Consider the following 72,089-nt stretch of genomic DNA (forward strand, 5'->3'; position numbering starts at 1 on the left):
ATCAAATTAGGTGTGCATGCTTCCTAAATGAAGAAGAACCTTTAGGTCGTGTGTTAGATTTTATGGTAGCCTCGCCGCAAATCAACAGATTTTTAGGGACGTGGCTCGCCTTCGTCCCGGGTATGCATCCATCCATAAGCCCAGGGTACATGGCATCAATCGAAACCTTTCACGGTTTTGATTTCAGCTTGTACCTTTCCGGTCGAAAAAGGATCGTAAATATACATCTGTATACGCTTCTAATCTCGTATTCGTGGGAGGAAAATTTATAGTGGGGGTGATGCCAGGAAAAAAAATTAATCGGCGATCTCCTGCCGATCTTACCGACTGCTTGCCTCCATCGATGAGTCACCAGAGAGGCTAAATCACAGGTCGAGCTCCGCCCTACCTGCAAACGGCAACAACCTCTGATCAGGCTGCTTCCACCACTGGCGGTGCCGCTTTATGCGTCTTCCTCGTCGAGCGCTAACATATGTTGCCATGCCACCGTCGACGAGGTTGTGTAGATGTAGCACAAGACGGCAGGCCGCTGGCCTCACTACCAACATCGAGTTCCCCGTCCAACGCGGTTCTAGCATGCATGCCGCCGTCCACGATGTCATGCTAGTGTAGGAGATGACTATCTGCTAGACCTGTTGCCGTCGTCGATTTCCCCGTTGAGGAGGTCCGGCAGGACCGTAGGTGTAGTACAAACGTTGGGCCGCTGACCCCGTTTTCGTCGTTGACTTCCCCGTTGATCGCTAGCTTGTCGTCGTTGAGGAAATGACCATGATAGACCTACTGGTGGATGTAGCTAGGATGATCTTACCGCCATTGATCGTCAATGAGACCACCAGGAGGATGTTATTGGCCCTGGCGCGTGCTGCACAAGTGGATCGTGACTTTTCTGGTGTAAATTAATAGCCGGAATAATTATACACGATGTGGTTTCAATGCCAGTGAGTACTAACTCAATTAGTAGTGCCTGGTGTTGTTGCAAGATACTACAAGCTAGCTTGAGAGCACACTACCAAAAGACTACATCGATTTTTTTTTCCAAATTAAGATTCTTTATTCTTAGCATAATAAATAACTTGATCTGGTTTTATAGTGGACTAAAATACTGCACAGCCTGGGTTTGGTTAAAGGATGGTAGCCAGCTCTTGCGAGATAAATGATCGTGAAGTCATAAAAAGGACAGTGTATGTATTGGGACAAAATTAGGAGGAGGCAGTGGTCCATCCGAAATCAAACTCGTGTAACTCAAAAGGGTGCCGACAAGTCTCAGCAAACATGCCATCCACAGCGAAGAGGTATCGACAAATTTTGGCCGTCTTTTTGTTCTAATCGCAAGTGAGTTTCGGAGGGCGCGGACCACTGAAACACATGCCAATTAGGAAAAAAACTAAGACACCCTTTTTAGCATATATCACCCCTATGTCTGATTCTTTTTACCAAAAATTTCATTCTTTTTCACGTGCGAGGCATACCCGAAAAGGTAACCCAAATGTTATCTGGTTCAAATAGAACATCTATGCATGTTCTGGAGCAAACTAGGAAAAATTACCTTGAATAATTTACCCATTTTTCTTCTTATATTCATATTTATAAGATTAGAGTTTGCGGTGGTTTTTCCCTATCGAAAATTGCCTCTTCGATTTCCTATAAATTAATTTCAACGGTTATAATACATTCCATTATATGTAGTAGACTAACTTAGCATGATCTTTTGATTAGTTTATTTAGTTGGTATATATTTTGAGACAACATCTTATTTGCACAAACATGGAACTACAAAAAGTAGATGACACAAGTATTTAAAAATGCGATAAAAACATTTATACCAATGTAGAGATTTTTAATTTCCGTAGCAACGCACGTGCATTCAACTAGTAAGTTATAAAGCGCCACTTATCAGAAAAAAATATTTTTTCTCATTCGTTACTATATCACATCAGATTTTTGATAACATGAAATACATGATACTACCTGTGATATTTTATTGTGGCTAGTCTAATTAGTCATCATGCATGTATGTACTCCTAGCATGCTCGGTCGGACGGACCCACTGTAGAGCTTCTCGTGAAGGTGATGGCCATGAATTATTGCGGGTAAATCAATTAGCACGTACTATACTGAAGGGTAGTTATTTCTTTAACAGAAATGGAAGGTAGCGAGATGCCGAACAGAATCTCAAAAAAAGAAAAAAGAGATGCCGAACAGGGCAACAATCCGGCAAACGCGATGAGAAGCTAGTGCACGCTCGTGTTTTATGCCAGGGTGTCTAGCAAGAATTACAATGGAGCTCTTGGGTGCTACACCCACCCATGTTTCTAGCCGACACCTGCCCTGGGCTTGGCCCACTGATTGATGTTGTATAAAGAATCTGGTATTTCCTGTATTGACCATATGCAGCACAAGACGGCAGGCCGCTGGCCTCACTACCAACATCGAGTTCCCCGTCCAACGCGGTTCTAGCATGCATGCCGCCGTCCACGATGTCATGCTGGTGTAGGAGATGACTATCTGCTAGACCTGTTGCCGGCGTCGATTTCCCCGTCGAGGAGGTCCGGCAGGACCGTAGGTGTAGTACAAACGTTGGGCCGCTGGCCCCGTTTTCGTCGTTGACTTCCCCGTTGATCGCTAGCTTGTCGTCGGGCGCGTGCTGCACAAGTGGATCGTGACTTTTCTGGTGTAAATTAATAGCCGGAATACTTATACACGATGTGGTTTCAATGCCAGTGAGTACTAACTCAATTAGTAGTGCCTGGTGTTGTTGCAAGGTACTACAAGCTAGCTTGAGAGCACACTACCAAAAGACTACATCGATTTTTTTTTTCAAATTAAGATTCTTTATTCTTAGCATAATAAATAACTTGATCTGGTTTTATAGTGGACTAAAATACTGCACAGCCTGGGTTTGGTTAAAGGATGGTAGCCAGCTCTTGCGAGATAAATGATCGTGAAGTCATAAAAAGGATAGTGTATGTATTGGGACAAAATTAGGAGGAGGCAGTGGTCCATCCGAAATCAAACTCGTGTAACTCAAAAGGGTGCCGACAAGTCTCAGCAAACATGCCATCCACAACGAAGAGGTATCGACAAATTTTGGCCGTCTTTTTGTTCTAATCGCAAGTGAGTTTCGGAGGGCGCGGACCACTGAAACACATGCCAATTAGGAAAAAAACTAAGACACCCTTTTTAGCATATATCACCCCTATGTCTGATTTTTTTTACCAAAGATTTCATTCTTTTTCACGTGCTACGCATACCCGAAAAGGTAACCCAAATGTTATCTGGTTCAAATAGAACATCTATGCATGTTCTGGAGCAAACTAGGAAAAATTACCTTGAATACTTTACCCATTTTTCTTCATATATTCATATTTATAAGATTAGAGTTTGCGGTGGTTTTTCCCTATCGAAAATTGCCTCTTCGATTTCCTATAAATTAATTTCAACGGTTATAATACATTCCATTATATGTAGTAGACTAACTTAGCATGATCTTTTGATTAGTTTATTTAGTTGGTATATATTTTGAGACAACATCTTATTTGCACAAACATGGAACTACAAAAAGTAGATGACACAAGTATTTAAAAATGCGATAAAAGCATTTATACCAATGTAGAGATTTTTAATTTCCGTAGCAACGCACGTGCATTCAACTAGTAAGTTATAAAGCGCCACTTATCAGAAAATAATATTTTTTCTCATTCGTTACTATATCACATCAGATTTTTGATAACATGAAATACATGATACTACCTGTGATATTTTATTGTGGCTAGTCTAATTAGTCATCATGCATGTATGTACTCCTAGCATGCTCGGTCGGACGGACCCACTGTAGAGCTTCTCGTGAAGGTGATGGCCATGAATTATTGCGGGTAAATCAATTAGCACGTACTATACTGAAGGGTAGTTATTTCTTTAACAGAAATGGAAGGTAGCGAGATGCCGAACAGAATCTCAAAAAAAAAAAAAAGAGACGCCGAACAGGGCAACAATCCGGCAAACGCGATGAGAAGCTAGTGCACGCTCGTGTTTTATGCCAGGGTGTCTAGCCATCTAATTAGACTGTCTTTATATGATGCTTAAGCGTATTTCTTGGCTAGTTTCTTTTTTTTTTGTAATTCCTCTATGCAGAGGCCGGGCTTTTCTCCCTTTTCAAAAAAAGTTACTCGGTCATGGTGCAGTACGTAGTTAGTACATGGATGGTCGGTCGCACTGGATCAGCATGGAGTAAATTGTTCATGACTGCGTTTTTGGAGTGATTGTTCATGACTATGCGAGTGATTGTTCATGATGATCATGGACTAGTGGGGGCATCCTAATAAGTTAACCAAGTGGCCGTATTAGGGCATCTCCAACCGGGCGACCCAAACTGACGCGCTGGGCCGTCCGTTTTGGGCCGTTTGCGTACCCGAGCGGACGCGCGGACGGAGCCCCGCGTCCGCGCGTCCGTTTGGGTCGCGCGCTGCGCCCAACGCGCCAGATTTGGGTCGCGGCGCCCCATGGTATGTTTTTCTTGTAAATTCACTAGAAAAACGCAAAATAAATTATAGAAAAAATATATAAAGTAGTTCAAATGCTCAAAATGTATTACACATTACATAGTCCATGTAATCAAGGATAAAGTATTATTCAAATAAAATGAAAAAACGATACAAAATGCTCTAGGCTTAATCATTGTTGTTTGCAGCATTGTTGCCTACATGCTGCCACATGTGCTCGACCAAATCAGCCTGAAGCTGGTTGTGTACAGCTAGATCTCGAATTTCATGGTGCGCATGAAGAATGTCCTGGAATGATGCCGGAGCACGTTGAGGAGTAACCAACTCTCCTTGGTCTTCCCAGTCATTATCAAAGAGTGAATCATCCCGCTCTACCTCAACAATCATGTTATGCATGATTACACAAGCGGTCATCACCTCCCACAGAGTTTGCACATCCCAGGCTCTGGCAGGGTGTCTGACGATAGCCCAACGAGCTTGGAGGATGCCAAACGCCCGCTCGACATCTTTCCGGGCTGCCTCCTGCTCTTTGGCAAACCTTGCCTCCTGCTCTGAGTTGGGGTTTCGGATTGTCTTCACGAGTGTAGCCCAAGGTGGATAGATACCATCAGCAAGGTAGTACCCCTTGGTGTAGTGGTGGCCATTGATCTCAAAATCCACATCAGGGGACTGACCGTACGCTGGCCTATCAAACACCGGAGAGCGCTGCAGCACATTGATGTCATTGTGCGAGCCAGCCATTTCGAAGAATGAGTGCCAAATCCATGTGTCATGGGAAGCAACAGCTTCAAGAATGACTGTGCACCCCTCAGAATGGCCGCTGTATGCCCCCTGCCAACCAAAGGGGCAGTTCTTCCACTCCCGAGTGCATGCAGTCTATGCTGCCAAGCATCCCAGGAAAACCCCCGGAAGCGTTGATCGACAACGGACGAGCCGTGTCCTCCGCATTAGGTTGACGGAGGTACTGTTCTCCGAACGAACCGATCACTGCTTCCGCAGAACCCGTACATCGATTCCAAGCCGGTTGACTCACTCATGCGCGTGTACTCATCTACGAAATCACCGGCAACGCCATATGCGAGCATCCTAATCGCTGCCGTGCATTTCTGGTACGAAGAGAGGCCTACCTTGCCAACTGCATCCACTTTCGCACAGAAGTAGTCATCGTAGATCTTGACGCCATCCATTATCCGGCGGAACAGCGGCCTGGTCATCCGAAAACGACGGCGAAACAAGTGCGGCACGAACAATGGAGTGGGTTGGAAGTAATCGTTGTAGAGCTGGTCGTGGCTGCGTTCTCTTTTGCGGTCCAAGGCGGCCGCGCGCCCCGGCAACGACCCCCGGAACACGGGGATTTGCGAGACAGTGTGCTCGTGGATGAGCAGCGTAGCATCCGTGAAAAAATCGTCGTCGGAATCCTCTTCTGACGACGTGTCGATGAAGTTCTTGAAGTAGTATTCGTCGTCGCTGTCCACCATGATCTGAAAAGGACACATTTTAGTTCGAGCATTTGAACGAACACCTCGCAGGCGGAGGCGATCCAAATGCTTCTCTAGGGACCTACAGCCATGGCCGTCTCAGCCGACTTGCGGTCTGGAAAGACGGTGCAGGAGAGCTCACCTCCGGGGGAAACGGCGCAGCTGCGAACGGCGGGAGGTGTCGCGACGGTGAGAGGACAACAGCGCCGACGGCGGCGTCCTCTGACTCTGCTACGACTCGGCGATAGCAGCGCGGGACCTCGACCTATGCTTCCGCCCCGCTTGCCGGCGTCTCGACGACGATGGCCGGCATCGACGCGCTCCCAAATCGCCGGTCCGTGGGTGGCGGCGGAGCGGTGGGGAGATGTGTGCGACGGCCTTGTGTTTTGGGTGGCAGACAGGCGGGCCATGGCGGACAAGGGGAGGACGCGAGCGACCAGCCTTTCGCGTCCGCGGCCACGCAAACCCGTCCAAGATTTGGGCCGGGTTTGGGTCGTCCCGGACGCCACGGCCATCCGTTTTAGGGATGGGTCCGCGCGCTGGGCCGCGTTTTTGTCCGTTTCGACCCATCCGGACGCGCGGGCGCGGGATTGGTCGCCCGGTTGGAGATGCCCTTAGCTCCCATGCAACTAGTCACCCACAGGGACGAAGATAAAGGGGGGCGAGGGGGCTTAGCCACCCCATGATTTGAATTTTATGAAGAACACTACTCACTAGAAGTGTAATTTCTTGCCGATTTAGCTTATTCTGCTTTCCTCATGAAGTTTACAACACCATTTTGCCCCCCTCAAGGTTGAAAGCTGGCTCCGTCCCTGGTCACCCATCTCCATCTGGTTTAGCATGACTATGCGTGCACGTATGAATGGTGGCGTCGAGTGCATGTTTTGCTGGAACTTGGGGCATTTGGCCTTTGGCCCATGGCCTATTATCAAATTCTGAAACTCACATGGCCCATTCCAATAATCAGTGGCAGCACTAGTGGAAGCTAAAGTTTAGTCCCACATTGCTAGTTGGGAGAGAGTTGGAGTGGTATATAAGGTGGGCTGTTCTAGTCCTAGTAAGTGAGTGAGAAGAGAGAGAGCCCTCGCGCACTCCTCCTCCTCCGCCGCCCGCCACGCCTCGTCACGACACGTCACGACGCGCCGCGGGTTGCGGGAATCTCGCCGAGCCGAGCTTATATTTTTGCTGTTTGGGAAATTAATTGTGTAATCAATTTCGAGTCATTAACGGACGCGTTACTCAGCCGTTTTGCCTTCCGGTTTTTCTGGATCGTGGCTGTGCCGACTCGTACGTGGGCTGCGTCCCACGACCTTCTTGAACCGCACTATATAAGCGCGGACACAAACCCTATCCTGAACTAGACGCATACGCAACTACCCGTTTCCAGTTCATTGCGCCGCCGCCTTCGTCTTCCTCATCCCGTCCTTCGACGTGCACCGACTGCCGGAACAGTAGGCCTCCGGAATCCTGTCTCTCGTGAACCTGTACGGGTGAGGGGCAATCAGGTTTTTGGGGAGCGCTCCGGCGTGACTACTGGCATCACGACATCGTCATCGGACGACGAGTTTCTCCACACCGACAACTTCTTCCCGGACCTCAGCGACTTCTTCGACAACCTCAACATGGGCGATAACGACGCTCGCTGCGAAGTATGTGATCTTGTCGTTTCTCTTTCGGTTTCGTTAGAGTTTCTTCTTCTAGTTTGTGTGGCGGATGCGATCGGTTTATCTTGTTTAGATGTGATCTGTTCATCTACCTTACTAGTCTGCATGATTAGTTTATTTGTTAATTTCGTAGTCATGATTTATCATTTACTAGTACGGATTATTTCATATGAATATTTGCTTATATTTCCAACAATCCAAAAACCTGATTATAGGCAAATCAATTCAAGCAGCGTTGCTGCCGCTACTCGACCTCCCCTCTTTGATGGTATGCATTACAAGAGGTGGCGCACAAAGGCAGTTCTATGGTTTACAAACCTAGGCTGTTTTAGCGCCACAGATGCTAGACTCGAGGGGCCTCTCCTCGTAGAGGAGCAGGAAAAGTTTGAGAAGGTCGACGCCATGTTTAAGGCGGCCTTGTTCAGCATTCTTGGGGACAACATTGTTGACCCGTACATGGCTTTCGACCATGGTAAAGATGCGTGGGATGCGCTCGAGGCCAAATTTGGGGTCTCGGACGCCGGCACCGAACCGTATGTCATGGAGCAATACTATGACTACAGGATGACTGATGAGCGCTCCGTGGTTGAGCAGGCTCATGAGATTCAGTCCCTTGCCAAAGAACTCGAGCAGTTTAAGTGTACCTTACCGGACAAATTTGCCGCCGGTGGCATTATTGCCAAGCTTCCTCCCTCGTGGAGGAACTTTGCTACTTCTCTGAAACATAAGAGACAAGAGTTTTCCGTTTCGGATCTCATTGGCTCGCTTCATGTGGAAGAGAAGGCGAGAGCAAAGGACACACGCGCTCGTAGTTTTGAGGGAGGTTCTAGTGCCAATGTGGTACAAAAGAAGAACTTTCAATCCCACAAGTCCAAGAATAAGAACAATGGAAAAGGCAAGTTTGATGAAAAGAACAAAGCCTCCAACTCAACCAACTTCAAGAGGAAGACTCCTTATAAGAAGAAAGGGAACTGCCATGTTTGTGGCGCTCCCGGACATTGGGCTCCCGATTGCCCGAACGCCATGATCGGCGTGGGAACAGCGGCAAGTCCGCAAATGTTGTTATTGGTGTTGATACCGAGCTGAAGGACGTTGGGTACGGTATTTCTCCTACTGTCCTTTCAGTATGTAATTCTCCTGATTGGTGGATAGACACCGGAGCCAATACACATGTATGTTCTGATGTCTCTATGTTTTCTTCTTATCAGGTCGCAAGGACTTCCTCCGTGCTGATGGGAAACGGCTCACGTGCTTCTGTTCATGGTGTTGGTACGGTGGATCTGAAGTTTACTTCGGGAAAGACCATCCAGCTGAAGAATGTGCAGCATGTTCCCTCCATCAATAAGAATCTCGTTAGCGGATCGCTTTTATGTCGAGATGGTTTTAAGTTGGTTTTTGAGTCTAATAAAGTTGTAATTTCCAAGTGTGGACAATTTGTTGGAAAGGGTTATGTGTGCGGAGGCTTGTTCCGCTTATCTTTGTCAGACTTATGTACTCAAATTATTAATCACGTTTGCAATGATAGTGAGTCCGATATTTGGCATTCACGACGTTGTCACATTAATTTTGGGTGCAAGACGCGGCTAGCGAATATGAATATAATTCCGAAATTTGCTATTGTCAAGAAATCCAAGTGCCAAGTATGTGTGCAAGCTAAGCAACCACGTAAGTCTCACAACACTGCGGAGGCAAGAGACTTGGCACCGTTGGAGCTTATACATTCAGATCTTTGTGAAATGAATGGTGAATTGACAAAAGGAGGAAAAAGATACTTCATGACTTTAATTGATGACTCTACTCGATATTGTTATGTGTACCTCCTGAAATCTAAAGATGAAGCTCTTAATCACTTCAAAATCTTTAAAGCTGAAGCAGAAAACCAACTTGATTGAAAGATCAAGCGGCTAAGGTCTGATCGTGGTGGAGAGTATTTTTCCAACGAGTTTGATTCTTTTTGTGCGGACCATGGTATTATCCATGAGAGGACGCCTCCCTACTCACCTCAGTCAAATGGGGTGGCCGAAAGAAAGAACCGTACTCTAACTGATTTGGTTAACGCCATGTTAGATACATCGGATCTCTCCAAGGCATGGTGGGGGGAGGCGATATTGACTGCATGTCATGTCCTAAACCGTGTCCCCACAAAGAATAAAACCATTACCCCGTTTGAGGAATGGGAAAGGAAAAGGCTGAAACTCTCTTACCTACGAACTTGGGGCTGTATGGCGAAAGTAAATGTGCCAATACCCAAGAAGCGCAAGCTTGGACCAAAAACCGTGGATTGTGTTCTTCTGGGATATGCATTTCATAGCATTGGCTACATATTTTTGATAGTAAAATCTGAGGTATCCGACATGCATGTTGGTACAATTATGGAGTCGAATGATGCGACTTTCTTTGAGGACATCTTTCCTATGAAAGAAACGTCTAGCTCATCAATTCAGGAGATGCCTAGTTCATCTACTCGGGAATTATTTCCTGAACCTACCATGGCTATAGAACACTTTGACAATCCTGTAGAGGATGACAATGAAGCTCCCAAAAGGAGCAAGAGACAGAGGACTGCAAAGTCCTTTGGTCATGATTTCATTGTGTACCTCGTGGATGATACTCCCACTTCTATTTCGAAGCATATGCATCTCGGGATGCCGACTACCGGAAGGAAGCCGTCCGTAGCGAGATGGATTCCATCTTAGCTAATGGAACCTGGGAGGTTACTGATCGTCCTTATGGGTGCAAACCTGTAGGATGCAAGTGGGTGTTCAAGAAAAAGCTTAAGCCCGATGGTACTATTGAAAAGTACAAGGCACGTCTTGTGGCCAAGGGTTATACCCAGAAAGAAGGTGAAGATTTCTTTGATACATACTCACCTGTTACCAGATTGACCACCATTCGAGTGCTACTATCCTTGGCTGCCTCACATGGTCTTCTCGTTCATCAAATGGATGTTAAGACTGCTTTCCTAAATGGAGAGCTTGAAGAGGAAATTTATATGGAGCAGCCTGATGGATTTGTAGTAGATGGCCAAGAAGGAAAAGTGTGTAAACTACTGAAATCTTTATATGGGCTTAAGCAAGCGCCTAAGCAGTAGCATGAGAAGTTTGAAAGAACTTTAACCGCTGAAGGCTTTGTTGTAAACGAAGCTGACAAGTGTGTATACTATCGCCATGGTGGGGGCGAGGGAGTTATTCTTTGTCTCTATGTCGATGACATACTGATATTCGAGACCAGCCTTACTGTGATTAAGGAGGTCAAGGAGTTTCTATCTCGTTGTTTTGAGATGAAGGACTTGGGAGTAGCTGATGTGATCTTAAACATTAAGTCGCTGAAGGATGACAATGGTGGGATTACTTTGCTTCAGTCCCACTATGTGGAAAAGATCCTAAGTCGCTTCGGGTATAGCGACTGCAAATCTTCTCCAACGCCCTATGATCCTAGTGTGATAATTCGTAAGAATAAAAGAATTGCTAGAGATCAATTGCGATACTCGCAAATCGTTGGCTCGCTTATGTATTTAGCCAGCGCCACGAGGCCTGACATCTCCTTTGCTGTAAGTAAACTCAGCCGTTTTGTGTCTAGACCTGGAGATGTTCATTGGCATGCTCTTGAGAGAGTTTTGCGCTATTTGAAAGGCACTGCGAGTTATGGCATTCACTATACAGGGTATCCAAGAGTACTTGAGGGTTATAGTGATGCAAATTGGATATCTGACGCTGATGAGACTAAGGCCACAAGTGGTTATTTGTTTACACTTGGAGGTGGCGCTGTTTCCTGGAAGTCTTGCAAGCAGACCATCATTACGAGGTCAACTATGGAAGCAGAACTCACAGCATTAGACACAGCCACTGTTGAAGCAGAGTGGCTTCGTGAGCTCTTGATGGACTTACCTGTGGTTGAGAAACCAATACCCGCTATTCCTATGAACTGTGATCATCAAAGTAAACAGTTCTAAGGATAATATGAAGTCATCAAGGCATGTGAAGAGGAGACTGAAAACTGTCAGGAAAATGAGAAACTCCGGAGTTATAGCGTTGGATTATATCCATACGTCTAGAAACCTGGCAGACCCCTTCACAAAGGGACTATCACGAAATGTGATAGAAAATGCATCGAGGGAGATGGGTATGAGACCCACACTATGAGCTGCCCACGGTGGTAACCTACTCTATGTGATCGGATATCCCGTGAATTAGAGCCGGGAGACAAGCTGTTGGTTAGCTGGGAGGAGAGTATATATCCCTATAGCAATTTTACCACTCCGTAAGATGCAATACTCTCCTAATCTGCATGGCAGGTTGATAATTATCTTAATGTGTTCTAAGTGGCTTATTTTAGCAAAGATGTTGTCCTGCAGAACATCTTTTGAAGAACACACCTATATGAGTCTGATTGTTAAACGTCGCAATCTATGAGAGTTGGGTGTTCTCTAGTAAACTCATGAAAGGCCCTGGAGTATGACGTATAAGCTCCAAACCGCGAGGAAGTCTCGCGGTAGCCTAGTATCGGTCTAGGCTTTGTATGAAGCTAGTGCGCAGAAAACTTGTAGTTCAAGGCATAGTCCACTATCCAAGTTGCAATCTAGTGTAATATGAAGCTTAAGTGGAAGTTCAACTTAACAGTTGCTAGCGCGTAGTTGACGTGGGCGTAGTAGCTTCCTTGTGACGGTAAAGCACTCGTCCGTTGGGAACCCCAAGAGGAAGGTATGATGTCGTATAGCAGCAAGTTTTCCCTCAGTAAGAAACCAAGGTTTAATCGAACCAGTAGGAGTCAAGAAGCACGTTGAAGGTTGATGGTGATGGAGTGTAGTGCGGCGCAACACCAGGGATTCCGGTGCCAACGTGGAACCTGCACAACACAACCAAAGTACTTTGCCCCAACGAAACAGTGAGGTTGTCAATCTCACCGGCTTGCTGTAACAAAGGATTAGATGTATAGTGTGGATGGTGATTGTTTGCAGAGAACAATAGAAACAGTATTGCAGTAGATTGTATTCGATGTAAAAGAATGGACCGGGGTCCACAGTTCACTAGAGGTGTCTCTCCCATAAGAAATAGCATATTGGGTAAACAAATTACAGTTGGGCAATTGACAAATAGAGAGGGCATGACAATGCACATACATGACATGATGAGTATTGTGAGATTTAATTGGGCATTACGACAAAGTACATAGACCGCTATCCAAAGCATGCATCTATGCCTAAAAAGTCCACTTTCAGGTTATCATCCGAACCCCTTCCGGTATTAAGTTGTAAACAACGAGACAATTGCATTAAGTATGGTGCGTAATGTAATCAATAACTATATCCTCAAACATAGCATCAATGTTTTATCCCTAGTGGCAACAAGCACATCCATAATCTTAGAGGTTGCTCGTCACTCCCGCATTCACGGAGACATGAACCCACTATCGAGCATAAATACTCCCTCTTGGAGTTACAAGCAATGACTTGGCCGAGCCTCTACTAGCAACGGAGAGCATGCAAGATCATAAACAACACATAGATAGATTGATAATCAACATAACATAGTATTCTCTATTCATCGGATCCCAACAAACACACATGTAGCATTACGGATAGATGATCTTGATCATGATAGGCAGCTCACAAGATCGGACAATGAAGCACAATGGGGAGAAGACAACCATCTAGCTACTGCTATGGACCCATAGTCCAGGGGTGAACTACTCACTCATCAATCCGGAGGCGACCATGGCGGTGTAGAGTCCTCCGGGAGATGATTCCCCTCTCCGGCAGGGTGCCGGAGGTGATCTCCGAATCCCCCGAGATGGGATTGGCGGCGGCAGCGTCTCAGTATGTTTTCTCGTATCGTGGCTCTCGGTACTGGAAGTTTCGCGACGAAGGCTTTAAGTAGGCGAAGGAATTAGGTCAGGGGGGCTCACGAGGGGCCCACACCACCAGGCGGCGCGGGCCCCCCCTTGGCCGCGCCGCCTTAGTGTGGCGCCACCTCGTGGCCCCACTTCGTATCTCCTCAGGTGTTCTGGAAGCTTCGTGGAAAAATAGGAACCTGGGCTTTGATTTCGTCCAATTCCGAGAATATTTCCTTACTAGGATTTCTGAAACCAAAAACAGCAGAAAACAAAGAATCGGCTCTTCGGCATCTCGTTAATAGGTTAGTGCCGGAAAATGCATAATAATGACATATAATGTGTATAAAACATGTGAGTATCATCATAAAAGTAGCATGGAACATAAGAAATTATAGATACGTTTGAGACGTATCAAGCATCCCCAAGCTTAGTTCCTACTCGTCCCGAGTAGGTAAACGATAACAAAGATAATTTCTTAGTGACAATGCTACCAACATAATCTTGATCATACTATTGTAAGCATATGTAATGAATGCAGCGATCGAAACAATGGTAAATGACATGAGTAAACAACTGAATCATAAAGCAAAGACTTTTCATTAATAGTACTTAAAGACAAGCATCAATAAGTCTTGCATAAGATTTAACTCATAAAGCAATAATTCAAAGTAGAAAGTATTGAAGCAACACAAAGGAAGATAAAGTTTCAGCGGTTGCTTTCAACTTGTAACATGTATATCTCATGGATATTGTCAACATAGAGTAATATAACATGTGCAATATGCAAGTATGTAGGAATCAATGCACAGTTTACACAAGTGTTTGCTTCTTAAGGTGGAGAGAAATAGGTGAACTGACTCAACATAAAAGTAAAAGAATGGTCCTCCAAAGAGGAAAGCATCGATTGCTATATTTGTGCTAGAGCTTTTATTTTGAAAACAAGAAACAATTTTGTCAACGGTAGTAATAAAGCATATGAGTTATGTAAATTATATCCTATAAGTTGCAAGCCTCATGCATAGTATACTAATAGTGCCCGCACCTTGTCCTAATTAGCTTGGATTTACATGGATTATCATAGCGTAGCACATGTTTCAACCAAGTGTCACAAAGGGGTACCTCTATGCCGCCTGTACAAAGGTCTAAGGAGAAAGCTCGCATTGGATTTCTCGCTTTTGGTTATTCTCAACTTAGACATCCATACCGGGACAACATAGACAACAGATAATGGACTCCTCTTTAATGCATAAGCATTCAACAACAAATAATATTCTCATAAGAGATTGAGGTTTGTTGTCCAAACTGAAACTTCCATCATGGATCATGGCTTTAGTTAGCGGCCCAATGTTCTTCTCTAACAATATGCATACTCAAACCATTTGATCATGATAAATCACTCTTACTTCAGACAAGACGAACATGCATAGCAACTCACATGATATTCAACAAAGAAATAGTTGATGGCGTCCCCGAAACATGGTTATCGCACAACAAGCAACTTAATAAGAGATAAAGCTGCATAAGTACATATTCAATACCACAATAGTTTTTAAGCTATTTGTCCCATGAGCTATATATTGTAAAGGTAGAGAATGGAAATTTTAAAGGTAGCACTCAAGCAATATACTTTGGAATGGCGGAGAAATACCATGTGGTAGGTAGGTATGGTGGACACAAATGGCATAGTGGTTGGCTCAAGGATTTTGGATGCATGAGAAGTATTCCCTCTCGATACAAGGTTTAGGCTAGCAAGGTTATTTGAAACAAACACAAGGATGAACCGGTACAGCAAAACTCACATAAAAGACATATTGTAAACATTATAAGACACTATACCGTCTTCCTTGTTGTTCAAACTCAATACTAGAAATTATCTAGACCTTAGAGAAACCAAACATGCAAATCAGATTTTAGCATGCTCTATGTATTTCTTCATTAATAAGTGCAAAGTATATGATGCAAGAGCTTAAACATGAGCACAACAATTGCCAAGTATCACATTATTCATGGTGTTATACCAATTACCACATATATCATTTTCCAATTCCAACCATATAACAATTTAACGAAGAAGAAACTTCGCCATGAATACTATGAGTAAAGCCTAAGGACATACTTGTCCATATGCAACAGCGGAGCGTGTCTCTCTCCCATACAATGAATGCTAGGATCCATTTTATTCAAACAAAACAAAAACAAAAACAAACAGACGCTCCAAGCAAACTACATAAGATGTGACGGAATAAAAATATAGTTTCAGGGGAGGAACCTGATAATGTTGTCGATGAAGAAGGGGATGCCTTGGGCACCCCCAAGCTTAGACGCTTGAGTCTTCTTGATATATGCTGGGGTGAACCACTGGGGCATCCCCAAGCTTAGAGCTTTCACTCTCCTTGATCATGGTGTATATCATCCTCCTCTCTTGACCCTTGAAAACTTCCTCCACACCAAACTTAAAGCAACTCATTAGAGGGTTAGTGCACAATTAAAATTCACATATTCAGAGGTGACACAATCATTATTTATACTTCTGGACATTGCACAAAGCTACTGAAAGTCATTGGAACAAAGAAATCCATCTAACATAGCAAAACAGGCAATGCAAAATAAAAGGCAGAATCTGTCAAAACAGAACAGTTCGTAAAGACGAATTTCTAACAGGCACCAGACTTGCTCAAATGAAAAAACTTAAAACTAATGAAAGTTGCGTACATATCTGAGGATCACTCACGTAAATTGGCATAATTTTATGAGTTACCTACAGAGAATTAGACCCAGATTCGTGACAGCAAAGAAAACTGTTTCTGCGCAGTAATCCAAATCTAGTATCATACTTCTATTAGAGACTTTACTTGGCACAACAATGCAATAAAACTAAGATAAGGAGAGGTTGCTACAGTAGTAAACAACTTCCAAGACTCAAATATAAAATAAAAGTACTGTAGTAAAAACATGGGTTGTCTCCCATAAGCGCTTTTCTTTAACGCCTTTCAGCTAGGCGCAGAAAGTGTGTATCAAGTATTATCAAGAGGTGGAGCATTGACAGCAGTGTTCGGGGTTTTCTCAACTATGCATTGTATCTTATCTATGTAAGTTTCAGAGGCTCCCTTTTCATTAGTCTTGGGCTTGCTATTTTCGTCAAACAAATTTTCAGGAACAAGCCAAGCATAGTTATTTTCTAGTGCCTCACACATCCCTAAGAGCTTACAAGGTATTGATGTTTTAATATCCCCCTCATAATTAACTTGATTAGTGTACTTTTGTCTATCTTTTTCCATCTTTTCAAGGATACTAGCAAAGTTGGTATAGGAGCCAAGCATATTATATTTAATAAAAATCTTTCTAGCTTCTCTTGCAATACCCCCAAATTCTTTGAGAAGGGTTTCTAATACAAAATCTTTCTTTTCTCCTTCTTCCATATCACTTAGTGTAAGAAACATATGTTGAATCACGGGATTAAGATTAACAAATCTAGCTTCTAATGCGTGTACTAAAGAAGCAACAGCAATTTCATAAGTAGGAGCAAGTTCTACCAAGTGTCTATCTTCAAAATCTTCAACCGTACTAATATGAGTGAAAAAATCTTCTATATTATCTTTCCCAAGGATAGATCCTCGGCCTACCGGTACATCTTTTAGAATAAAATTAGGAGGAAACATGATGAGCTAAGTAAAGTAAATGCAAGTAACTAATTTTTTTTGTGTTTTTGATATAGCAAACAAGATAGCAAATAAAGTAAAACTAGCAACTAATTTTTTTGTGTTTTGATATAATTCAGCAAACAAAGTAGTAAATAAAATAAAGCAAGACAAAAACAAAGTAAAGAGATTGCGATGTGGAGACTCCCCTTGCAGCGTGTCTTGATCTCCCCGGCAACGGCGCCAGAAAATATGCTGCTAGCGCGTAGTTGACGTGGGCGTAGTAGCTTCCTTGTGACGGTAAAGCACTCGTCCGTTGGGAACCCCAAGAGGAAGGTATGATGTCGTATAGCAGCAAGTTTTCCCTCAGTAAGAAACCAAGGTTTAATCGAACCAGTAGGAGTCAAGAAGCACGTTGAAGGTTGATGGTGACGGAGTGTAGTGCGGCGCAACACCAGGGATTCCGGTGCCAACGTGGAACCTGCACAACACAACCAAAGTACTTTGCCCCAACGAAACAGTGAGGTTGTCAATCTCACCGGCTTGCTGTAACAAAGGATTAGATGTATAGTGTGGATGGTGATTGTTTGCGAGAGAACAGTAGAAACAGATATTGCAGTAGATTGTATTCGATGTAAAAGAATGGACCGGGGTCCACAGTTCACTAGAGGTGTCTCTCCCATAAGAAATAGCATATTGGGTAAACAAATTACAGTTGGGCAATTGACAAATAGAGAGGGCATGACAATGCACATACATGACATGATGAGTATTGTGAGATTTAATTAGGCATTACGACAAAGTACATAGACCGCTATCCAGCATGCATCTATGCCTAAAAAGTCCACTTTCAGGTTATCATCCGAACCCCTTCCGGTATTAAGTTGTAAACAACAGACAATTGCATTAAGTATGGTGCGTAATGTAATCAATAACTATATCCTCGAACATAGCATCAATGTTTTATCCCTAGTGGCAACAGCACATCCATAATCTTAGAGGTTGCTGTCACTCCCCCAGATTCACGGAGACATGAACCCACTATCGAGCATAAATACTCCCTCTTGGAGTTACAAGCAATGACTTGGCCAGAGCCTCTACTAGCAACGGAGAGCATGCAAGATCATAAACAACACATAGATAGATTGATAATCAACATAACATAGTATTCTCTATTCATCGGATCCCAACAAACACACATGTAGCATTACAGATAGATGATCTTGATCATGATAGGCAGCTCACAAGATCAGACAATGAAGCACAATGGGGAGAAGACAACCATCTAGCTACTGCTATGGACCCATAGTCCAGGGGTGAACTACTCATTCATCAATCCGGAGGCGGCTATGGCGGTGTAGAGTCCTCCGGGAGATGATTCCCCTCTCCGGCAGGGTGCCGGAGGTGATCTCCAGAATCCCCCGAGATGGGATTGGCGGCGGCGGCGTCTCAGTATGTTTTCTCGTATCGTGGCTCTCGGTACTGGAAGTTTCGCGACGAAGGCTTTAAGTAGGCGAAGGAATTAGGTCAGGGGGGCTCACGAGGGGCCCACACCACCAGGCGGCGCGGGCCCCCCCTTGGCCGCGCCGCCTTAGTGTGGCGACACCTCGTGGCCCCACTTCGTATCTCCTCAGGTGTTCTGGAAGCTTCGTGGAAAAATAGGAACCTGGACTTTGATTTCGTCCAATTCCAAGAATATTTCCTTACTAGGATTTCTGAAACAAAAAACAGCAGAAAACAGCAACTGGCTCTTCGGCATCTCGTTAATAGGTTAGTGCCGGAAAATGCATAATAATGACATATAATGTGTATAAAACATGTGAGTATCATCATAAAAGTAGCATGGAACATACGAAATTATAGATACGTTTGAGACGTATCAACAGTCTCCACGACATACCGGTATATAAAACAATGTTCTGGAAACATATTGATGAGATGTGCCAATGAGAGTTTGTGGGGGATTGCTGGAATTTGGGGCATTTGGCCTTTGGCCCATGGCCCATTATCAAATTCTGAAACTCACATGGCCCATTCCAATAATCAGTGGCAGCACTAGTGGGAGCTAAAGTTTAGTCCCACATTGCTAGTTGGGAGAGAGTTGGAGTGGTATATAAGGTGGGCTGTTCTAGTCCTAGTAAGTGAGTGAGAAGAGAGAGAGCCCTCGCGCACTCCTCCTCCTCCGCCGCCCGCCACGCCTCGTCACGACATGTCACGACGCGCCGCGGGTTGCGGGAATCTCGCCGAGCCGAGCTTATCTTTTTGCTGTTTGGGAAATTAATTGTGTAATCAATTTCGAGTCATTAACGGACGCGTTACTCAGCCGTTTTGCCTTCCGGTTTTTCTGGATCGTGGCTGTGCCGACTCGGACGTGGGCTGCGTCCCACGACCTTCCCGAACCGCACTACATAAGCGCGGAGTCCAACCCTACTCTGTACGAGACGCATACGCGACTACCTGTTTCCAGTTCATTGCGCCTCCGCCTTCGTCTTCCTCATCCCGTCCGTCGGCGTGCACCGACTGCCGGGACAGTAGGCCTCCGGAACCCTGCCTCTCGTGAACCTGTACGGGTGAGGGGCAATCAGGTTTTTGGGGAGCGCTCCGGCGCGACTACTGGCATCACGACGTCGTCATCGGACGACGAGTTTCTCCACACCGACAACTTCTTCCCGGACCTCAGCGACTTCTTCGACAACCTCAACATGGGCGACAACGACGCTGCTGCGAAGTATGTGATCTTGTCGTTTCTCTTTCAGTTTCTGTTAGAGTTTCTTCTTCTAGTTTGTGTGGCAGATGCGATCAGTTTATCTTGTTTAGATGTGATCTGTTCATCTACCTTACTAGTCTGCATGATTAGTTTATTTGTTAATTTCGTAGTCATGATTTATCATTTACTAGTACGGATTATTTCATATGAATATTTGCTTATATTTCCAACATGTTTCATACTCAGCTAGTAAGATCGTTGCACGTCTCTACCAAGACACAAACCAGAATATAAAAAAGTTCAGATGTCAAAAAATTAAAAGCAGAATTTATACACTACCTTGTGGTGAAGTTTGAAACAGAGACAACGCTACTTGTACACAAAGTTGTCTCGCACTCCAGCATGAGTCTTGCTATACGTACGACAAGTTATATACGATTCATGTACGACACAAATGATTATTGATCAGCCGTCCGTCAGTAGAAGCATCGTTAGATAGTCCATCGTACAAGAATCGGACACTATAAGTAATCTCTACTATATAAAAAGGAGGAACTGGTTCTGTTTCCTCCGATCAGAGGTTTCGTCAAGCATATTTTTAATAAGACTATTTTACCCTCCCACCAAACCGCTTAAAAAACTGTGGCACCACGTAAATTTCAATCACTTTCCAAAACAGTTGACGCCCAGCCTAAATCTCATTAACACACCATGTCCACACAGTCAATTCTCCGTCCCTGAATCTCGCTTGTCTTCCCGAGAGAACCCAAACCCCAAACCTTTCTATCGCGGCGGCTCGAGATCTTGCTCTACCATGGCGGAAGCTCGAGATCGGGATTCACCGCAGACCTAGCCATTTGCACCGCCCCACGGCGCTTCTCCTTATAGACTCCCGAAACCTTCGCCGCTACGCTCGGACGTTAGGGCCATCTCCAGCAGGGACCGAGGCGATGAACCGTGTTCGCCGGTTCCACACCGGCACAATCGCCTGCCCGCGTCCAGGTCCGCGCCTTTCGGGAGGCCGTAGTGGGGGTGAGGCCGTGAGAGGCCTGTGGCTCTGCGCTGACTTCCTCCCCTCCGATGATCAGTTGCGCCTCCTTGCTGCGATCCAACGAGGTGAGCCGCCGGCCAGGAGCCTCCCTTCTTCCTCTGGCCATCTCTTACCTTCTTATTTTATCAGAGCCATCAAATCTCAGACGAAATTTGGGTATCGATGAGATGATTCAAAGTGTGGATGTGCCCATTTGTGTTGTTTGCAGAAGGGTGGTTCAGTGATGCCCAACAACCAACTAAGTTATTCCCCCTCGATTGTTTCAGCATCTAACAAATGTTCACTTTTGTCGTGCACAATTTCTTTGAAGGTAGAGGAGATATTCTGTCTGTCATCAAATTCCACGAACTTACATGCTTATAAGCTGAATATTCTTTCAAAATTTTCCTGTTTAGGCAATGAGATTTGGTGATCTCCCTCCATGGGCTGTCGAACTTTCTACGCTTGTTCGAGAATGTATTTGGATTGGTGATGTTGATGTTGGCATCAGCCCAGGGTGGATGAACGAGGATGAGGATGCATGTCCTTTACCATCAGATTTGCTGTGGAGGGAACCGCTTTTTGATGAACTGATTGCAAACAGGTACAAGCCAGGTGAGGTGCGAACTGTTACTCTTCTCAATAAATTTTGAGCCCTATGTTCAACATAAAGCATACAAAACAGTGCTATTATTCAAACATTGCTTAATACCCAGAACACGACTATACGAGTGCAAATAGATGGATGCACCATTTTCTAACTAGGATAAAATTCGTGCTTCGCTACGAAGCAAATTTAAAGTCCATCTCGGCTGGTCTGTATCGTCGGTTGTCGCTAGGACACAAAAATCGCCATCTGCTAGCCCCCACCACCCATGGGAGAGGTTAATTTTTTTTTTGAAGTGAATCAGTGGAAAAGGCTCCCACTGCAGTTTTTATATATATGAGCAAACAAACTGTACAGGGGTATTTACAGAGGAAAGGAAAAGAGAAACTAAAAAACAAGATCTATCTAATGCTGATCTCTAAGCCAACTTTCAAACTGAACTTAGTTTTTCTTCTTCATTCTGTAATTGAGCATCCTCATTTCTTCTAAAAAAAAGGGCGAGGTTACATAGTTGTGTCGTACACTTCTACCGGCCATGCCTCTTTAATCGCTCTCTCATTGTCCCCACTGCACCCCTCATCGAGAATTTGTGACGGGCTAAAATGGAAAGTTCCTAAAAGAAACAATCTTCTTTTCTACAACCAGTTTTGTTAAATATTTTTTAGTAGAGCAAATCGTTCTTGACATGGTGAGATTCTACCCTAAGAACCAGTATCAAGCAGGAATAGCAACACAATTCTATTACAATGAGACTGGAATTGAACTAAAAAAGATTGAGGCAATTTAAAATCGGGAAATACCCAACCTATTTGTTTCTGCCTCCTACCGCAGAGGATTGAGGCACCGCTTGCCGATCTTGCTGCCTCGCCGGTGTGACTGTCCTTAGAAGACGTTGTCATGCCTGAGTCAACTCCTCTCTGGCGTTTGCAGCCACCGTCTGACTTGCAGTCATCTGTGCGGGACGCTCGCCGTCATCACCGGTCGGTCGCTGTCTCATGTGTATCAGGTTATGGGAATCTGGGTTATGGGTAGCTGAAACATCCAAAATTCCTCCAAATTTTTGGAGATCTCTTATATGTAAAGATATGTACTTCAATGCCGATGAAACTTATGATTCTCCTAAAAGCATAGACCGTAGTGACATTTTCTATATGTTGGTCACAATTTGTTTATAATTTATTTATTCTGAGGCGATTGGGAGATTTATATTACAATTAGGAACAGAGTAGGAGCCATTACAAATTAGATATGACAATGAAAATACAAAGGGGCAGCTGAAATAAAAATAAATAAACTTTCCATAGTTCCCCAGCTTGGCAAGCTCATGTGTTGGTCCTGCCGAGTTGCTCTCTCTCCGTGTCTTACTACCTCCATTTCAAGAAATAAGACGCCCTCGTTTTACGTGTTATTTGTTTGACCAAGAATTACTTCAAATAGATAAACATTATTTGTATGAAATTAGTATCATTAAAAAGTTCTTTTCAATACGAAACCAACGATACTAATTACATATAATATAATCAAGATTTTGTTGCTCAATTTTTATGGTCAAAGTTCGTCTTAGAATACGCGCCCGCCTTATTCCTTGAAACGGAGGTAGTAGAATTTTGTAGTCATGGAATAATGTCAGCATGTATTTGGCTTCTTCAAAGTAGTTGTACCATTGTTGATCGATCCTACTTATTCTTGGACAGTAGCTCGACAACAGCAGCACAGTCAATCTATTCACGATTTGTCCAACGCTCAGAGACAGCAAGCAGTGTAGCTAAGATTCTTGGCCGCTTTGATGCTTAGAGGACTCTGCGGTCGTGTTGCATTGAGGCCATTGTCGTCCTCAGGTGCATGGATACGTCATGGCTGCCATCGTTCTCCCGCCTAAACAACTTTTTCCTAGATCAATATGGCCTTCCGTGCGGCTGCGGCATCGTTGACACTTCGATCCACTCGGCATGCCGGTCGGGTCGGTTGCCTCCAGTTCGTGCAGCAGGAGAACACGAGAGAAGGCCGACTGTTGAGTAGGTGCGTGCGTTGATTGCGGGCCGACTGTTGAGTAGGTGCGTGCGTTGATTGCGGGCTTCCGCCTCCACCGCAGGCGGCTGCGCTGGGCTTGATCGTTTACTTCTTTTGAGCTTGTCGATGTGTGATCTCGAAGGCTCGCCGTGGAAGGTTACTAGCATGATCATCTTATTCTCCTGGCTCACGATTTGTGGATTTTGATTCTGTCCGCCATGGTCGCCGCCATGATTATGGCTTGATCTCTTGTCCAATCTGTAGTAGGCGTTGAACGCTCGTTTGATGTAGGGCAGTTGATTGTTTCTGTATTTAAAGGCTCATAGAATAGAATTAGAGAAGAGCAAGTAGGATCGGTGCGGACGGACAAAAGGAAACACGAGGCAGCCTAACGTGTTCTAGAAGGATGGACGAAGGAAACTCATGTCGCACAAACAACGATTAGAAACCGGATCCATAAGGACTCACGGGACGGTAGGACTCATAGACGAAAGCGCCTTACGCGGCGGACGAAAGTGCACTTAGACGGACCAAACCAAGGAAACGTTAGCTCCTTTATTATTAGGTATATATAGAGGTATAGATTCCTATGATTTGTTATGACAAATTCATTTTGCAATGTAGGGTATCTGTGCTCATGTTGATCTGATGCGCTTCGACAACAGGATTGCAATAGTCTCTCTCTGAGTCTGCCGTGATGAGCTTCAGTCGAGAATGTGCTGCCTAGGATACACAGAATACACAGAAGCACGGGGAGAGTGAATCGAGCAATGTCCCCGTCTATCTGAACCCAGGGTCACTTGTAGTACTCGTCAGGCGATGCACGGTATCCCTGGAAGCACGAGATAAACCGCAAGCCAGGTGCTCAGCTCTGGAATGGGAGAGAGCTTGAACAACATAGAAGAACTTCAGTTACTCTGTGGAAACTTAAGACTTCTCCCAACTAAACTTGACAGGGTTAACATTTGTTGCAAAACTTTAGGGTTTTGGCAATGTTGCAATGATTATTTTGCTAAAGACGACCAACTAGATGTTCTTGGCATGTGAATACAATGTTCTGGTATTTGAAAATTATTGCAGACTATTTCAAAATTATGAATGTAAGAATTTATTTTCTTTGTGGAGGCACTTAATCTTGGTTGTCTACAGAAAAGGAAGAGGTGTACCTCATGCTTGGTGGAATTGATCATTCCTTTGTATCACTTCCAATGCTAACTTATGGCATCAGAGGGCGCTATCTATTGTCACATGAAGTAAATACAATATCAGTAAACCAGGCCATGCCATTCACGTGTTATTGTTTTATGATATTATGAGTAATTGCCTATTGGAGAGTTATGACCTATTAATGATGTTTCCTTTATGGTTGATTTAAGGGAAATCAAGGTTCATACAAAGAATGTTTAAAAATGTTTTTCTATGAAGAAAAATGATTTTGTAGACCGACCGTTGAATTGACCAGCAAAGTACAAACTCGGTGGGCTTATCATTGAAAGGTACCGAATGAGTTTAAGATGATTCTTTGGGGGTTATCCAAAGTGTGTTACCTCTACATTGTTGTTGTGTAAGCATCGAGCTTTTATTGTTGCCCTTAGAGACCTGGATGATTGCGAGGTGAACATGTACAATTACAATGAATTCATAACTTCGAAAAAATCCCTGTAAATGTCAACAAACCTGGTGTTTGCCTCTTTCAAACACTTTTTTGCTCTCTAATATACAACATTGCCCTTGCATTTTGTTTGGTTAATTTGAAGGAATCTTTGTACATTGCAAGTTAATCCATGAATGGTAGTCATATCTTTCTTGAACTAATTCTCTTCGGAAGTCATTTATATGAATCAAGGGTATATACTGCCAAGTAAATCTTTGAAGTTATTGTTATCTCCATACATTCTGCATTCTTATTCACTGCATTGCCGAGTGTCTACAATAAATATTTATGATTTGTCTACATTTTGTAGGCTGAAGTTCAAGGGAAAAGGCTCACCTAGCTAACTCCACATGCTCTTCAGCAAGTGCAGATTTTATGGGATTCATGATCTGAGAGATGCACCAACGGGTTCTATAGTGGATTTAGGAAGAGAATGCTATTGATGCCTAGAAAGAGGAAGTATCGCATATCATCATGGTTTTAGAGCTTGGATGTCATCGAATCACCGAGCAGCTGAGAGATAGAAAATACTCTATATTGAGTGTCTGCACTTAAAACCTAAGAAGATAAATAATCATTGGAGATTCACTAGAGTAGATGCAGTAGAACCCCGTATGACTTTATAAAAAATGGACACTAGGGAAGCCCTTATCATATTTATTTATGCTTGCTGACAGCAATGTAAGGATACATCATTTATGTATGGATATTTCATTTATGTAAATCATCGATCAAATGTTCATTTACACATGTTCATGAATTATAATGATCATTTGTCACAACTTAAATGGAGTTGACATTATTTCTGTAACAATGTAGTTGGTATGTACCTATTATGTTTACGCATGTGATGTGGTGGCAAAAAAAATGAGGACCGTGGCAATGCACAGACAAAGGTTTCGGCTTCATGGTGTTGGAGTGGATGATCGATAGGATGAGATGGTGATATCGGCGCCTAGCACTACTGACACTTGCGGAGAAGCGGCGGGAAGAGGAGACCGTGGTGGCACGCTTGGAGCACACATGTGTCGCGCTAAAATTATATCCACGACTTAGATTGTCCCTCTCCCGTTGCAACGCACGGGCATATTTACTAGTACTATCAAACGTGAGGCAGTTCCGCTTCAGCATTTCTGCTTCATTAATTTACACTAAGAAATGTCAAACGCTTTTATAGAGAACATTCGTTTAACGCACCTAGGAACCAAGCAGAGGCGTTACCCTCTATTCCTTGTACCTGTAAGCTGCAAACCGGTTCGTCTCTTAGACTGCTTATAGTGGAAGTAACTAAAGTAGTAAAATAGAACTACGCAGGTTATAATCAATGCACTGTGAAAGGTTTTAGGAAGCCGGTTCCTAGGAACCAACCCATTTACAAACTTCGACATGTCCGTAGGCTGGAACGCAGCTATGGGTGATTCCTACTCGATGTTTCCCGTGAAGCACCTCGAATCTACGTGTACCCATTCACTCCTTAATTTTTCTAAATGGACTGGCCCAGTAAATCCTAGATGTTCTAGCTTTTTGGGGGGTTTTGGAAGGTTCTAGAACCTTTTCATTGGGCTTTCTTTGGTTTTAGGGGTTTCTGTGCTCTACCGGTTTTGTGGTTTCATTTTTCTTTTTATCTGTTTTCTTGATTCATTTTATGTTTTCTTGTTTTTTTCTTTTTAAAAATTCAATAGTTTTTAATCTAAAATTTTCAAATTATGAACATTTTAACCATTTTTTAGTCTGGGTTTTTCAAATTGTGAACTTTTCTTGGATTTTAATATTTTCGAAATTTAATATTTATTGGATTTGAACATTTTCCAAATCTTAACTTTTTTTTCAAATTTTGAATGTTTTCGGATTTGAATATTTTCAATTTTCAACATTTTCAGATCTAAACAATTCTCGAATCTAAACTTTTTCACTTTTATACTTCTTTCAAATTTGATTTTTTTTGAAACATTAAAATATATAAAACCGTTAGCAAGCCGCCTCATTTAAAACCTTCCAGTCTCCTTCGGTACTAGGAAAAGAACGAGAGGAACTGTCTCGTACATGAAAAGAACAATTCCTTGGAAACTCGTGTATGGGCTACCCACCTGGGATCCTCTTCAAGCGTCGAGTGATGAATAGGAGCGGCCACGGCTAACCCACCAGCAACCGACGCCTGTTTGGGGGATGCGGCTCGGCCCATGCATGCACGAGGCACACTTTGCACGATGGCCATGCACGAGGTACACTTTGCACGATGGCCCATATCATGTGTTGCAAGTCAGGCTTTTTTCGTGGAAGACGGTTGGAAGATGTCATTTTCGAGAGTTTGTCAGTCCAAATAAATCTTGGCTGGTTTTTGCCCGGTAGGTAGCCGGTGTTTCCATGGTTTCTCCGGTTTACCACAATTTAGGCTAGAATTTGGATGTTTCGCTATATTTACTCTGTTGCTTGTCCTGATCGGCCCTGACGTGTCCAGGGCGATGCGGATGCTATTATTTCTTCTTCCGAATCGCAACACTCATCACACACATGATAGGATTAAACTAAAATATCCATCTGTTCTATAATGTAAGCATTTTAGAAAACTAAAATAGGGTGCTAACAAGACTTACGTTATAAGGGCATGCACAATTGTTGATAAGGCCATCTTATCTGAACTCTACCACATAATCCAGATATAACATTAAAATATGATGTACAATGGATTATTTCTTAGTCTTATCTCTAGAAAAGAAGACATTCCTAAATATATGATGAGAGCAATAGTTGCTAAGATATCATCTCTTAATTAAGAGAATACAAACTCTTTTTTAAATTTCTCTTTCCTCCATCTCATCATTTATCTTACATGGCACTCCTATGCATGATATCACCATTGTACATGCTAGACAAATAATACAATAGAGAAAATGTTATTCTTTTATTTTTTAAAAAATTATCCCTTAGATAAGGAAATGCAACCTTCTTTTTTTCATTCTCTTTCCTTTAACTAAGAAAAAAAATCCGACGTGTGGCAGCCATAAAAGAAACCTTCGTCACTCTATGCACTAGTTCAAGGACATATGAGGAGAGTATACACCATGCATGCAGGGCCTTGACTCTGTCTACGACCGTTCCCCCTGGGACAGCCGTCCAGGTGAGATCGGCTCGATCCATCCGTCATCTAGTCCTTGTATCTTGTTGGAATTTCCATCTTGGTCTGGGTTTAATCGCCACTACATATTGGCTTCTTCCTCTTCTTGGAGACTCACATTCTGTTCTCCTGTCAGCCCCCACCCTGTCCAGTTTCGTCAGGAGTCGAGGAGATGGGAATCTTGTCGCTCATCACCGGCAAGCCGGGCGCCAGCGGGTTCGGGTCCGCCTCCACTGCCGAGCAGGTCACCGACGGCGTCGACGCCTCTGCCCTCACCGTCGTCGTCACAGGTAACCGACGTCCAACCAACATATATAGTACAGTGCAGGGCACTAGATTAATCTCTGGTCGTTCATCCATGTATCAATCTTTTGGGGCGATAATGTGTTTCGTCACTAGCAGCAAATTATGTGCCTATAATGTTTGTCGATGCATATTAGATTTATTGTCTGAATATTCAACAAGAACCAACCAAATATCCGTATCTTATTTGGCTGTGAGACCATTTTTGAGATACAGAATCAAAAGTTCACTTACATGGCAAATATAGCTTCCTCTGATACATTTGAGTCATCGGTATCTGTTTATTTCGTATGTTGAAATTCATTAAATCTGCGAACTAGGCCTTTTTCCTGGTTGGTTGTGAGACTAATTTCCACTTTTCTTGATAAATGAGAGCCTTCTCCCTGAACACTGTTTTTATTGATAGCCCATACTACCACTAGCATTTCCCTGAACATTTTTCACATATCTTGAGAATCAACGCCACTAGCATGTTCCTGAGGTTCTTTTGAACAACTCTTGGTTTAAGTTTTTCTTACCATAACTCTAAGTTTATGATTTTTCCAAAGACCTATTCATGTTCTTCTCAAATCCGCAATTCTCGTATCTTTCAGGCGCATCTAGTGGTATTGGCCTAGAGACCGCGAGAGTCTTTGCCCTAAGAGGAGCCCATGTCATCATCGCTGCGAGAAACACAGGGGCTGCATCAGAGGCAAAGAAATGCATCATAGAGTCGAACCCAACAGCTCATCTCGATGTTCTTAATCTTGACCTTAGCTCGGTCAAGTCGGTCAGGGCCTTCGTGGACCAGTTCAACTCAATGAATCTTCCTCTAAACATCTTGATGTAAGTGTAAACCCTTTATCCATTATGATACTTGTTTTCTATGTACATTGATTGAGTTCCGTTCGGGCTAGTTGTATATCGCTGCTAGTGTATTGCAGCAATATGTTCATCTCACTGAATCAAGCTCTGTAAAATTCTTCTCTTCTGCAGAAACAATGCAGGTGTCATGCTCTGTCCTTTCCAACTGTCTGAAGATAATGTTGAGATGCAGTTTGCCACCAATCATCTCGGTACCTTCTTTTACTGTCAGCAGCACAGAAACAGACAATATTAATGGTGGATATCCTGATGCTATTTTTTCACTCCTTATGCTCAATCAGGTCACTTCCTGCTTACCAACCTTCTTCTTGATAATATGAAAGCTACTGCAAAGTCCACGGGTATTGAGGGTCGCATTGTGAACTTGTCATCAATTGCCCACCACCATACATCCCCAAAGGGGATCCAGTTTGATGAACTCAATGACAAGAAAAGGTATGGGTTCTTACTCTCCTTTGAAAGAAAAACTGCTATTAATTCCACTCTTGCTAATATGGTTTTGTATTGGCAGATACAATGATAAAATGGCCTATGGACAGTCTAAGCTTGCAAACATATTGCATGCCAAAGAGCTATCTAGGCGGCTCAGGGTATCATTTTCTACAAATTTTTGGCCTTTTCTTTTCAATTTTTATGCAGTAGAATGGATCTTGAAGACATAGTATTTGTCTAGCATGTTCATGACTTGTTTTAACCTTCCCTGTTAGTCTGTTACAATACATGAGGTGTTGATCATTGCTAGTAAAGAGACAACATCTTAGGACTTCATTTGTTCAAATGAAAAATTAGTAAGACTTAAACCGATTATTTAAGATCTGTAATACTCTCGCTAATGCTGAATTGTGTCAGTAATTCTTTCAGTATCTTGTTATGTTTCTCCTAAAGAAAATCTGACATTTTGTGGTAAAACTGTTATTAGTTATCGCCATTATTACACAGTATTTATTGGCTTTTTCACCCATTGCAGATTGAATTTTTTTAGACCTACTTGTATGAATTAATTCTCTACCCCCAGCAAAGTGTTCTGCTCTCATTTAACATGACCAATTATCCAACTGAAACAGGAGGAAGGAGCTAACATCACAGTTAATTCTGTTCATCCTGGATTGATCATGACCAATTTAATGAGGCACTCATTGGCTATGATGAGTATGTTTTCTCAAGTACAAATGTCCTTGTGAATCTGTTTATACCCATATCCTAGTTTGAGGGACTGTTCATTTATCTCTCCGTATTATGATACTTGTTTTATTCGCCTGCAGAGGCTATTCGAGTCCTCACCTACATGATATGGAAGACTGCACCCCAGGTTCGTCCCTCTTGTTGTTACTAAATTCTTATTTCTAGCAATGTGTATAACTATATTTAGAAAAGAAAATGACCTATTGTCACAAGATGAAAAGTAACGAATATATTTATACCATTGAAGACCTGCACGATTGAAGATTTCCCTTATACCATTTTGTAGTTTCTTCTTACTGTAAATTTATATTTGTCCGTATGAACACAATATGTGGTTTTCCAGGGAGCAGCAACTACATGCTATGTAGGGCTCGACCCTCAGCTGAAGGGGGTGACAGGCAAATACTTTGCTGACTGTAACGAAGAGAAGACGAGCAAACTAGCCAAGAGTGACGCGTTGGCGAAGCAGCTCTGGGAATTCAGCGAAGAGCTCATTAGATCTGCCTAGTGAGTAGTGAGAGCCGGAAGCGAAGCAGATGTATTGAAGATGTTCGCCTTTGGGCTTTTCGTTGTACTACACCCTCCTACTCATCTCTTCTAGATTCCTCGTGTAATGGTCATGATCCCCCTGATTCTCCCTCCCCCCTCTCACCGGTTCTCTCTGTCTTCTAAAACCTTGTAATGGATCATGTTCCTCACCTTGGGCGCTGTTTTATATGATGTTCAGGCTGTCCCGGTAAAAAAAGAGCCAGAATGGAAAGTGCTGGGCGTCCCCCGGGGATCTGATTCCCCAGCCCCCGGGTCCCCAGCCGTCGGATCGACATCATTTACGGTTAGATTTGCCTGTAGCAAAAGAACACCTCCCGCAGCAAAATGAACCCCCCGGCAGCAACTGCATGTAGCAAAAAACGGTTCACCCATGAAATAAAAGAAAAAGTTTGACCTCGCCGGAGTCTCGCCGGAGAGCCCGTAGAAAAATAAAAAAGCAAATGTAGCAATACTGTAAAAATGTTGTAGCAAAAAATTTATTCCTAGGTTGCAAATCCGCATAACGGATACCTCGTCAGAGATCTCAACGGAGACCTTGCCGGAAATCTTGTAGCAAAATATTTATCCCTTTTTTAGCAACATTGCAAAATAGTTGTAGCAAAAAAAAATCTACCATCTCTGACCCCGCTGGTAGCAACGTCTAACAGCATCGGCAGCATACTCGACCATGGAGGGTTGCAAAATTGGCCAGCATTTGCAGCATTCGCTGCTCGTGGTTGTGTCTGACTTGGTGGCAAGTAGCATCCTACTGAAGAGACCGCATCAGCCATGGACCGCGAGTTCGTCCCCGACCACGCCTCCAAGCGGCCGTAGTGCTGGGGCGAGATGACGGTCGGCGGAGGTGCTCCAAGGGGAAGGCGGTGGGCAGGGATGGGTTAGAGAACGGCCGGCGGAGCTCCGTGGGGGACGGCCGGCGACAAGGGCGCGGAGGCTGCAGTAGTAGGAGGCTGGGGAGGCAGCGGCGATGAGCGCCCTGCTGTGGGCGACGCGGAATACTGTGGCTGGCTGCGAGCGACGAGCTTCAGGCGGTGACTGGCTGCGAGCGACGACCGTCATGCTCGGGTAGCCGCGGAAGACGGTGATATGCGTAGTTGGTGCGACCGACGAGCCAGGGCGGCGGGAGGTGAGCGAGGCGAACCGCACGGAGAAGATAAGGTGTAGCTGGACTTTTTGTGGGCGCTGGGTAGTGGGGCCAAGACAACGTACATCCACTCGATTGAGAGCATCGGAGGGCCGCACACCCGGAGGTTGCGAGCGAGCGCAGCCCCGGGGGCATTGGATAATTTTCCCTCACAAAAGGCGTCTTTCCAAATACTGTCGAGTTTGGTTACTATTCGTCCGGTACATTTTTCGATTGTTTCCGGTTTCGTGAACCGGGTCGGTGATTGGTTCGGCTCCGCTAGCAAGCAAGCAACCCTCCCTGGCTGACCAGCGTCAGGAACTACCACAACCTCTTTTCATTGGCCGTCCTCTCCCCCAGGCCTCCCTCTCCCTCGCCGCCTCCCCCAAATCAACGGCCTCCGTCTCATGTGTCGTCCTTACGGACGGCCCGGGGGAGCAACCTCGAGCACCGCCGGACTCCACGGAGAGAAAGCCGTGCCGCCGCTGCAACCAACATTGGCCATGGTGGCAGCAGGCCCCATCCCCAAATGGTGGGCAGGGATCCTCTGGCTATGTTCGCGGCGAAGACCGAATACCGGGGCAGTGGCATGGGCAGATGGTGGCCCGTCGCGCTCTGCTGGTTGTGGCGGCGCGAGGTGGATTGGTGGCTAGGTTGCTTGTGGAGGAGGAGGCGAGATGGGGTGGCGCTAGGGGTGAGCAGAGCCGGCAAGGCCAGTCCTCGGCGATGCCATCTGAAGCACGACGGTCATGGTGTGTGGCGGCAGCTACAGGCTCGTCCTGGGTCAAATCTATGACGGTGGGTCACGGAGGACAGCTTCCCGAGTGGCGGCAACACGGGCCCTTTCGAGTCTACATCGGTTCCAGCGAGGTTGGCGGCAGTCTGGTTCGTCTTCTCCTCTGTTGCCAGCTGGTGGCGTTGGGGTTACTGCGTGGCCTGAATACATGTGGTTGGCCTTCCTAGTCTTCGAGTTCCAAATCATTGATTTGCTTCATGTTGGCCTCCTTGGTCTGGACACCGACGAGTTCCGGTCTTCCTCTCGGAAATCTCCGTTGATTGGCACATGGTGTCACTAGATGTCTAGATCTGAATTGAACTGGTTGTGTGCGCCTTTATCTTGGGCCATCGAGGCTTCATGAGGGAGTGGGAGAAGCTTTGTTTTCTGGTCGGTGCCATGAAAACGTCTAAATATAGATTTTCATGGTATTGACAGTAGTGAGAAAAGTCATTATGGCTGCGGTTTGAGGCTTGTAATTGTGGAGAGGAGTTTTCGTTGCGATGAATACATGAGGTAGAGTTTCCTGTGTGTCGGGTGCTGAGAACTTGCAGCAGCAGCCTTGGTAGGACGGGGCGGCAGCACAAGTAGACAATATTTTTGGTGGTGTTTCTCGAGTACCGAGTCGTGATATCCAGGGTGAAAGCCCAAGGTCTTGCCTTTACTGGTTGTATCCGGCAATGGTCATACTAGATCCCCCATTTCAATATTTCCTATGCTTCCAAAGGAAAACACCTAAACATAGCACATATATTCATCAAAACTTTGCAAAAAGCACAACAGAAAAAAAAGATGCAGCAATCAGGAGAGAAAAAGTTCTTTGCTGTTGGTGGGAAATCTTTACCGAAATTGCAAATTTAGGCACGGGTTAGAACTTCAAATGTGGACTTTGGAGGAGAATATTTTTAATCTGGTGCTTTAAAATAGTCTCTCCGATCTATAATAAGTGTTGGCGATTTAATACTAAATTAATACAACCGTGTGTACTAAGTTATCCGCACTTACTAGATATTTGAGGGTGTCTCCTGTGGTGATCCGGCATACCACTGCATGGTGTAGTATGCAAGTCTGATATAACACCAATGAAACACCGTTCCACTAGTATTATATCGCTCAGAGTGGTACAACAGAAACATTTGCGGGTCCAAAGCATGTCTATAGAATTACCTACAAACTCTGTTACATAAGATCATCACAGCCTCCAACTTCCCGAGTGGAGGCAGCACGGGCCCTTTCGAGTCTACATCGGTTCCAGCGAGTTTGGCGGTAGTCTGGTTCGTCTTCTCCTCTGTTGCCAGCTGGTGGCGTTGGGGTTACTGCGTGGCCTGAATACAGGTGGTTGGCCTTCCTAGTCTTCGAGTTCAAAATCATTGATTTGCTTCATGTTGGCCTCCTTGCTCTGGACACCGATGAGTTCCGGTCTTCCTCTCGGAAATCTCCGTTGATTGGCACATGGTGTCACTAGATATCTAGATCTGAATTGAACTGGTTGTGTGCGCCTTTATCTTGGGCCATCGAGGCTTCATGAGGGAGTGGGAGAAGCTTTGTTTTCTGGTCGGTGCCATGAAAACGTCTAAATATAGATTTTCATGGTATTGACAGTAGTGAGAAAAGTCATTATGGCTGCGGTTTGAGGCTTGTAATTGTGGAGAGGAGTTTTCGTTGCGATGAATACATGAGGTAGAGTTTCCTGTGTGTCGGGTGCTGAGAACTTGCAGCAGCAGCCTTGGTAGGACGGGGCGGCAGCACAAGTAGACAACATTTTTGGTGGTGTTTCTCGAGTACCGAGTCATGATATCCAGGGTGAAAGCCCAAGGTCTGGCCTTTACTGGTTGTATCCAGCAATGGCCATACTAAATCCCCCATTTCAATATTTCCCATGCTTCCAAAGGAAAACACCTAAACATAGCACATATATTCATCAAAACTTTGCAAAAAGCACAACAGAAAAAAAAGATGCAGCAATCAGGAGAGAAAAAGTTCTTTGCTGTTGGTGGGAAATCTTTACCGAAATTGCAAATTTAGGCACGGGTTAGAACTTCAAATGTGTACTTTGGAGGAGAATATTTTTAATCTGGTGCTTTAAAATAGTCTCTCCGATCTATAATAAGTGTTGGCGATTTAATACTAAGTTAATACAACCGTGTGTACTAAGTTGTCCGCACTTACTAGATATTTGAGGGTGTCTCCGGACTACGTGATCTGCTTGGTGTCTCCGGCGGCAATCATGACCAGCCTGGGATGGTCACCGGCGTGTGGGGTTCGACCTAAATAAAGGCGGTGGTCTTAGGGTCTCTCTTGGGTGAAGATGAAGACCTGCCAGAGGCCTGCCCTTCATGATCTGGCCAGTGTGTTGAGTTCCAAAGGCGCCGCCGGCGAATATAACAGTGCTTCTATTGCCTGAAGTTTGCTGGATCGGTGGTATTCGGTCATGCGCACCCAGATCAATGACCACCAATATACCAAATGCTATTATCTAGCCGATGGTATATATCCAAAATGGACCACTTTTGCCAAAACAATCTCGGCTCCATCAGGTCAGAAGAATTCCCACTTTGCCGCGCGACAGGAGGCTTGCAGGAAGGATGTCGAGCGGGTATTTGGTGTGCTTCAAGCTCAATATGCAATTGTCCGGTACCCTGCTCTAAGCTGTTCTCACCAAATGTGGGACGTGATGCAGGATTGTGTGATCATGCATAACAAGATTATCGAGGATGACCGCAAGAATCGTGCCAGGACACATGTTGGTCCCTATGAGTGTGAGGGCCCTCTTGCGGAGGTTGATCATGAGTTGCCTGCAGATTTTGCTGATTTCCTCGCCATGCACGGATCTCTGTGACAGCAATGTTCATGATCAACTTCAAGTTGATCTCGTTGAGCATTTGTGGAGGATCAAAGGATTATCAGCAAATGCCGCGGCACCTTGATCTAGCCCTATTTATTACATTTGTTTAGTTATTTTATTGTTTATTGTATTTTAATTTGAAAAAAAATCTCCGCAAACTTATTTATTTGTATGCTATATTTAATAAATTATTGTGTTTTCAAAAACCCTTAAAAAAGTTTGGGGCGGCGTTTGGGGGACGCGACTGGGGAGCGACGTCCCCAAAACGCGGCACGAACAAAATACGTCCTCCAAACGCTCAATCCGGCACCGTTTGGGGGACGATTTGGGGCACGCGACTGGAGATGCTCTTAGTTCAGTGCGAGCACTAAAATAAACATGTCGATCTGGATGAAAGCCCGAGCTGTTAGATCATATGTATATATCCATTTGTTTGTTGTACAGGTGTAGTATAGTGAGTACTCAAATTAATGTGTCTCCTCAAGCCATGAACATGAAGTATTTAGTTTAATGGGATTTCTTCGCTAATAAAATAGTAGATTCAAAAATAATTGCTTAGAGTTATGTCATACGTATATTGATTAATATTAGCTAAGTTTAGGCAAGTAACGTGTCTTCCTCGAGCCATCACGTATCTAATTTACTGAGATTTGTTAACTGACAAAAAATATCAATGGTCTAAATATATATTCAATAAAAAGAAACCAGTAGCAACGCCACCAGGTATTTTGCTAGTATATAATAAATCGCGAATAAAAACGTAATATAATCATCTATATGAGTGCCTCATCTATTTTGTGCTATTCCCCACCTATTTTCTTACCACAAAATTCCACACTCCGAAAAGTGAATTAAAATATTGTCTCGGTTTAGAAATTTATATTACTCAAGGAGCATTTGTTTGGGATAAACGAACATTGGGGAGAAGCACGTGGGAACAAACCAGAGGGTCAAAAAAGAAAAGAATGGAAAGGGAACAGACGGAGACAGGAATGCGAAATACTCAAAATCAGACAAGAAGATGGCCAGCTATTCCCTGCGTGCTAGCAAATCCGTTTATATATCAATGAAACGAAAATCGTAGGTTAATTTTGGTGCCCCCGATGAGGAGAGGTGGTCACGTATATATGTGGGGATTAAGGCTAGCAAATCCGTTTATATATCAATCAAACGAAAATCGTAGCTTACTATCTCGGTTTGTCGCACCAAAGCTATTGACAAACAAACTTGGTGCAATTCCAACACGGACGTCTATATAAACGGGAAGGCCGCGCTGCGCCGATTTCAGTGCACCAAGTTTCGCGGCGGCGCCACCACTCCGGCCCGGCGTTGCTCGCGGTGTCCCGGCAGGGCGTGTGTGTACGATGATAATGTGGCACGACCTGTACATGGTGATGTCCGCCGTGGTGCCGCTGTACGTGGCGATGGTACTGGCCTACGGGTCCGTGCGCTGGTGGGCCGTCATCACCCCCGAGCAGTGCGGCGGCATCCACCGCTTCGTGGCCGTCTTCGCCGTGCCGCTCCTCATCTTCAAGGTCATGTCCGCCACCGACCTCTACGCCATGGACCTCCGCTTCGCCGCGGCCGACACCCTCCAGAAGCTCCTCGTCCTCGCCGCGCTCGCCGTCTGGTGTCGCCTCGCCCCCGCGCGCTACGGCCGGTTCGCCGGGCTGGACTGGTCCATCACGCTCTTCTCCCTGTCCACTCTAACCAACTCACTCATCGTCGGCATCCCGCTCATCGCCCCCACGTACGGGCCGCATGCTGGCCACCTCGTGGTGCAGCTAGTTGTGCTCCAGTGCCTCGTCTGGTACAACTTGCTCATCCTCCTCTTCGAGTTCCGCGCCGCGCGGGTGCTCGTTGCGGGGAGGTTTCCGGTGAGCCTCGCCGCCGTGTGCGTCGACCCAGAAGTCGCGTCGCTCGACGGAAGCACGGCAGAGGTGGCACCAGACGGGACCGTGGGCGTCAAGACCGAGGCCGCTGTGCAGGAGGCCGGCACGACGGTGGAGGCCAAGGACGGCGGCGGCGCGACGCCACCATTTGGCCTGATGCTCCGGCTCATCCTGCCGATCGTGTGGCGCAGGCTTATACGGAACCCAAACACGTTTCCCTGCGTCCTCGACCTCGCTTGGTCACTCATCAAATTCCGGTAACTCATTTCTCCTTCGATCCTCACTTGCTCATCGTGCTCAAGTCACTCATGCCTGTTTGCTGCAGATTCCACCTCACCATGCCGGCCATCGTGGCCAACTCCATCTCCATCCTCTCCGACGCAGGGCTGGGGATGGCCATGTTCGCCTGGGACTCTTCATGGCCATACAGCCCAAGATCATCGCAGGCAGCAACACCGTCACGGCTGCCACCATGGCCGTTCGCTTCCTCCTCGGCCCCGCGGTCATGGCGATCGCCTCCGCCGCCGTCGGCCTCCGAGGCACGCTGCTGCGCATCGCCATTGTCCAAGTACGTGTCTCCCCATCGGTCCGGCCCTGCCATTCTTGGCTCGGCATTCCAAGACAACCACTAAGTTAGTGCGTGGCATGTTTCTATGTAGGCCGCCATTCCACTGGGGATCGTGCCGTTCGTGTTCGCCAGAGAGTACAATCTCCATGCCTCAATTCTTTGCACCGGGTAAGTCCGTCATAAAATTATCTGAAATATTTTCACAATTAGAAATGCTCCTATGTTCGTAGTTTCGCATACAACTTTTGGAGAAAAAAACATTTTTTTGCGTCCCATATAAAAAACAAAAATTCCATACTTCAACATGACTATTTGCAGACGATTTTTTTAAATCTTTACACACGTGCCACATAAAATGCTCTTTTTCCCCACAAAAAAACTTGTGTACCAACATACAATGTCCCCATGTAATGCAAAAAAATGGATTTTTTACATTTGCAACTTTGTTTTTTTGCCATAATAGAATCATATGCACATGGGAGCCAAAACACCACCTGCCAATAGAAAATTTTCTCGAGAAAAATCCACTACACCGAAATTAATTTAAAAAAAACAGAATTTCTTTCAGATTTTTATCTATCAAAATTCAATTTATCTGTCAATAGTTTGAATCTAACTTGAAATTTTGAGGTTACAAATATTTCAGTACACACCCAAATTTTGGAAATGTTGCTGAAATGTAGACCCACATCTGAAATGATCTTCCAGACAAAAGCGATCTGAAATTTCAAACCATAAGTATTGAAGAATTTAATTTTGTGTCAAATATTTGTTTACATACTTCTTTTCCAATTGCAGGGTCATATTTAGCACGCTAATAGCTCTTCCAGTCGCCCTTGTCTACTACATAATTCTTGGGCTGCTATGACCGATAACATGTCATGATCAAATATGCGTACACATGTTCTCACATGTAGGACAAATTGATGTAGGGGTTTTCATGTATGATTGATTTGTGAACACTAGTTCCTCTTAGAACTTTGTGCATTTGAGTTGTGCAAAGGCTAGGTAAAATTTCTTCTGAACTCTTGCGCATGATGCATTCTTTTTCTTCAATGGGACAAGGAGTACCATCATACAGGTTGTGTAATTATGAAGACATGGGGTAACCTTTAGTTCAAGCTAAATATGTATGTTTCTTTCATATAACACATAGTAGGCGTAGGCATGGGGAATAAGGGACCCCCCGGTACCCAGTAGAGTTGTTCATTCATAAATGGAATTACGAGACATGACAATCGATTGGAGGAAGAGAAACTATTCCAGATAGTCACACTCGTTCATACATAACAAGTCTGTCATACCAATGTGGGCATGGCACAACTCAAAATATCAAAAACTCTAGATGGTGCTACACTTGGAAGAACACTAACAACTTGATATTTCATTGCCAGGGTTCACCTATATATTCAAATGACTACCGCGCAAACCTAGCTACATTAAAGGAGGATAAATATCACATGCATTTTATAATTCATGTGATATGTCATAGTCCTTCAACTTGTTCAGTGAACTTCTTTCTTCTCTGTAGAGGAGAACTCCTCACGCATGACATAGACGTACTTCTTTGTGCATGGTGTAGAACTCATTCTGCGCCCGACAACATCGGGTCCTCTGATTCATGATCACCATCTCAATTCCAACGCACATACAAGTATTAATTGTTATGAACGCACACCATCTAATAAAGTATACATTACAAGGTGTTGACACGCATGTCATATAAATGACAATCATATGGATCTATCCATCATGCCGCACAATGATACACATATCATGAAATAATTTACAATGTATAACATCTCATACAATTTTATTAATATTGACAAAGACTATACCACATCACATGATCATCATGTAAAAACGAGTTAAACACCTCTACGTGTTTGTTGCAATGTGTCTTGTAGGTTTTGAAGCAAATTTTCATCTACCTACGTTAACATGGGCATTTAAAATCAAGTAGATAGTTTAACATGTGGGTGTATGGAAAGCGAGACATCGTGAGAAATCTGGTACCTCACACTAAATTTTGATAAAAAAAAAGCATGACCCCATGTAGATTACATTTACAAGCCCTTTCATAAGCAACTTTGTCCTCTCAACTAAGATGGGACCCAAACAACTGAAGCCCTTGGTTAGTCAGTACGACCAGAATACTAGGAGCAACATAGATGGATTGTGGTTTGCTAGAATTCATATCAAAATGACATCATGACGTGAGATATTCAAATTTGAGGGAAAGCAACAAGATAATTCAAAGTACACATGTACTCCACACAACACATATGCAAGTGCACGTACAACCCATGCAGTACACAAAAATTGCATCTCCGCATAGATCCACTCGGATACCACTAATGGAATGCGTGCAAGGAAAACACAAAACTTTTGCCCTACACAAACCATTAAGATTTATCTATGAAGATGCAAGATAGGGATTGGATCAAGATTGCGACAGTAGGTTCTGTACTAATGGCACCATCGCGTGGATCGAGCGTGGACGCAAGTTGCTTTTTAAGGGACTCAGTGTCTTTCACAGGTTGCTTTTATCGGGATTTGATGTCGTTTGAAAACAAATTCATATTCAAACTAACCACTCCAAAGTTTAAAAAATGGCTGACCACTCCGAAGTTTAAAAAGTGGTTGACCACTATGTAATCGCGTCCTTAATTTTTTTTATGATTGGTGAAAGTTACTCCGAAATCACTTGTGAATTGATATAATTAAATGAAATCTAATAATATAGGTGCCATTTTGCATGGCTTCAAGAAATTGGTGCGCTCGCCCGCCGTAGGGGCGGCTCACACCTTTTTATTATTATAGACGAACGAGGACTAACCCTTGATGGCATATTCTTATGGTAGAAGATTCTTCGGCGAGAATCCTAGAAACTTACTTCCAACCGAATTGAAACTCTAGTTATTGGGTGAGCTTACTTATTTTTATGAAATATTATAGATGTAGAGGCTCACAAATACATACATGCACTAACCTCTATGAAAGCACACACACACAGTTTATCCCTATGAGCACCTTCAAGAGACCGAGTTAAAAAACTAGTGCAAAGGATCTTGAGATTGGCGAAGTCACCACAGACGCCTCTCGCTATTGACGGGAACGTCGCCTCCCACTACAAATAATTCCATATTTATGAGACACCAAAGTGTCACATTTGGCAAAAGTTGTTCGGTTACGCGACGCGTTAGTCACGATACGATCATCGATAGGGGTGTAAATGGCGCAAATAATTTCCGCTCCATATCCGCATCCGCATCCATTTTTGAGGATATGGTATGCATTTTAAAGAATTCGTTGTATATGGATGCATATGTGGATATCGGTCAAGAGGATATACGGCGGATGCGGTAGCATATGTGGGGAGCGATTGTTTTAGGGTGCAAACAAGATAATGACGTCTGTATATTTGTATATGTTATTTGTATATGTGTACCATATTCCACTAAACAAACTTGCAAGAAAATTCTGGAATATGTATAGTCTAGGTTGATAACAAATGGTTGGCATGCACCGATGCAGCTTTCAACATGACATGTGATTTGCCATATTTTTTTTTCAATTGATGCATTCGATCTTGATATTAAGATACCAAGATAGTATCTGATTCTTGATTGTAGTACTACTTAACTGTTTCTGAAAACCAACTTTCTTGATCCAGAGCAGAATAGAAAACCATGAACCAACACATACGCTTCTTTGTGTAACAACAATACAGTGAAGTAGTTATTGCAAGTTACTATCAATTGCTACTGTTATTTTTTGAAATTAAACAAGAGTAGTTATTGTCAAACTAGAGTCACGTCGGTTACCCGCTAATATGGTTCGGGAGCACCATATTGATGTGCTGAATCACCAATGGTGGCAGGGCTGGAGGAGAAACGCGTCGACCAGGCTTGAAGGTACTGGATGACCGTGAGGCACTAAGTAGGGGCCGGCGGCCGGCTTTGGGGAAGTGCAGCTGGGTGGCGTGGGCGGCTTGGATGGATTGGATGGATTCTGCCTACGGGCGGATCCTAGGCGACTTTGGATTTCAATTATGTAGAGAAACTTTGGATCGTATGGAATAAATAGTGAACTTGTTTTTATTTTATATCTGAAGGTTTTGTGATTTCATGTTATTTTTTTAAAATCCTAAAATAAATACCGCTGGCGCATAGGGTTGTTTGCCGGTGGTAACTTAAAATACTGTTGGCGAGTTGGGAGGCGCCGGTGGTACCTATTACTGCTGGCGAGTTGGAAAAACGCCGGGGGTATTTCCTCCTTACCGCCGGCGCTTACGAATATGTCGGCGGTAGCACTTTACCACCGGCGAGGTGATCGCCGGCGAACAGCAAGGCGCCGGCGGTAAGCAACTTCCTAGTAGTGTATGTCGGGGACACTAAATCTTATGGCTATGATGGGACATTTATGTCTTAATAATTCCTATGTTTGCACATGAACATGGCTCTAGGACCCATCATAAGGGGTGTATTTGCACATGGTTATGGCTGCACCTAATTAAGGCTCCGCCCCTAATTGAATAAAACTTGACAAGATATTTACCATGTTGTCTAGAACTCAGATGTTAGTGAATCCATGCCGCCCTCGGTAACCTTAGTCTCATATAAGCACACACATTTGAGCTTGTCCTCTTGCTACATATAGGATTGATCTTTTCTCTCATTGAAAGAATTTATTTATTTGCTATTTACCATCCGCACTTTATTTCTATTGCAAACTATATACCCAAAACACCAAAAATTGTTACTTTATTATTACTGCTTTCTTGTTATTTTTGCTCACCAATACCTTTAGCTTCTCGTGGGTTTGACAATATTTCTTTATTGAAAAGTACTTCAATTGATCTCCTGCACTTGGGAGCCATCAAGGCACTTTCCTAGCACTGTTGCCGGGGAGTGTAGCGCTATTGGTAAGTGCATGGTAAGGAAGCTTTTACTGTTTTTACTATTTGCTATTTGTCTCATTATGGGTACTAGCCGTGATGAGGTTGGTTTGATTTTATATGATTATGGCTATATTCAAGCTCTGAGAGAAAATGAAGAGAAACCACCTGAGCTTAAGGTGGCATTTTTCAAATTTCTGTTGCTATTGCCAAATAAGTTATGAAACTAACCTTCACATGTGATAGAAGTAAACTTCGATGGACATCTTCATGCTACTGAAGATCTTTGTTCTTTATTTAAATTCGCGGATGTTCCTCATGATCATGTGAAGAGGAAGTTATTATATCTATCTATTTCCGGTAATGCTCGCATATGGTTTCAATCTTTGGATATTAAATGTCATCTTGACTGGCAATTATTGAGGAAGGCTTTCTACACCAAGTTTTATACTCCTAAAGAAGATTATGATGATCATTGTCATATTTATATTTTTTGACCTCATCTTGGAGAAAGTATTGCTCAAGCTTGGGGGATGTGATGACCCACAAGTATAGGGTATCACAACAGTCTTCGAGGGAAGTAAAACCAAATTTATTAATTCGACACAAGGGGAGCCAAAAAATATTTATAAGCTTTAACAGATGAGTTGTCAATTTATCTGCACCTGAAAATAGACTTGTTCGCAATAGTTTATCAGTAGTGACATTTTTATAGCAGTGGTAGTAGTGAAGTAACAACAGTAATGAAATAAAAACAACAGTAGCGAGGATTGAAGTAGACAACAGGATTAAAATACTGTACGCACAGAGATGGATGAACGGGCGCTGCATGAATGAGATAGTTCATATAATAAGCAAGACGTGGGCATTGCAAGTAATAATGATAAAAGCATCCTAGTATAAGATATCCATAGGCGTGTATTCCTATTTATTCATGCGTGCACGCAATGAGAAACTTGCACACCATCTTTTGTCCTACTGATACGTCTCCGACGTATCGATAATTTCTTATGTTCCATGCCACATTATTGATGTTATCTACATGTTTTATGCACACTTTATGTCATATTCGTGCATTTTCTGGAACTAACCTATTAACAAGATGCCGAAGTGCCAGTTCCTGTTTTCTGCTGTTTTTGGTTTCAGAAATCCTAGTAACGAAATATTCTCGGAATCGGACGAAATCAACGCCCAGGTTCCTATTTTTCCCGGAACCATCCAGAACACCCGAGAGCCGCCAGAGGGGAGCCCTGGGGGCCCCACACCACACCCTGGCGCGGCCAGAGGGGGGGCCGCGCCGCCCTATGGTGTGGGCCCCCCAGAAGCCCTCCTGCGCCGCCTCTTCGCCTATATAAAGCCCCTGGATCGAAAACCCTGATGCGTTCGACGAAAACCACAGAAACCTTCCAGAGCCGCCGCCATCGCGAAGCCAAGATCTGGGGGACAGGAGTCTCTGTTCCGGCACGCCGCCGGAACGGGGAATTGCCCCCGGAAGGCTCCTCCATCGACACCGCTGCCATCTCCACCGCCATCTTCATCACCGCTGCTGCTCCCATGAGGAAGGAGTAGTTCTCCATCGAGGCTCGGGGCTGTACCGGTAGCTATGTGGTTCATCTCTCTCCCATGTACCTCAATACAATAATCTCATGAGCTGCTTTACATGATTGAGATTCATATGAGTTTTGTATCACTACTATCTATGTGCTACTCTAGCAATGTTATTAAAGTAGTTTTATTCCTCCCGCACGTGTGTAAAGGTGACGAGTGTGTGCACCGTGTTAGTACTTGGTTTATGCTATGATCATGATCTCTTGTAGATTGCGAAGTTAACTATTGCTATGATAATATTGATGTGATCTATTCCTCCTACATATGCATGAAGGTGACGAGTGTGCATGCTATGTTAGTACTTGGTTTAGTCTGTTGATCTATCTTACACTATAAGGTTACTAAAACATGAACAGTATTGTGGAGCTTGTTAACTCCGGCATTGAGGGTTCGTGTAATCCTACGCAATGTGTTCATCATCCAACAAGAGTGTAGAGTATGCATTTATCTATTCTGTTATGTGATCAATGTTGAGAGTGTCCACTAGTGAAAGTGTAATCCCTAGGCCTTGTTCCTAAATATCGCTATCGCTGCTTGTTTACTGTTTTACTGTGTTACTACTGCTGCAATTCTACCACCATCGACTACACGCCCGCAAGCTATTTTCTGGCACCGTTGCTACTGCTCATATATATTCATACCACCTGTATTTCACTATCTCTTCGCCGAACTAGTGCACCTATTAGGTGTGTTGGGGACACAAGAGACTTCTTGCTTTGTGGTTGCGGGGTTGCATGAGAGGGATATCTTTGACCTCTTCCTCCACGAGTTCGATAAACCTTGGGTGATCCACTTAAGGGAAAACTTGCTGCTGTTCTACAAACCTCTCGCTCTTGGAGGCCCAACACTGTCTACAGGAAAGGAGGGGGAACGTAGACATCAAGCTATTTTCACGGCGCCGTTGTCGGGGAGGAAAGGTAAAAGGCACTCATACTCCGGTTCCGGGTAAAGTACTTTTCCGGCGCCATTGTGTTTGTGCTCGAAGCTATTTCCTTTAGATCCTGCAATTGCATCTTTTTGTTTCTTGTTTACACTAGTAAGGCATAATGGAAAACATCTCGTGAGCTTTTTATTCTATTTCCTGAGTCAAGACATGAATGGTTTAATGCGAAAATTAAAAAACCTATGGAATCTTATTTGCATGCTAGTAGCAATGATATTAGTATGAACGCTTTGAACACCATTGTTGCTAATGATATGGAAAATTCTAAGCTTGGGGAAGCTGGCTTTGATGAGCATGATATTTTTAGTCCCCCAAGCATTGAGGAGAAAATTTTCTTTGATGATACTTTGCCTCCTATTTATGATGATTATAATGATAGTGGTCTTTTGGTGCCACCTACTATGGAGAGTAAATTTTGTTGTGATTATACTATGCCTCCTACACTTGATGAGAATAATAATGATAGCTACTTTGTTGAATTTGCTCCCACTATTACTAATAAAATTGATTATGCTTATGTGGAGAGTAATAATTTTATGCATGAGACTCATGATAAGAATGCTTTATATGATAGTTATATTGTTGAGTTTGCTCATGTTGCTACTGAAAGTTATTATGAGAGAGGAAAATATGGTTGTAGAAATTTTCATGTTACTAAAATACCTCTCTATGTGCTGAAATTTTTGAAACTACACTTGTTTAATCTTTCTATGCTTGTTGCATTATGCTTCTTGAACTTGTTTATTTACAAGATTCCTTTTCATAGGAAGCATGTTAGACTTAAATGTGTTTTGAATTTGCCTCTTGATGTTCTCTTTTGCTTCAAATACTATTTCTTATGAGTGCATCATTAAAACTGCTGAGCCCATCTTAATGGCTATAAAGAAAGAACTTCTTGGGAGATAACCCATGTGTTATTTTGCTACAGTACTTTGTTTTATATTTGTGTCTTGGAAGTTGTTTAATACTGTAGCAACCTCTCCTTATCTTAGTTTTGTGTTTTGTTGTGCCAAGTAAAGCCGTTGATAGAAAAGTAAGTACTAGATTTGGATTACTGCGCAGTTCCAGATTTCTTTGCTGTCACGAATCTGGGTCCACCTCCCTGTAGGTAGCTCAGAAAATTAAGCCAATTTACGTGCATGATCCTCAGATACGTACGCAACTTTCATTCGATTTGAGCATTTTCATTTGAGCAAGTCTGGTGCCATTTTAAAATTCGTCAATACGAACTGTTCTGTTTTGACAGATTCTGCCTTTTATTTCGCATTGCCTCTTTTGCTATGTTGGATGAATTTCTTTGATCCACTAATGTCCAGTAGCATTATGCAATGTCCAGAAGTGTTAAGAATGATTGTGTCACCTCTGAATATGTTAATTTTTATTGTGCACTAACCCTCTAATGAGTTGTTTCGAGTTTGGTGTGGAGGAAGTTTTCAAGGATCAAGAGAGGAGTATGATGCAACATGATCAAGGAGAGTGAAAGCTCTAAGCTTGGGGATGCCCCGGTGGTTCACCCCTGCATATATCAAGAAGACTCAAGCATCTAAGCTTGGGGTTGCCCAAGGCATCCCCTTCTTCATCGACAACATTATCAGGTTCCTCCCCTGAAACTATATTTTTATTCCATCACATCTTATGTGCTTTTTCTTGGAGCGTCGGTTTGTTTTTGTTTTTTGTTTTGTTTGAATAAAATGGATCCTAGCATTCACTTTATGGGAGAGACACACGCTCCGCTGTAGCATATGGACAAGTATGTCCTTGGTTTCTACTCATAGTATTCATGGCGAAGTTTCTCCTTCGTTAAATTGTTATATGGTTGGAATTGGAAAATGATACATGTAGTAATTGCTATAAATGTCTTGGGTAATGTGATACTTGGCAATTGTTGTGCTCATGATTAAGCTCTTGCATCATATGCTTTGCACCCATTAATGAAGAAATACATAGAGCATGCTAAAATTTGGTTTGCATATTTGGTTTCTCTAAGGTCTAGATAATTTCTAGTATTGAGTTTGAACAACAAGGAAGACGGTGTAGAGTCTTATAATGTTTACAATATGTCATTTATGTGAGTTTTGCTGCACCGGTTCATCCTTGTGTTTGTTTCAAATAAGCCTTGCTAGCCTAAACCTTGTATCGAGAGGGAATACTTCTCATGCATCCAAAATACTTGAGCCAACCACTATGCCATTTGTGTCCACCATACCTACCTACTACATGGTATTTCTCCGCCATTCCAAAGTAAATTGCTTGAGTGCTACCTTTAAAATTCCATCATTCGCCTTTGCAATATATAGCTCATGGGACAAATAGCTTAAAAACTATTGTGGTATTGAATATGTAATTATGCACTTTATCTCTTATTAAGTTGCTTGTTGTGCGATAACCATGTTCACTGGGGACGCCATCAACTATTCATTGTTGAATTTCATGTGAGTTGCTATGCATGTCCGTCTTGTCTGAAGTAAGAGAGATCTACCACCCTATGGTTAAGCATGCATATTGTTAGAGAAGAACATTGGGCCGCTAACTAAAGCCATGATCCATGGTGGAAGTTTCAGTTTTGGACATATATCCTCAATCTCATATGAGAAAATTATTAATTGTTGTTACATGCTTATGCATAAAAGAGTAGTCCATTATCTGTTGTCTATGTTGTCCCGGTATGGATGTCTAAGTTGAGAATAATCAATAGCGAGAAATCCAATGCGAGCTTTCTCCTTAGACCTTTGTACAGGCGGCATAGAGGTACCCCTTTGTGACACTTGGTTAAAACATGTGCATTGTGATGATCCGGTAGTCCAAGCTAATTAGGACAAGGTGCGGGCACTATTAGTATACTATGCATGAGGCTTGCAACTTATAAGATATAATTTACATGATACATATGCTTTATTACTACCGTTGACAAAATTGTTTCATGTTTTCAAAACCAAAGCTCTAGCACAAATATAGCAATCGATGCTTTTCCTCTTTGAAGGACCATTCTTTTACTTTTATTGTTGAGTCAGTTCACCTATCTTTCTCCACCTCAAGAGGCAAACATTTGTGTGAACTGTGCATTGATTCTTATATACTTGCTTATTGCATTTGTTATATTGCTTTGCATTGACAACTATCCATGAGATATACATGTTACAAGTTGAAAGCAACCGCTGAAACTTAATCTTCCATTGTGTTGCTTCAATGTCTCTGCTATGAAATTATTGCTTTATGAGTTAACTCTTATGCAAGACTTATTGATGCTTGTCTTGAAGTGCTATTCATGAAAAGTCTTTGCTTTATGATTCAGTTGTTTACTCATGTCATTACCATTGTTTTGATCGCTGCATTCACTACATATGCTTTACAAATAGTATGATCAAGTTTATGATGGCATGTCACTCCGGAAATTATCCGTGTTATCGTTTTACCTGCTCGGGACGAGCGAGAACTAAGCTTGGGGATGCTGATACGTCTCCGACGTATCGATAATTTCTTATGTTCCATGCCACATTATTGATGTTATCTACATGTTTTATGCACACTTTATGTCATATTCGTGCATTTTCCGGAACTAACCTATTAACAAGATGCCGAAGTGCCGGTTCTCGTTTTCTCGCTGTTTTTGGTTTCAGAAATCCTAGTAACGAAATATTCTCGGAATCGGACGAAATCAACGCCCGGGTTCCTATTTTTCCCGGAACCATCCAGAACACCCGAGAGCCGCGCAGGGGAGCCCTGGGGGCCCCACACCACACCCTGGCGCGGCCAGAGGGGGGGCCGCGCCGCCCTATGGTGTGGGCCCCCCAGAAGCCCTCCTGCGCCGCCTCTTCGCCTATATAAAGCCCCTGGATCGAAAACCCTGATGCGTTCGACGAAAACCACAGAAACCTTCCAGAGCCGCCGCCATCGCGACGCCAAGATCTGGGGACAGGAGTCTCTGTTCCGGCACGCCGCCGGAACGGGGAAGTGCCCCGGAAGGCTCCTCCATCGACACCGCTGCCATCTCCACCGCCATCTTCATCACCGCTGCTGCTCCCATGAGGAGGGAGTAGTTCTCCATCGAGGCTCGGGGCTGTACCGGTAGCTATGTGGTTCATCTCTCTCCCATGTACCTCAATACAATAATCTCATGAGCTGCTTTACATGATTGAGATTCATATGAGTTTTGTATCACTACTATCTATGTGCTACTCTAGCAATGTTATTAAAGTAGTTTTATTCCTCCCGCACGTGTGTAAAGGTGACGAGTGTGTGCACCGTGTTAGTACTTGGTTTATGCTATGATCATGATCTCTTGTAGATTGCGAAGTTAACTATTGCTATGATAATATTGATGTGATCTATTCCTCCTACATATGCATGAAGGTGACAGTGTGCATGCTATGTTAGTACTTGGTTTAGTCTGTTGATCTATCTTACACTATAAGGTTACTAAAACATGAACAGTATTGTGGAGCTTGTTAACTCCTGCATTGAGGGTTCGTGTAATCCTACGCAATGTGTTCATCATCCAACAAGAGTGTAGAGTATGCATTTATCTATTCTGTTATGTGATCAATGTTGAGAGTGTCCACTAGTGAAAGTGTAATCCCTAGGCCTTGTTCCTAAATACTGCTATCGCTGCTTGTTTACTGTTTTACTGTGTTACTACTGCTGCAATTCTACCACCATCGACTACACGCCCGCAAGCTATTTTCTGGCACCGTTGCTACTGCTCATATATATTCATACCACCTGTATTTCACTATCTCTTCGCCGAACTAGTGCACCTATTAGGTGTGTTGGGGACACAAGAGACTTCTTGCTTTGTGGTTGCGGGGTTGCATGAGAGGGATATCTTTGACCTCTTCCTCCCCGAGTTCGATAAACCTTGGGTGATCCACTTAAGGGAAAACTTGCTGCTGTTCTACAAACCTCTGCTCTTGGAGGCCCAACACTGTCTACAGGAAAGGAGGGGGAACGTAGACATCACCTACCAGCCCGTTGTAGCGAGGCCTCAAGGGACACTACTGGTAATTAAGGTACTCCTTTTAATAGAGTTCCGGAGTAAAGCATTAACACTCTGTGAACACACGTGATCTTCAATCAAATCCATCCCCTCTGGTTATCCCAATTATTGTCACTTTGGAGTCTCAGGTTCCGGACAACGATATGTGTATACAACTTGCATGTATGATAAAAAATAATAATTATCCTCATGAATCAATAACATGTTCAGATCTGAGATCATGGCACTCGGGCCCAAAGTGATAAGTATTAAGCATAACAAGTTGCAACAATGTCAAAAATACTAACAACAGATACTAGGCACTATAGGCACTATGTCCCTAACAATCTTATTTCTATTACATGAACAATCTCATCCAATCCCTACCATCCCCTACAGCCTACATTGGGGAATTACTCACACATGGATGGGGAAATCATGAATGGTTGATGGAGAGGCGTTGGTGATGGCGATGGTGATGATCTCCTCTAATTCCCGTCCCGGCAGAGTGCCAGAACGGAGTTTCTGGTTTCCGGATTGGGGTTTCTGGTTGTGGCGGAGCAGCGGAACTCTTTCTGGAAAAACGTTAAACCCCCTTCTATTTTCTATTGGACACATGTTACTAAGTCATTTCATTATATTTACTAGGAAGCAATGGCGTGGCGACACGCCGCGCCTGTGCGTGAGTGCTTCATATATTTTTTTAGTAGAAATCATAAAGACCATTGTGTGTTAGAATGTAGGTTACTTTTGGACATGTAGCCATGTGGAGACACAATTTGATATGCACTAAAACAATTAGCTGGAATTCTGATGCATATTCAAATGTTGACACCAAGCTGAAACATGTAATTTGCTTAGGAAGATGATAAACATTATACACCACAATGCCAATCTAATTAACAATAATTCTATACTTATGAACTAATTCTTACATATTAAAAAAAGGGTACAGACTGATCTTATGGGATGAGATGTATCAATGCTAAGTTTATCGTTGCTTAAATTTCGGGGTGCTAATTGTTTTTTCCATGCTTAAATTTTGGGGTGCTAATACTTTTTCCATTGCTTAGATTTTGGGGTTCTAATTTCTTTCCTTGCTTAAATTTTGGGGTGCTAATCTATTTTCCTTGCTTATTAAATTTCTGGGCTCGTTAATGTTTTTTCGTTGCTTAAATTTCGCAGTAGCTACGGATATTGGTTTCATTCTGAGACGCCGCTGCGGCTTTACGGTTTGGGTAGGCTAAGAGCCAGTGAGGCAAGCTCCTTTGGAATAAGATCGGATGTGTATCGTACGGAATTCATGATGTGTATAGCAGGGCTCTTTGTATATTAACAGGAGCTGGAATCTCCGGGAAAGAAAACAGGAATTTGTTGTGTGCCTCTAAGCCTAACACAATATACTCACACAGAATGACACACTCGAACAGAGTTATGGAAAAGACAAAAGCACCTCGCGAGTACTCCGTACAGCACAGTACACGTGTACCCCAGTCGCTCTGTGTGTCTCTCTCTCTCGTTCATCCCCTATTCTCTCGTTCTCTATCGAGCATTGCAGTCAAGCTTGTCGATTCTGATGCCGTCCTCCCCAAATCGGTGCAGCTGGCCGCTAATCGACGCTCTTCCCGGCCCGCTCTGCCGGCATCCTGCAGGTGTGTTTCCTCCTTGCGGCCCGCTGCGACGTTGCGTCAAACCTAACACGAGCACATCTCTGATTCCGTCAGCGATTCGCTTCCTACAGCCTTCGCTCCAAGGAAGGCGGTCACGCAACCAGCGGGGTCGCGGAGCGCCAGATGTTGATCCCCCACAGTTGGATCCTTGGCGGTGGTAGCCCTGAGTTCTACGATTATCCCATTGCCGCTCGGCGGAAGTTCGGCATAGAGTGGGCGTGGCCACAACTGTCCCCTCAGCCTCGAGCTGGGATTGACGCAGAAGTACCCGTCACATGGAGTGAGGAAGAGAAGATTTGCTGGTACTTGTCCCGTCCTGCACCTCTGCCTTCTCCATTATGTACTTGATCTAGTTTTGTTGTTGGTCACATGTATTGATCTGGAATTCTTTTTACTTGCAATTTCTGGATGTTAAGCTGTAGGTGCCAATTGGTTCCAACAATGAACTTATTGTATGATTTGGTCGCTTCTAAGTACTAAGTACTCTGCTTAAAATAAATAAATAAATAGGCTACTTGGGTTGTAAAATTTGTTTAAGTTATAACTATCTGAAAACATAATGTTAAGCCTCTCGAACTTTAATATAAATGAACTGGCAGCACTACGAAGTTTTTAGTTGGAAGGTGGATACGAATTTTTCTCAAAATAAAACTTGAATGCGTTCCAAAATGTTGCATGCTAATTATCTTATGTGGCTCATAAACTAAGATCCAAGATGTTTCATTCTGAATTATATGCATGCAGATGTAGAGTTCCAGTTTTGTAAATATGTACATACTCAGCAATTCATGTTAATTACATACTGTCTCTATGGTAGATGAACTTAGTTTTCCTAGCTGTTTTCGAACTTTCTGGAGGTTACTAACATCAACTTAGAAATTGTTGAAACTATATTATTTTGTGAAACATAGTCAACCATATCCATTTCTGTAATTTACTTTCCAAACAACTAAGTTTTCTTAGCGTACTCCACATTATTAGGTTAGAAGAAAAACTGGATTATATTTAACCTACTAAGAAACCTATGAAGGTAGGTGTGTAAGCATATTTGATAGTTTATGTTTTAGAGAAAAGGGGCTGCCCCTGATTCCATCGACATACAACCAAAATAGTTCTTATACAACCAAAATAGTTCATATCTAGGCAATCCGCAACTACCCGCCCCTTGTTTTTTTCCAGGAGCAGCGCGTTCCTTTCCAACAGTGAAAACTGTGAGCATCCTTGCAAAGCATTGGCTTTCCTCTGACGGTTGGCACCTCCTTGTTCGAGATCATGTTCATGCTTAGCCAGCTTCTTTCCCTGAAAGAAAAATTCTTTTCTGAACGACCAAATAGGCCAAACCAAAACAAAACTGACAGTGTCAGGTATAAAATTTTCTCATAATAAATTTGTTAGTTTTGTGATCGTACTCTAGTTCTATAAGCATACTCTATAAATAGTTGATATATCTTAACTATTTTCTTTATGGATTCAAGGTAATTGTGTCAAATAACTTGAGGTGTGCATTTTTTTTGTCCAACCAAGCAAATATGGTTCTCTGTTTCCTTTTTAAGGTTGTTTAAGGGAAAGTAGCAAAAAGATTTATAGCCTATATATTGATTAGCAAATTGATCGAAAAATGTAACCAGCATGTGTGCTAACTATTTTTTTGTAAGCATAGCTTCTTTTGTAGCAAGAATGAACAGTTATCGCAGTTGATCAATACCATGGCATAGAAATCTGTAGCGTCGGATCTGATAATACAATATTTATTTTCTTAGCTTTTGTGTGGAATGTATTTTTAGCCAAGTACTCATGAGTTTTTGTCTGGATTTTGTAAGCAAAACATGGAAGCTCCATTGTGGCAAGAAATATAACATAGATATTCATGCCTAATCAAAATTATGTACTTTTCTGCCTAGCTCTTTTTCTGAACATTTACAATTTTGATAGCAGAGGTTGTTAACTCATGTAGAGAAAAAGCGAAGAGAATCAGTACCATCACAAGGACTCAATGGGCCATGTTGCCAAAGACTACGCGTGTTGTGGGTATACTTCATGGGTGTACCATCGACAGTGCCTAGATCCGGCAAACACGGGTGGCCCACAGATGGTGATGTGGCATGTGGCCCATCGGGCGGCCCAGTTGCTGTTGATCCTGAAGGATGAAGTCCGGCCCAGGAGAAGGGAGCCGGATCCGACCGACCTCAGGAGGAACCCGGATCCATGAAGGCCCATTAAGGAACCCGGATCCGGTACGACGTACAGAGGAAGGCGGATCCTTGACGTGCACGGCAAGACATTGTACCGTAGTTAGGCAAACCTGTATCCGGCTAGGACTCTCCATGTAAACCCTAGATCCGTGCGCCTTTATAAGCCGGATCCCGGGAACCCTAGAGGCACAGCCACAACTCATTGTAACATCGCGAAAGCGCCCAGATAATTCCACACAAGCAGCAGTAGGCCATGTCATCGTGCAGGTGTTCCGAAACTGGGTAAATCGCGTACCACCGTCCCGTGTGCACTCCGCCCTATGGCCCCTTCTTCTTCTCCCCCTCGTGAGGATCCCTCCTCCGAGGTATCGTCGATTAGGCAACGACAACGCGCCTCCAAGTATACGCCCCCTAAAGAAGGTAGCTGGAAAAGTTGAACCTTCACTCCCTAAACTGGGATTTGGTGCACCTTATAAGCATAGACCGTATGCATATCTTTGGTAGATTGACAAATAAATAAAAATTAGAAAAGCAAAAAGGAAGAGCTGATTTCATAGAGACCATTGCAGAGTAAGCTGATTGAAATGATTAGAAACAGTGCAACGATTAGAAGCAGTGTTTCATGTCTCAGATTTCATGTTTTCATAAATGGAAATGTACCAACCTCGTGTAGGCATGTTGTAGCTTATGATCAATCTCATATATGTATTCACTAAACTACATACATGACCATGGTGTGTATCTTAGAAGTTTTGGAAATATTCAGAAGAAATGGGAGAGCACACTGTAGTACAAAGGCTTATTTAGTGCATGATCCAGGCCCAAGGTAAATTAGAACTTGGAAGGAGTTACTTTGCTAATTAAGCATACATTTGTTAAGTTGGATGTCAGTATACCCTAAATTATTATCAATCAGGAGAAAATAAGGAACACACTTAGTAATAGTAAGCATGCTAGATCTGGTAACATGTCAACTATTCTCGAAGCAGAACCTAAGGTATGGCTGCTTACTATCAAAACCAAGCGCCAATAGTGAGTGTTTACTATCAGTGAAACCCACCTGTACTGAGTAAGAAAAACGTCAAGATAAATTGAGGACAGACTCGATGGTAATTAAAATGGAAGATGGTAATGAGAACAATGAATTTTATCTCGGACATGGCTATAATAAAGAAAAAAAGATCATTCTATGAATGCTTCAGTGTCGTGTAATATTTCTAATTTCCTATGCTGCCTGCAAAAGTATAAATTCCAGCATGAAATGTAAAAATATATCAGACCAGCTTATGCAATAGCTTAACAGAGAGGGGTCGACCATTCTAATTTAGGAATAATAATATTTAGAGCATTGGAGCTACAAAAATCTAGAGCAAAAGAGAAGTAAGTACATCGGCTCGAAGACATTATCTCAAATGGTTTGGAAACCTGGGGATTCACACTTCTGGGCCGGTCTTATGGCGACAAAAACTGTCTTTTTTCGACATGGGACTTTCTCCATTAAGAATGGTGCACAGATACGGTTCTGGGAAGATGCTTGGCTAGACAATGCACCCCTATGTGAACAGTATCCCGCTTTGTATAGAATTGCGCGTCGCCAAGGTGATACCATTGCAACTGTAATGGCTACCTCACCCCCGAATGTGACGTTCAGACGGGTTTTACTAGGACAAAGGCTCGTGGCATGGAACAACCTAATTCTGCGGCTTGGAGATATTCAATTATCGCCAGAGCCAGATGAATTTCGATGGAACCACCACGTAGATGGTTCCTTTTCTGTAAAATCCTTCTACAATGCGATGCTGCTCTCTGATTTACCAGTTGATAATAATAAGAAAATTTGGAAGATGAAGATACCATTAAAAATAAAAATTTTTGGATGGTATCTTCGTCGTGGGGTTATCCTCACCAAAGATAATCTTGTTAAGCGGAATTGGCACGGAAGTACACGATGTGTCTTTTGTCATCATGACGAAACCATCAATCATTTATTCTTCCAGTGCCAGTTTGCGAGATCTATATGGTCAGTCATCCAAGTAGCGTCTACCTTGTATCCCCCGACTAGTGTCGCTAATGTCTTTGGCAATTGGCTGCATGGTATCAATTCAAGGTTTAAAATGCTTCTTAGGATGGGGGCGCTAGCAGTTATCTGGGCGCTCTGGCTATGTAGAAATGACAAGATCTTTAATGACAAAAATTGCTCTTTGTTGCAGGTTATCTACAGATGCACAGGTATTCTCCGTTCGTGGTTACCTCTTCAGCGGGAGGAGAACCGAGACCTGTTTACGGAGGTCTGTACACGGTTGGAGGATACGGCGAGGGATACTTTTTCCCTACATGGGTGGCAGCATAGTCTACGGATAGAAGCTCCACCTAACTCTTAGGCGTTATATGATTCATCGTTCCGATATGTATTTCGCCTTTTTTTTTGTTTTATGTAACTTTGGTCACTTGAGACAAACAAACGGCTGTGTGCATCCTGGTTATGCAGAGGCTGGATGTAATTGCTTCTTGAAGTAATAAAGCATCCTTTATCGAAAAAAGAGAATCAGTAAAAAAAATCTAAAGAGAAAACATTGAGCTAACAATGAAGTGGCCAAAATTTAAAGAACCAGAAAAGAAAATAGTACCATACTAAATGAGAGACCTCTCTGAATAAGATGCAATGATTGGTTGATCACATCAGATGGAAACCTGCCTCAACGCAGGAACACAATGGCCCCTGTCAAATGTGTATCAGTCACTGAAAACCAGATGGCTAGGTTTATGGCAAACGTGGAAAATTAAGCTCGGATAACATAATATTGCTAAAAAAATATACCAAATGGCATATCAGGATATGCATAGGTTGATTTTGAGGGAAAAAAGTAAGTATCTAGTAAGCTAGATTATAACTAAAGTTCGTCTTTTTACTTCACCAATACTGTAATTAGGTACAGAAGATCCAACCACAATAATGCACTAACACCATTTTATTTTCAGCATAGTTGTGAGATTATTTTAGATAAAGGGAAAGCATACGTTTTATTCAGATTTGCATAAAATTTAGGACAGTGGTACTCCCTTAGAGTTAACATGTGTGTTGTTTACTGGATATCCGTTTGACTGCACAAACTGAAGAAAGAATAGAAAATCCAACAAATATGATGCATAGCTCTAGAAATCGATCCTGGCCCTCATCGTAACGTGGAAGTACCTCTTTCTGAATTCTGACCTGTCCTCCGGAGCGATCTACTGGACCGACAACCCGGCAATCTGGCCTCTCCCATGGCACCAGCAGGGATGCCCTGGTGGATCATGTTGGTCTGCCCCATTCATATTCAGAATTACAAAATCAAATGCAAGTGCTCGCCTCAAAGACGCACAACAATGAAACAAACCAAATCATCAGGTGATACTGATCACACCAAACTTTGTAGTTACCTGAGAACTGGAAAGTCACACATTAGAAACTCTAGATCCATGAAGGCAACTTTCAGAACCTGCAGAAGCAACAACGTAAAAAACACGCTGTATCAATTTTGCAATATAGTTAGACTTTTAACTGATGCATAAAAAGAAGACACGGATGGTTATTGTAATTTATTTTTGCAGGGCCCACCGTGCTTCAATTTGAGAGCACGCTATCTGGAGAGAGGATAAAAATCTAGCAACCGAGCCAGATTGGTGGGCATCACGCTGGGGCAGCAGGCATCCCAACCATTGGCGACCCTTACCTCCGCAGCCCCTATCCCCAAATCCTCCCAGCATGACGGATAGGCCTGGATGTGGCGAGTCGGCACGGCAAATTGTTGAAGAGCGTTGAGGAAGGCTCCCTGGAGAGGCAGGATACCGCTGGAAGCCATGGATGACGGTAGGGCGACATGAGAGGGAGTGGAGGCCGCCTAGAGGAGCAGAGGCAACCACTGGGCCTCGCTCGGGGTGCCGCCCACCAATCATGCTCGCCGGAGCCAGACACCGTGGCGGAGTTCGGCAAGGCACAACCACGACTCCAATCTGGCCGCCTCGAATCATGCGGAAGCAACATGAGGCGTTGGTATCTGGGGACGGCCGGCGACGCGGGAAACCACACCGACAGTAGTAGGGCAGCGGTTGACCATGAGAAGGTGGGCGCCGGGCCAAGGGGAGGATGATGACGGCGGCAATAGATACGAAGATGACAGAAGAGAGAAAAAGGAAGAGGTTGGGGCGAAGTGGATATGCTCGATCGTGGCACCGCTTGGACCGAAACTAACTGGAGTACGTGGCAACACACGGTGATGAAGCCAGTCTGTTAGATCTACAACCGGTTACGGGTTGCCCATCCACACAAAAAAAAATGTAATCGGTCAAATAAATAAATTGGGCCATAGAGAAGGAGAGTACGTGTCCAGCAACGGCTGAAGGAAAGAAGAGATAATTTGTCCATCTACAGTGCCCTGATCCTGCCCCAATTAATTAGGAAACGCTAAACCGTTCAACTTTTATATAGTGTATAATATTCGCTCTGAACAAATAACAGTGAACATATGTAAGTTTATGATTTATCAATTTTGTAATTTTCTTATGTTCGATTGCCTAAAATTTATGCTGAATTGTAAATTTAATTCCCTCGGTATGTATTCTTTTATTGATGCTTATCGGCCTGTTGTATTAATATTATCTTCTTTTCCAAAAAAAAAGGGTTGTGCGTGTTTCTTAACTATGCATTTTTAGCTTTATAAGTGCTCGCATACATGGAGCGCTTTGGTCAGTCCTTACTCCGGCTCCTGGCTTGAGACACAGATTTGTGCAGCTCTTCGTGTGAGCTGTTTGGGCATGTATGGCTGCAGCAACATACCGTGCCGCGGTTGCTGGAGCCCATGCACTCTACTATTTCTCCGTATATTTTACACGTCCCTTCTTTTATTGGGGTTTTTTGTGCCTACAAAGTTTAAATGATTTGTACTGGATATCGGGTGTTTTGCTTTTGTACTAATGCGGTCAGCTTTCTATCTGTTATTTAACTTCTTGGTATCTACCCGTTCAGACAAAACAATGTCTGATTTCAAGATTAATAGCAGGACTAGGATGATGCTCAAGCAGCAACATTCAGATGTGGGCATCTGACAGTGATACGCGTACAGCACGCGTCCGTTGGGAACCCCAAGAGGAAGGTGTGATGCGTACAGCGGCAAGTTTTCCCTCAGTATGAAACCAAGGTTTATCGAACCAGTAGGAGCCAAGAAGCGCGTTGAAGGTTGATGGCGGCGAGATGTAGTGCGGCGCAACACCAGGGATTCCGGCGCCAACGTGGAACCTGCACAACACAAACCAAGTACTTTGCCCCAACGAAACAGCGAGGTTGTCAATCTCACCGGCTTGCTGTAACAAAGGATTAGATGTATAGTGTGGATGATGATTGTTTGCAGAAAACAGTAGAACAGTATTGCAGTAGATTGTATTTCAGTAAAGAGAATTGGACCGGGGTCCACAGTTCACTAGAGGTGTCTCTCCCATAAGATAAACAGCATGTTGGGTGAACAAATTACAGTTGGGCAATTGACAAATAAAGAGGACATGACCATGCACATACATATTATGATGAGTATAGTGAGATTTAATTGGGCATTACGACAAAGTACATAGACCGCTATCCAGCATGCATCTATGCCTAAAAAGTCCACCTTCAGGTTATCATCCGAACCCCCTCCAGTATTAAGTTGCTAACAACAGACAATTGCATTAAGTATTGCACGTAATGTAATCAGTAACTACATCCTCGAACATAGCACCAATGTTTTATCCCTAGTGGCAATAGCACATCCATAATCTTAGAGGTTTCTGTCACTCCCCCAGATTCACGGAGACATGAACCCACTATCGACCATAAATACTCCCTCTTGGAGTTACAAGCATCTACTTGGCCAGAGCATCTACTAGTAACGGAGAGAATGCAAGATCATAAACAGCACATAGATATAAATTGATAATCAACATAACAAGTATTCTCTATTCATCGGATCCCAACAAACACAACATATAGAATTACAGATAGATGATCTTGATCATGTTCGGCAGCTCACAAGACCCGACAATTAAGCACAATGGGGAGAAGACAACCATCTAGCTACTGCTATGGACCCATAGTCCAGGGGTAGACTACTCACACATCACTCCGGAGGCGACCATGGCGGCGTAGAGTCCTCCGGGAGATGATTCCCCTCTCCGGCAGGGTGCCGGAGGCGATCTCCCGAATCCTCCGAGATGGGATTGGCGGCGGCGGCGTCTCTGGAAGGTTTTCCGTATCGTGGCTCTCGGTACTGGGGGTTTCGCGACGAAGGCTATTTGTAGGCGGAAGGGCAGGTCAAGGGGCGTCACGAGGGGCCCACACTACAGGTCGGCGCGGCCAGGGCTTGGGCTGCGCCGCCCTGTGGTTTGGCCACCTCGTGGCCCCACTTCGTCTCCTCTTCGGTCTTCTGGAAGCTTCGTGGCAAAATAGGACCCTGGGCGTTGATTTCGTCCAATTCCGAGAATATTTCCTTACTAGGATTTCTGAAACCAAAAATAGCAGTAAAACAGCAACTGGCACTTCGGCATCTTGTTAATAGGTTAGTTCCAGTAAAATGCACGAATATGACATAAAGTGTGCATAAAACATGTAGATATCATCAATAATGTGGCATGGAACATAAGAAATTATCGATACGTCGGAGACGTATCAGCATCCCCAAGCTTAGTTCTGCTCGTCCCGAGCAGGTAAACGATAAACACAGATAATTTCTGGAGTGACATGCCATCATAACCTTGATCATACTATTTGTAAGCTTATGTAGTGAATGCAGCGATCAAAACAATGTATATGACATGAGTAAACAAGTGAATCATATAGCAAAGACTTTTCATGAATAGTACTTCAAGACAAGCATCAATAAGTCTTGCATAAGAGTTAACTCATAAAGCAATAATTCAAAGTAAAGGCATTGAAGCAACACAAAGGAAGATTAAGTTTCAGCGGTTGCTTTCAACTTGTAACATGTATATCTCATGGATATTGTCAACATAGAGTAATATAATAAGTGCAATATGCAAGTATGTAGGAATCAATGCACAGTTCACACAAGTGTTTGCTTCTTGAGGTAGAGAGAAATAGGTGAACTGACTCAACAATAAAAGTAAAAGAAAGGTCCTTCAAAGAGGAAAGCATCGATTGCTATATTTGTGCTAGAGCTTTGATTTTGAAAACAAGAAACAATTTTGTCAACGGTAGTAATAAAGCATATGTATCATGTAAATTATATCTTATAAGTTGCAAGCCTCATGCATAGTATACTAATAGTGCCCGCACCTTGTCCTAATTAGCTTGGACTACCGGGATCATCGCAATGCACATGTTTTAACCAAGTATCACAAAGGGGTACCTCTATGCCGCCTGTACAAAGGTCTAAGGAGAAAGCTCGCATCGGATTTCTCGCTATTGATTATTCTCAACTTAGACATTCATACCGGGACAACATAGACAACAGATAATGGACTCCTCTTTTATGCATAAGCATGTAGCAACAATTAATTTTCTCATTTGAGATTGAGGATATATGTCCAAAACTAAAACTTCCACCATGGATAATGGCTTTAGTTAGCGGCCCAATATTCTTCTCTAACAATATGCATGCTCTAACCATAAGGTGGTAGATCTCCCTTACTTCAGACAAGACGAACATGCATAGCAACTCACATGATATTCAACAAAGAGTAGTTGATGGCGTCCCCAGTGAACATGGTTATCGCACAACAAGCAACTTAATAAGAGATAAAGTGCATAAGTACATATTCAATACCACAATAGTTTTTAAGCTATTTGTCTCATGAGCTATATATTGTAAAGGTGAAGAATGGAAATTTAAAGGTAGCACTCAAGCAATTTACTTTGGAATGGCGGAGAAATACCATGTAGTAGGTAGGTATGGTGGACACAAATGGCATAGTGGTTGGCTCAAGTATTTTGGATGCATGAGAAGTATTCCCTCTCGATACAAGGTTTAGGCTAGCAAGGCTATTTGAAACAAACACAAGGATGAAGCGGTGCAGCAAAACTCACATAAAAGACATATTGTAAACATTATAAGACTCTACACCGTCTTCCTTGTTGTTCAAACTCAATACTAGAAATTATCTAGACCTTAGAGAGACCAAATATGCAAACCAAATTTTAGCATGCTCTATGTATTTCTTCATTAATAGGTGCAAAGTATATGATGCAAGAGCTTAAACATGAGCACAACAATTGCCAAGTATCACATTATCCAAGATATTTTAGCAATTACTACATGTATCATTTTCCAATTCCAACCATATAATAATTTAACGAAGAAGAAACTTCGCCATGAATACTACGAGTAGAGCCTAAGGACATACTTGTCCATATGCTACAGCGGAGCGTGTCTCTCTCCCACACAAAGTGAATGCTAGGATCCATTTTATTCAAATAAAACAAAAACAAAAACAAACCGACGCTCCAAGAAAAGCACATAAGCTGTGATGGAATAAAAATATAGTTTCAGGGAGGAACCTGATAATATTGTCGATGAAGAAGGGGATGCCTTGGGCATCCCCAAGCTTAGACGCTTGAGTCTTCTTGATATATGCAGGGGTGAACCACCGGGGCATCCCCAAGCTTAGAGCTTTCACTCTCCTTGATCATGTTGTATCATCTCCCTCTCTTGATCCTTGAAAACTTCCTCCACACCAAACTTAGAACAACTCATTAGAGGGTTAGTGCACAATCAAAATATACATGTTCAGAGGTGACATAATCATTCTTAACACTTCTGGACATTGCACAAAGCTACTGAAAGTCAATGGAATCGAAATATCCATCGAACATGACAAAACTGGCAATGCGAAATAAAAGGCAGAATCTGTCAAAAACAGAACAGTTCGTATTGACAAATTTTATTGAGGCACCAGACTTTCTCAAATGAAAATGCTCAAATTGAATGAAAGTTGCGTACATATCTGAGGATTACTCACGTAAATTGGCATAATTTTCTGAGTTACCTACAGAGAATTTTGCCCAGATTCGTGACAGCAAAGAAATCTGTTTCTGCGCAGTAATCCAAATCTAGTATAAACTTTACTATCAACGACTTTACTTGGCACAACAAAACACAAAACTAAGATAAGGAGAGGTTTCTACAGTAGTAAACAACTTCCAAGACACAAAATAAAAACAAAGTACTGTAGTAAAAAACATGGGTTGTCTCCCATAAGCGCTTTTCTTTAACGCCTTTCAGCTAGGCGCAGAAAGTGTATATCAAGTATTATCAAGAGACGAAGTGTCAACATCATAATTTGTTCTAATAATAGAATCAAAAGGTAACTTCATTCTCTTTCTAGGGAAGTGTTCCATACCTTTCTTGAGAGGAAATTGATATTTTATATTACCTTCCTTCATATCAATGATAGCACCAACAGTTCGAAGAAAAGGTCTTCCCAATATAATGGGACAAGATGCATTGCATTCAATATCCAAGACAACAAAATCAACGGGGACAAGGTTATTGTTAACGGTAATGTGAACATTGTCAACTTTCCCCAAAGGTTTCTTTGTAGAATGATCAGCAAGATTAACATCCAAATAACAATTTTTCAGCGGTGGCAAGTCAAGCATATTATAAATTTTCTTAGGCATAACAGAAATACTTGCACCAAGATCACATAAAGCATTACAATCAAAATTATTGACCTTCATCTTAATGATGGGCTCCCAACCATCCTCTAGCTTTCTAGGAATAGAAGCTTCGCGCTCTAGTCTCTCTTCTCTAGCTTTTATGAGAGCATTTGTAATATGTTGCGTGAAAGCCAAATTTATAGTACTAGCATTAGGACTTTTAGCAAGTTTTTGTAAGAACTTTATAACTTCAGAGATGTGGCAATCATCAAAATTCAAACCATTATAATCTAAAGCAATGGGATCATCATCCCCAATGTTGGAAAAAATTTCAGCAGCTTTATCACAGGCAGTTTTAGCAGTTTCAGGCAGTTTCTCGCGCTTTGCATTAGAAGTGGAAACATTGCTAACACCAATTCTTTTATTATTAGTAGTAGGAGGTGCAGCAACTTGTGTAGCATTAGCATTACTAGTGGTGGTAATAGTCCAAACTTTAGCTATATTCTCGTCTTTTTCATTTTCTTCTCTTTCCCACCTAGCACGCAATTCGGCCATCAATCTTATATTCTCATTAATTCTAACTTGGATGGCATTTGCTGTAGTAACAATTTTATTATTAAGATTTTCATTAGGCATAACTTTCGATTTCAAAAGATCAACATCAAGCAGCAAGACTATCGACTTTAGAAGCAAGTATATCAATTTTCCCAAGCTTTTCTTCAACAGATTTGTTAAAAGCAGTTTGTGTACTAATAAATTCTTTAAGCATGGCTTCAAGTCCAGGGGGTGTGTTCCTATTATTGTTGTAAGAATTCCCATAAGAATTACCATAGCCGTTGCCATTATTATAAAGATATGGCCTATAGTTGTTACTAGAATTGTTCCGGTAAGCATTGTTGTTGAAATTATTATTTTTAATGAAGTTTACATCAACATGTTCTTCTTGTGCAACCAATGAAGCTAACGGAACATTATTAGGATCAACATTAGTCCTATCATTCACAAGCATAGACATAATAGCATCAATCTTATCACTCAAGGAAGAGGTTTCTTCGACAGAATTTACCTTCTTACCTTGTGGAGCTCTTTCCGTGTGCCATTCAGAGTAATTGATCATCATATTATCGAGAAGCTTTGTTGCTTCACCAAGAGTGATGGACACAAAGGTACCTCCAGCAGCTGAATCCAATAGGTTCCGCGAAGAAAAATTTAGTCCTGCATAAAAGGTTTGGATGATCATCCAAGTAGTCAGTCCATGGGTTGGGCAATTTTTAACCAAAGATTTCATTCTTTCCCATGCTTGTGCAACATGTTCAGTATCCAATTGTTTAAAATTCATTATGCTACTCCTCAAAGATATAATTTTAGCAGGGGGATAATATCTACCAATAAAAGCATCCTTGCATTTAGTCCATGAATCAATACTATTCTTAGGCGAGAGATAGCAACTAATCTTTAGCTCTTCCTCTTAATGAGAAAGGGAACAATTTTAATTTTATAATGTCACCATCTACATCTTTATATTTTTGCATCTCACATAGTTCAACAAAATTATTGAGATGGGCAGCAGCATCATCAGAACTAACACCAGAAAATTGCTCTCGCATAACAAGATTTAGTAAAGCAGGTTTAATTTCAAAGAATTCTGCTGTAGTAGCAGGTGGAGCAATAGGTGTGCATAAGAAATCATTATTATTTGTGGTTGTGAAGTCACTCAACTTAGTATTTTCAGGAGTACCCATTTTAGCAGTAGTAAATAAAGCAAACTAGATAAAGTAAATGCAAGTAACTAATTTTTTTGTGTTTTTGATATAGAGTGCAAGATAGTAAATAGAGTAAAACTAGTAACTAATTTTTTTGTATTTTGATATAGTGCAGCAAACAAAGTAGTAAATAAAACTAAGCAAGACAAAAACAAAGTAAAGAGATTGGGATGTGGAGACTCCCCTTGCAGCGTGTCTTGATCTCCCCGGCAACGGCGCCAGAAAAAGAGCTTGATACGCGTACAGCACGCGTCCGTTGGGAACCCCAAGAGGAAGGTGTGATGCGTACAGCGGCAAGTTTTCCCTCAGTATGAAACCAAGGTTTATCGAACCAGTAGGAGCCAAGAAGCGCGATGAAGGTTGATGGCGGCGAGATGTAGTGCGGCGCAACACCAGGGATTCCGGCGCCAACGTGGAACCTGCACAACACAAACCAAGTACTTTGCCCCAACGAAACAGCGAGGTTGTTGTTGTGGATATACTTCATAGGTATACCATCGACATGGTCCGATTCCGGCAAGCCCGGGTGGCTCACAGATGGTGGTGATGGCTTATGACCCACCGGGCAGCCCAGTTGCTGTTGATCCTAAAGGATGAAGTCCAGCCCGGGATAGGGAAGCCGGATCCCAGCCGACCATCGGAGGAAGTCGGATCCATAGAGGCCCGGGAGTAACCCGGATCCATGGAGGCCCGGGAGTAACCCGGATCCATGGAGGCCCGGAGTAACCCGGATCCATGGAGGCCCGGGAGTAACCCGGATCCATGGAGGCCCATGTGGAACCCGGATCCGAGTACGACGTAGGGAGGAAGGCAGATCCTTGACGTACACGGCAAGACCTTGTACCGTAGTTAGGCGACCTGTAATCCGGCTAGGACTCTCCATGTAAACCCTAGATCCGTGCGCCTTTATAAGCCGGATCCTGGGAGCCCTAGAGGCACGTTCACGTTCACGTTCACGTGCACGTTCAGAACAGCCACAACTCATTGTAACAACGCGAAAGCGCCCAGATAATTCCAGACAAGCAGCAGTAGGCCCTGTCATCGTGCAGGTGTTCCGAAGCTGGGTAACTCGCGTACCACCGTCCCGTGTGCACTCCGCCCTATGGCCCCTACTTCTTCTCCCCTCGTGAGGATCCCTCCTCCGAGGTACCGTCGATTAGGCAACGACGGTTGGCGCCCACCGTGGGCCTGCGGCGTCTGGAGGCCGGAACCGGGCGGGTTCCACATCTTCATCTGCGAGACCGTTGATTTCGACGGAAACGCACTGTTAAGTAATGTAGCTACGACCGCCGCCGAGCAGGACGCAGCTGCAAAGATTCGATCTGAGTTGCTGGACCTTCCTAAGGAAGACTCCGCCTTAGATCTGAAAATTTCAAATTCTGGTTTCGGTAGCCGGATCCGCGCCTACGTTTTTGGTAGTCGGATCTGCACCTATGTTTTTGGTTGCCGGATCCGCGCCTACGTTTTTGGTAGTCGGATCCGCACCTATGTTTTTGGTTGCCGGATCCGCGCCTACGTTTTTGGTACTCGGATCCGCACCTATGTTTTTGGTTGCCGGATCCGCACCTACGTTTTTGGTAGACGGATCCGCACCTATGTTTTTGGTTGCCGGATCCGCGCCTACGTTTTTGGTACTCGGATCCGCACCTATATTTTTGGGTAACCGGATCCGCACCTCAATTTTTGGGTAGCCGGATCCGCACCTCAATTTTTGGTAGTCGGATCCATACCTATTTTGGTAGTCGGATCCGCACCTATATTTTTGTAGCCGGATCCATACCAAAATTTTGGTATGTGGATCCGTACCTAAATTTTTGGAAGTCGGATCCACACCTAAATTTTGGTAGGTGGATCTGGCACCACTGCGACAATCAATCTCGCACCGGCTCGACGGAACGCTGAAGAAAAACCACCACGACCGACGTTGACTCCGCTCCAAACAGCTAAGTGCCTATTTATATTTAATATTTTAATATTTTATGATCATGAGATTAAGATTGGTTCACTCATATCCTGAGTCTTTTACCGCTTTCGCTGTTGGTCATATCTTTCCCACGATTTGCCTTGCGCTCGTGAAAAACTTTGTACTGTTTTTGCCGCTTAAGGCTCCAGTACGCTGCAAAATTTCCGCCTTCGGGCGTTAGCTTGAGTTTTCTGGCCTACACGTTTTCTGTTGTTTTATGTGTGGATTCCTTAGTAGTGACATCTCGGTACTTAAAGCCGGCCTCTGTTTTTGAGGTTCTTGATTGTTTCGCTATTAAGCGCTATCGCCTCAGCAGATGTTCTGTGTTTAAAGTTTGCCGTCTCGCGAAAAGTCAAGCATATAAACCAGAAGAACGGATAAACCAGCACTTGCTTAAAACATATAAATTACATTAACTGTTCAAGATAGTCGAGTTGTTTCCGCCTTGACAGGTTTTATGTTGTTCAACTGCTGCATAGTTTCAGCTTTAAAACATTTGTTCAAAGGCCGTTTTTGTTCCGCCTTACATTTGTTCGTTGAACATGATCAAAGAAACAATTTAATACAAATATGTTTTTATGTTTATGTATCAGGTACATGACACTTGGACGTACAACAGTCTCCCGAGGTTAGGCGGATCCATGGCGTGCACAGCTGGAAAAGCAACTTGAGTCTTGATTCCGCTATGCTTTGCCGGAACCAACCCTCGGGGGCTGCGGTTTGATCTTAGGTGAAAAGTGTGTTTCCTTTCGGGTATCAGTGCTGGAAATTTCCGCCTAGATGCTTGGGATTTACGCTATTCCTAAGTCACATATAAAGATAAAGCTACTCTAAGAGCACCAAGCCGGATTTTCAAGTAAATTCACCTTGGCGCTCGGGGGCTACATCGATGAAGTTCTCTTTGGAGCAACAGGCCGGAAATTTCCCACCTTGACGCTTGGGGGCTAAGTTTCTGAGCATCGAGTCTCCTTGGAGCAAGCCGACTCAACGCTCGGGGGCTACATACATATGGCTATGTGAAGAAAATTTTCAAAGATTGCGAAAATCTGGCTAACTAGTCGGATCCGCACATAATTTTTTGGTAGCCGGATCCGCACCTAATTTTTGGTAGCCGGATCCGCACCTCAATTTTTGGCAGCCGGAGCCGCACCTAATTTTTAGTAGTCGGATCCGCACCTCAATTTTTGGCAGCCAGATCCGCAACTAATTTTTGGTAGCCGGATCCGCAACTAATTTTTGGTAGCCGGATCCGCACCTAATTTTTTGGTAGTCGGATCCGCACCTATATTTTGGCTAGTCAGATCCGAACCTACATTTGGCTAGTCGGATCCATACCGAAGATTACGTTGGATGGTGTCTCCGAAGAATCTGACCTTTGGATCATGAAGTTTCCGACCAATACTTGGTTGGAGATACGAAGTTTGGAGTCCTTCAAGATTCTCTATTATTCGTTCCAGCCAAAGGATGAAGATACATGCGCAAGCTGAGCTGGATGGAAGAACGGTGAATCTTGGAGAACTCCGGGGCTACTGTTGTGGATATACTTCATAGGTATACCATCGACATGGTCCGATTCCGGCAAGCCCGGGTGGCTCACAGATGGTGGTGATGGCTTATGACCCACCGGGCAGCCCAGTTGCTGTTGATCCTAAAGGATGAAGTCCAGCCCAGGATAGGGAAGCCGGATCCCAGCCGACCATCGGAGGAAGTCGGATCCATAGAGGCCCAGGAGTAACCCGGATCCATGGAGGCCCAGGAGTAACCCGGATCCATGGAGGCCCAGGAGTAACCCGGATCCATGGAGGCCCAGGAGTAACCCGGATCCATGGAGGCCCATGTGGAACCCGGATCCGAGTACGACGTAGGGAGGAAGGCAGATCCTTGACGTACACGGCAAGACCTTGTACCGTAGTTAGGCGACCTCGTAATCCGGCTAGGACTCTCCATGTAAACCCTAGATCCGTGCGCCTTTATAAGCCGGATCCTCGGGAGCCCTAGAGGCACGTTCACGTTCACGTTCACGTGCACGTTCGTAACAGCCACAACTCATTGTAACAACGCGAAAGCGCCCGGATAATTCCGGACAAGCAGCAGTAGGCCCCTGTCATCGTGCAGGTGTTCCGAAGCTGGGTAACTCGCGTACCACCGTCCCGTGTGCACTCCGCCCTATGGCCCCTACTTCTTCTCCCCCTCGTGAGGATCCCTCCTCCGAGGTACCGTCGATTAGGCAACGACAGTTGTCAATCTCACCGGCTTGCTGTAACAAAGGATTAGATGTATAGTGTGGATGATAACAGTAGAACAGTATTGTAGTAGATTGTATTTCAGTAAAGAGAATTGGACCGGGGTCCACAGTTCACTAGAGGTGTCTCTCCCATAAGATAAACAGCATGTTGGGTGAACAAATTACAGTTGGGCAATTGACAAATAAAGAGGGCATGACCATGCACATACATATTATGATGAGTATAGTGAGATTTAATTGGGCATTACGACAAGTACATAGACCGCTATCCAGCATGCATCTATGCCTAAAAAGTCCACCTTCAGGTTATCATCCGAACCCCCTCCAGTATTAAGTTGCTAACAACAGACAATTGCATTAAGTATTGCGCGTAATGTAATCAGTAACTACATCCTCGAACATAACACCAATGTTTTATCCCTAGTGGCAACAGCATATCCATAATCTTAGAGGTTTCTGTCACTCCCCCAGATTCACGGAGACATGAACCCACTATCGAGCATAAATACTCCCTCTTGGAGTTACAAGCATCTACTTGGCCAGAGCATCTACTAGTAACGGAGAGCATGCAAGATCATAAACAACACATAGATATAAATTGATAATCAACATAACAAGTATTCTCTATTCATCGGATCCCAACAAACACAACATATAGAATTACAGATAGATGACACTAGTAGGAAAAGCCTCATCAGTGGCGCACGAAAATTTGATTCTGTGGCGCATGGGGGGTGCGCCACAGAAACGTCGCCACAAAAATAAGCTTTCTGTGGCGCATCTGGCCGTGCGCCACAGAATTAAGGTTTTTGTGGCGCACTTGGGCCGGTGCGCCACGTAAATAAGTAGTTCCGTGGCGCATGTGATATAGCTGCGCCACAGAAATAGGTGCGCCACGGAATTATTTTTTGGTGCGCCACGTAACTATCTACAGGTATACTCGATTTTGTGCTCCCCGGTGTATTATACAGGTTTTATACTCGGTTTTATACACGATATACAGGTTATATACTGATATAATATAGACAGATATAATATGGACATATATAATCATCACATCATCATCACATTACTTAGAGCCCGATCGAGTTATACATATAGCTCCATACAACTCATAATCCATGCAAATTAAGAAAGTTCTCATCATCTCTAGATACAAACGAAGTGACACCGGCCGCCGCCTACACTAGGATGAAATAGAGTACCGCCGCGACGATGGTGAGCAAGAGCGAGAGCACAAGGAAGGTCTTCATCTTGCTCTTGTTCGCTTGGTGCGCCCTCCACTTGGCAACCGCCTCGTGTCTAGTCGGGTACCCTTTGTAGCAGATGCCGCTGAACTTGTGCACCTGTTTCTTGCACTCCTCCCACTCCTCGTACACTCCCGGAACCCGCCCTCGAACACGACGTAGTACGTCATCTCTATGGACACAAGGCATATTAGTATATAACGCAATGGAAAGAGTTAGAGGGTTCACATGCATACATATTCACAAGAATTAAAGCAAGGAAATAATAATAAACCTAAAGGAAATATAGCATCGGTATGACATAAGTAATATGGTTCAACGATAACGACTACAATAGAAATTGAAGTCCAACAACGACGACCACCGTTTCGAGCAAATTAAGCAAGTTTAGTTTACAACACGGTACAAATTGTCTATCGATTCAAAGTAATGCTAGGCACACCGGCCTCGGTCAACGAGACGTCTTCTTGAGCGGCTCCGGGAACGGCTTGTACAAGTCCTTCGTCGTCCACGTCCTTCCATCACCCCGCCTATGTAGGCGTTCTTCGATATCCCTCTTAGGCAACGCTCCGGCTGCGTGTAAGAGCCCCGATCCGTTGGATACATCTTGTAAGATAATTTCCGAGAGC

The 72,089-nt window shown here is 43.5% G+C and overlaps 1 protein-coding gene, 1 long non-coding RNA gene and 2 pseudogenes across 2 annotated transcripts; 3 read left to right on the forward strand and 1 right to left on the reverse strand.

Annotated features, from left to right (window-relative positions):
* Positions 1-20,768: 20,768 nt before the first annotated feature.
* LOC124646947 lies at positions 20,769-24,412 on the forward strand (annotated as a pseudogene).
* Positions 24,413-28,406: 3,994 nt separating this feature from the next.
* On the forward strand, positions 28,407-31,091 carry LOC124648905 (short-chain dehydrogenase TIC 32 B, chloroplastic-like). Its single transcript, XM_047188589.1, has 8 exons — positions 28,407-28,524; positions 29,131-29,362; positions 29,513-29,592; positions 29,683-29,836; positions 29,913-29,991; positions 30,466-30,550; positions 30,664-30,710; positions 30,927-31,091. The coding sequence occupies exons 1-8, from the start codon at positions 28,407-28,409 to the stop codon at positions 31,089-31,091; spliced, it is 960 nt and encodes a 319-aa protein (XP_047044545.1).
* Positions 31,092-37,236: 6,145 nt separating this feature from the next.
* LOC124646949 lies at positions 37,237-39,200 on the forward strand (annotated as a pseudogene).
* Positions 39,201-57,216: 18,016 nt separating this feature from the next.
* Positions 57,217-58,382, reverse strand: LOC124705874. The gene is made up of 3 exons (XR_007004176.1): positions 58,038-58,382; positions 57,811-57,919; positions 57,217-57,336 (listed from the first exon to the last, which is right to left on the reverse strand). It is a non-coding gene; the product is annotated as an uncharacterized LOC124705874 (long non-coding RNA).
* Positions 58,383-72,089: the final 13,707 nt, after the last annotated feature.

Source organism: Lolium rigidum, chromosome 4 (assembly GCF_022539505.1).
Source record: "Lolium rigidum isolate FL_2022 chromosome 4, APGP_CSIRO_Lrig_0.1, whole genome shotgun sequence".
Classification (NCBI taxonomy): Eukaryota; Viridiplantae; Streptophyta; class Magnoliopsida; order Poales; family Poaceae; genus Lolium; species Lolium rigidum.

Bases quoted from the DNA above. Each gene is read 5' to 3' on its own strand.
- LOC124648905 (XM_047188589.1), top strand. From the start codon at position 28,407: ATGGGAATCTTGTCGCTCATCACCGGCAAGCCGGGCGCCAGCGGGTTC. The intron at 29,363-29,512 runs GTAAGTGTAAAC...TCTCTTCTGCAG, and splicing joins CTTCCTCTAAACATCTTGAT to AAACAATGCAGGTGTCATGC. The intron at 30,711-30,926 runs GTTCGTCCCTCT...GTGGTTTTCCAG, and splicing joins TATGGAAGACTGCACCCCAG to GGAGCAGCAACTACATGCTA.